The 72,089-nt window shown below is 43.8% G+C and overlaps 1 protein-coding gene and 5 long non-coding RNA genes across 8 annotated transcripts in view; 2 read left to right on the top strand and 4 right to left on the bottom strand.

Annotated features, from left to right (window-relative positions):
* Positions 1-10,682, bottom strand: part of LOC121895271 — a 21,055-nt gene extending 10,373 nt beyond the window's left edge. The window contains exons 1-2 of one of the 2 annotated variants that reach the window (XR_006095724.1): positions 10,461-10,682; positions 448-9,926 (exon numbers count right to left, since the gene is read on the bottom strand). Coding sequence is in view for 1 of the 2 variants with exons in the window: in XM_042408283.1 (XP_042264217.1) it covers positions 7,310-8,536 (1,227 nt within the window). In the remaining variant the exon portion in view is untranslated. Of the gene's footprint in view, positions 1-427; positions 9,927-10,460 lie in introns of those variants that run through there. The other variant, XM_042408283.1, reaches the window with a different exon arrangement.
* A 16,142-nt stretch (positions 10,683-26,824) lies between these two features.
* On the top strand, positions 26,825-29,412 carry LOC121895281. Its single transcript, XR_006095733.1, has 5 exons — positions 26,825-27,297; positions 27,409-27,528; positions 27,627-27,736; positions 27,944-28,000; positions 29,329-29,412. It is a non-coding gene; the product is annotated as an uncharacterized LOC121895281 (long non-coding RNA).
* Positions 29,413-33,469: 4,057 nt separating this feature from the next.
* On the top strand, positions 33,470-34,443 carry LOC121895288. The gene is made up of 3 exons (XR_006095740.1): positions 33,470-33,732; positions 33,817-33,928; positions 34,012-34,443. It is a non-coding gene; the product is annotated as an uncharacterized LOC121895288 (long non-coding RNA).
* Positions 34,444-34,542: 99 nt separating this feature from the next.
* On the bottom strand, positions 34,543-34,910 carry LOC121895285. The gene is made up of 2 exons (XR_006095737.1): positions 34,822-34,910; positions 34,543-34,699 (listed from the first exon to the last, which is right to left on the bottom strand). It is a non-coding gene; the product is annotated as an uncharacterized LOC121895285 (long non-coding RNA).
* A 176-nt stretch (positions 34,911-35,086) lies between these two features.
* On the bottom strand, positions 35,087-35,446 carry LOC121895291. The gene is made up of 3 exons (XR_006095742.1): positions 35,416-35,446; positions 35,258-35,328; positions 35,087-35,118 (listed from the first exon to the last, which is right to left on the bottom strand). It is a non-coding gene; the product is annotated as an uncharacterized LOC121895291 (long non-coding RNA).
* A 25,490-nt stretch (positions 35,447-60,936) lies between these two features.
* Positions 60,937-65,410, bottom strand: LOC121895279. Of its 2 annotated transcripts, XR_006095731.1 has the most exons (3): positions 64,754-65,164; positions 64,339-64,489; positions 60,937-63,779 (listed from the first exon to the last, which is right to left on the bottom strand). It is a non-coding gene; the product is annotated as an uncharacterized LOC121895279 (long non-coding RNA). The 2 variants fall into 2 exon arrangements; XR_006095730.1 differs by lacking the exon at positions 60,937-63,779 and having other exon boundaries at positions 63,978-64,489; positions 64,754-65,410.
* Positions 65,411-72,089: the final 6,679 nt, after the last annotated feature.

The following is a 72,089-nucleotide window of genomic DNA, read 5'->3' as shown; positions in this document are numbered from 1 at the left end:
AATGATAGTTTAGGGAGAACAGTAAACAGTGAATGGCTGTATTTGTATTTTTAAAATGTTGTTACATACATCAATAACTTTAAAAAGCTCCGTTTTTCATTGTTAGACTTTAGTTTCAGAATAAGGAAATCGATTTGAGACGAAGGTACAAGGATTCTTTCATCCAGTGCAATAATTACTCACTTCAAATAATGAAGCTGTTCAGACACATGGACGCAGCTGCAGAAACAGTTTTTACTCTGTGGACTTTACTTATGGAATATTGTCCAGTTTTGGACTATATAGCCTAACAACACATATATCACTGTCAAAAGGAACATCAATAGCAAACAGTAGAGGGCAGCGATACGCTATTTTAGCATCTAGTCTAATTCAAAGAAGACAAAGAAAACAGACACTTTGTATCCTCTGCATCACACTAACAGTTATAAACTCATATTGTAAAACCTTGAACATGTAACATCTGTGCTCATTATGTTTGACACTGGATCAGAGTAGGGAGTAGCATCATCCTGGACAAGCTACAGTTCTTTTATAATTAGTTTGATAGCTTTGATGACATCCAGCACTGCACCCCACTCACATTCTGATATGTTTACCAGACTCCTTGTCTATAAAAGATATGTGCACTTAATAACCCACATCAGTCTGTTGTGACTGTATGCTGATCAGGAAAGAGTCCAGACAGGTTTAGTAGAAACCTGGAGCTGCACTGATGAGTCCACCTTAAAGAGAGTTCACTGTTATCACAATAGTGTGTGGAAGAATGATTACTGGGTTATAATATTGTGTGAAGTAAGACTCAGAAAACACGCATAGAAAACATAGATAATTCCTCTGTTCTGATTCCTTTCTGGGTTCACTAACATTGATTAGTTTTCTGATATTCTTAACGGGTGTACTTTGGAGATTCAGTTGAAGACATAACTTAAATCTGTCTTTTAATCTGCCAGAATGGGTAGTGTTAACAGTAGAAATCAAACAAAGGATAGATATGATAATGTGGACCTGTCCGCTCCTAAAATAAACTACATGAGAGTGAACTATAGTGATTCATCTGTGAAACAAATCAACATTTGGATGACTGAATCTAGCTTTCCGAGCACAGAAAGTTTCAGTATCAGACAGCTAAATCAGCTGAGAGAAAGACTGCAGGAGAAGGAAAAAGAGACTGAGAATAAAAAAGGCAAAAGTAAGTTCATAACAGATTGGAAAGCTTTTAGTTTATGGATGAAAGAAGCACAAAACAGGGACAGGAGACCACAGGCAGGGACAGGTAGGATCTCATCTGTGTCTCAGTGTGTCAAAATGCAGGATTCTGAACTCGACCGGGTGCCGCCCAGGAGACGCATCGACCCGCCGCAACAACAAGATGAACAGCAGCCCGAGCTCGTCAGACGCCTTATCCACGGCCAAGAGCACCACCGCCACATAACTCTGACTGTCCTCCGTCTCCGGTTCCCCTCATCTACCCTGATACATCTGTCTTACCAGGACAAAGCTGCCTCTCCTTCTCATACCAGGTCTGGTCTGGTATTCAAAGGATCTCAAAATCCATCCGTCGTCTCTATGAATCCATTCATCACCCTCCCATCTCCAGTGAGAACTGACACAGAGGGAAACATGCACCGGATCCTGAATCTCCCCATGATGGAGGCGATGTTAATCCACAGACCGTGGACTATGGAGGACGTGAAACAGGCAACGACTCACCTTTCATCACCATCAGATGGAGGAATCTGAAGTGAGACGGCTCCTGGTGGTAAAGATGGGCAGTAACTGGGCCAAGATCTCAGCAGGATATCCAGAGAGTGATGTGAGACTGGCTGACCCCGACGGCGCATAATGACAGCACAGCCTATAGAGTTCACATCACAGATCTCTGTGAGCGCATCCAAGCAGCTTTCCCTGTGAGATTGGACATGAGCTAAATATCCTCATGTAAACAAGAAGATGATGAAAGTGTTTGCAACTATCTCACTGGTCTGACAGAAGTTCACAACACACACAGCAGCCTGACACCTCCAGCTGACCTGAAGAATAATGCTGTTACAGCATGGGAAGCACATTTGAGAAACAGCTTCCTAAATGGACTGAAACCTGATATTTCCAACATGGTGAAACATATATGCATCACCTGGGACTCATGGAAGCACATGCTGTGCACGCTGAGAAAACCCTCAAAGAAAGCCAGAAGAGGAAAGGAGAAAAGAAAGAGAAAGATCTCCACACGGCTGCATCGACTATGTTCCAAGGACACGCCAGAGGGCGCGGACACGGCCGCAGCAGAGGTGGACTTAGAGGGGGCCGTGGAGGACGACGCACGACTGATCCAGATGCTTGTTTTCACTGTGGCGAGGGAAGAAAAATCCAACTTACAAGCACAAGGCCGATGGACTCGGGGCGGCAGCCCGGGAGGGGGAGGAACCGGCACCTTTGACCACACTGACGCACGATGAGAGACAACCTACACATCAGATGGGTGATTGCACCACACACACACTGATTGATGATGCCAAAGCTCAGTTAGAGAAGAAGCAGGAAACACACAGCCTGTAGGCACATATGCTAAATACTCAACTGAAGCTAACGCAGACATGCCGACACACACGCTCCTTGTACATGGTAAGCATGTAACATTTCTTGTTGATCTGGTGCAACACACTCTGTTATTAGACACGTTTTCAACACCTCTAAAGATGAGAGGAAGATACGTGAAGTCTGTAGGGGCGTCAGGTGACACAGTTCTGGAAAAATCCATTATCATGCTCTGACGATGTTACAGGCAAATTGAAGCATTCATTTTTGCTGTCAAACTGTTGCCCAATCAATCTAATGGGACGAGTTGTGATGTGTTTATTGGCTATTTGTCTTGTTTCGACATCAAAAGGGGTTATTGTTATTGGAACAAGTGACACTCACATATTTGTGAAATACAGCCCTGACACGCTGCTTTATGTGTATGAATGGAAGCTCTGCACATCAGCTGTGACTTCCGTAAACACCGCTCTTGTTGATAACGCGTGCTCACATTCAACACAGACTACATGCAACCACAAGATCTACACTGCACTGCACACATACATGAAGGGAGAGATGCAGAGTTTGAGAAAAGATGGTTCAAAGAAGGTTGCCTGAGAGAAAAGCTAACGTTAAGTTCTATGTTTGGGAATAAACACAGATGTGCTCTTTCAGTGACTTTGCCTGAACAAACAAAGCCAAAGCAGATTGATGAATCTTCACTATAGTTCCCTTTCAGTGATTCAGGGTGGGATTCTCTGTTTGAGGTTCCTGACTCATACCCACACATGTCACTTGCCAAATACAGGGAAGGAAAATGGCAGGATTTGGATCCATGGGTGAGACGATGTGAAAATGCAGAAATATTGAATTTGTTAAATCTGATCGTTATGTTCAGTATAATCCTGTTTTTGAAGGATTATTGATAGGTAAAAATGACCAAATAGACTGAGGTTGGTTGAAGTCAAGCGTCTCTTTAATTCAAACCAAACATATGTTGTAGACACGGAGAGTACGCAGAGTCTCCGTGGAGAATTCTGACAAGACAAAGGAAAGACACTAGTATATGTTGACGGCCTTGATGCCCTGGGGAGGCACCTTTAGTTGTTTACAGATTCCTTCTAACAGACCTAGACAAAGCTTTACAGAGCTCTCCCTTCCACATGATGACCATGATGTCCATATAACTATCATAGTGTTCCTCTCAAGGCCCTGCCGCCAAATATATACATACATATGACCATACCTACTTAACTAATACATGGATTTTTCTATCATTTCCCTCCTGTTTATACTTTGTGAAACAAATGAATAAAATCAAAAACATAGAAAAAATGTATAGTGAGAACTAAATGTGTAATTGATCAGGATATTCTCAATACAGGATAAAATCAAATCAACATCAAATCATCATGGATGAACATAGATATGAGAGTGGATTTTAAAATGATTACATGGTTACATGATAAAAGATTATAATCATAGTGAAATCAATCAACATCAACTATGCCTAAGCCAGTAATTAATTGCTAATGATTAATAATGATTAATAATTTTGACAATTTCGATTATACCATCATAATTGATGAAAATGATCAAAATACATCACATCAGTAAGTTACAACGTTTCCATCAGAATCATCAGTCAATATCACTTCTCACGATTTTCAATATTAACGTCATAAAGAATCCTTCTTTTGTAACATTACATCACAGATCCAGAAGTAGGAGTTGTTCTTGATATCTTGCTTCCTGGTGCACGACCACAGCTACAGACTTCTTTACCAGTGCCTTGATAATGGGAATGATGCAACAAACACTTACAAAGATCAGAATCAAAAATGGAGCGACTGGAGCCAATAATTTCAAACAAACAGCGTACCATGGACCGGTTACGAACCAGGACCTGTCAAATTTTGAGTCATGATCAACAGCATCACGCAATGAGGTCAGATTAGCAATAGCCTGCTGAATGACTCCTCCCTCATCATCATTAGCAGGGATGTATGTGCAGCATGAGGCACCTACGAGAGCACACACACCTCCAGTGGCTGCAGTGAGTTGATCTAGCACAATGCGGTTCTGAAGGGCAACGGCCCTGAGGCCTCTCAACTCCTCCCGTTCAGCCTGCCACATAACCAGCGTAGTGTTTACGAACCCAGAGAACCTGTAGTTCATAGTTTCCATCCTCAGCATCACTTTTCCCACTCCAAGAGACGGGAAGAGTGACAGCATGACTTTTTCACCCGTGGACCACAACTTATGGTCTTCTGGAACATTAGAGCCCCAGACAGGATCATGCGGCTGACTTACATCTCTCCTCATACGCTGCTCACCCGGAAGTTCACCAGGGTGGGGCATAGCTGAAACAATGAAGGACTGATCAGTCGGCTCCACAGCCGCACAGCGACCCACCCAGCCAGGAGGAAGTTGAGCATACATGTAGTACCCACAGAGAAACATTACATCAGTCTGTGGATATGTCCCAAGGACGTCTGGCACGGTGAAGTAAGGTGCACACGCACTGCCCATCACTACCTGAGAATAATTTAGAGATGCTTTGCCAGTGTTCGAGGTACAAGGACTCGAAATAGTAGAGCAGAAAAGTTTTGGGATCTTTCCTACTCTGATGGAGGAGGACTCAGACAGAACTAATTTTGAGCAAAACAATCAAATTTAATTTCGGGTCTCAAATGGACTGGCCCAAACAAGGGTTCACTCCCGGCACTGAGAATCTTAAACCTAGAAAACTTTCGACCTGAGTAAGGCCGCAGAGGTGGTAACACATTTCCAGTTGTCCTAAAAACTGTTTGATTTAAAACTGTTGAGTCGACACTAGAAACCAAGATATCAGGAAACAAACTCTTTAAGTCTTTAACAGGTCTGGGGACAACATGGGGGTTGTTTGTAGCAATCGGCATATGGCTGCACACATAGCAATTAGAGCGGTTCTTGGATTCAGCAACATACTTGGCATAAGAATACCAAAAGTTAAGTGTGTACATGGTGGAGTGTGATTTCCTTGCAGAGATCATTCCCAGCTAAACATCTTGAGCGTGGATGATGACATCATCTTCCATAGACCGGGCCCCTCTGAGCAATGATAGATAAGGACGAATAGTAGGCAAGAACCATATGCAGATTGGTATCATCAAAACAGTCACACAGAGCAAAACAATCATCACTTTTTCACACAGTAACCAATAATACCACCACTGTAGGAAGGATATGGTTGTTGGAGTCTCCTGTGCTGGTGATGGAGGTTGTCTGTTCCTCTGGGACGCCATGACCTCAGTATTCCTCAAGTCCACCAGGTGGCAGCAGCAGCCCGAAAACCTTTCAACTCCTAAATCCTCAGGGCCCACTTTGAAAAAACACCGAAATCTTCACCGGTTTGAGACGACACTGCACCTCTATCTGCACAGCGCCCCCTGTGTAGCCGGACTTACAGGTCACCTGAGGAGTGGCTGAGAAGGCAGTACGGACCCACTACTCACTCACCGGGGTGAGTACTGGGTCATGTCTGGAGGAATAGAAAGCAACTGGTCTTAATTTATCCCCAGACTCCTGTAACAGGACAGATGTCATAAAACCATTTTTGCAATCCACTGTTTGTATGAAATCCTTTTTCAAGTACAGACGAAGAAGCTATCAACTGCTTTAACTTTGTGAAAGCCTGCTCGCCCTCCTCAGTCCACACCACCTTATCTGAAGCAGCCATTGCTTTACCATAAATCATATTCTGTAATGGTTGTGCAATTTCAGCATAATTAGCAATCCATAACCTGCAGAAGTTGCAAGTACCAAGAAAAGACATCATCTCTCGCTTTGTTGTAGGCTGTGGTAACTGCAGAATAGTTGTTTTTCCTCTGTTCATCCAACACACGGCCTTCAGGAGTTAGCGTGTAGCCTAAATATTTCACCTCCTGACTCCACAGCTGGAGTTTAGACTTAGAGACTTTAACACCAGCTGCAGCTAGATATCTCAACAAGGCCAAAGTCATGTTTTTGCACTTTTGTTGAGAGCTAGAAGTCACAAGAATATCATCAACATAAGTCAAAATCTGAGACTCCTCTTCAGGAGGTTCAAAAAGGTCAATACATTTTTTAATTTCTTGTGAAAAGATAGTAGAGCTATCTTGAAACCCTTGAGGAAGTCTTGAATACGTCAATCGTCTGTGTTTAAACGTGAACGCAAACCAAAACTGTGACTCAGGGCTCAAAGGAATGGTAACAAATGCGTTTGTCAAATCACTCACTGAGTACCAGACATTAGTGGGTTTTATGTTGTTCAAAAGAGTGTAGGGGTCTGGTACGTTTGGAGCTCGTGGAACTACAGCTCGGTTCACAGCTTGTAAATCATTTACTAACCGCCACCCGGAAGTAGCTTTTTTCACAGGCAGAATTGGTGTGTTGCAGGGTGAGTCAGGACAATCAACTAAAACCCCTTGTTTTATCAAACTGTCTATCACTTCTGAAATACCTTCCTCAGCTTCCGGCTTCAAAGGATATTGTTTAACAAACGGTCTATAAGAGCTTTTAGGTTTAATGGTAACAGGTGTGGCAGTACGTAACAACCCGATATCACCATCTTTCCCTGTACTCCAAAGTTCAGAAGGTAACTCTTCTAACTCTTTTTCCTGCTCCTCTGTCAACAAACACACTTTGTCCTGCAATGATCACAAAGAGGGCTGCAAATGAGTTGTGGCTGCTCCCACTGTTACCCAATTCAGCGCCTTCTTGTACAGACCGTGTCTCTGGTGGAAAAACACACCGTCCCCCCCCTGACTCATTCTGCACCCAACCTTTTAAGGTCCTCTCCTGCCCCGTCCACCGCCTTGACCTCCGCCCCGCCTGGTGTCCGCAGCTGGCATGGGACTTCTGCATTCTCTGGCGATGTGGCCTCTTTTCCCACAGCGATAGCAAATAATTTCCTTCCTATGGGACTCAGAAGAGAAAAAGCAACCATCACTACTTTTTTATGTTTCTTATCTACATTTTCCAGAACTTTTTCAGCGTGTTTAGCATGTGCGAGAATAACCCTTCTCTGCTCTCCTTCCCATCCGACCAAATGTTTTTTTATCCAATTTGCAATCTGTGGTTTTAAACCCCTCAGAAGGCAGGATGTTAACTGTGACTCGTAGCGTGGATTAACCTCATCTCCGATTCGCGGCTCCAGCCCACTGTGTCCATGAAATGCTTCCGTGAGCCTGGCAGCATATTGTGCTACTGTCTCTTTCTCCTCTTGTACCACAGCATCAATTTCAGCCCAATCATTTCTCCGGCCAAATGTTTCCCGAAGAGTCTCTGCCATTTGGTTCAGCTGTGGACCGAGCCCGAGCGTTCTATCTCGGTCCCACAGGAGCGGCTCACCGTTTTCCCCCATAGGTCTCCAATCAACATTTACAGTCGCCCAATCAGTAGTCAAACTTTGCATGAGACAGTTAGTCATTTCTTCCCCGTTTAGCCTATAGCTATTATACAGCCCATACATTTTATTGACGTATGCTTGCACATCTTTACGTGGATGAGGAATCCCATCTACTGCCTTTCTCACGTCCTCCTTTGTCCAATTACAGAAGACCCAAACCGAATCAGGTTGCCCTTCCCCTTGTCTGGGATTCGGCAGTTCAATCAGTGGCGCTACTAAATCGGACAGTTTTTTCTGTGACAGGTCACAATGTTGTCTGGTTCTGCTTGATATCGGAGGATCTGTTACAGACCTCTCCTCCCCACTTAATTTGGTCAGATCAGGATAGAGAGATGGTGCTTTTTGAGATACAGGGCTATTCAGGCTCAATCTGTTTATACCCTCTGTGATTCCACTTACCTGTTCCCAAGCTGCGGCTCCTTCCTGGTACGGTGGCGGGGTACGCTGTGTGGTCGGAGGCGAGGATGACGTGAGGTCGGGGATCAGAGCGGTGTCCTGTACCTGTTTAACCACAACAGAGTGCAAGACAACAGAGCTTGCCACAGCATTAGTTCCATCATCATCTTGTTGTTTTACTTGGGCCATAGACTAAAGTTTCTTTCGTCTTCTGCACTCACTTCAGTTATTGTGGCAACTGTGTTGCCACAATAACTGAAGTTTGCTCCCCCAGTCCAGATTTGCAAGAAACACCTTTGCAAAATCCTGATGTTGAACTGTTCATGGATGGATCAGCATCACGCAATCCTGACACAATCAATCAATCAAGTTGGTTTCTCTGTGGTAACTGCACATGACACTCATTGCTAAACCACTTCCTGCTTCACTGTCTGCACAGGCAGCAGAGTTAACATCTGTCATCGAAGAATGTAAACTGACAAAGGACAAAAAAGTGAATATCTATACAGACAGTAGATATGCTTTGGGCATTGTGCATGATTTTGGCACAATTTGGAAACCTATTGCACACCACACTCTTGTGTCACAACTGCTGGATGCTGTTCTACTCCCAAAGCAGGTTGCTGTGTGTAAATGTGAAGCTCAACAGGGTCTTCTTTCCCCGCTGATTCTGCCAAGCCCGTTCCCTTGGCTGTGGTTTCGCTAGATAGTAGGTAGGGACAGTGGGAATCTCGTACATCCATTCATGCGCGTCACTAATTAGATGACGAGGCATTTGGCTAACTAAAGAGAGATGTAATTGGCCCCCGCCGTTTAACCCACGCTTTATAGAATTTCTTCACATTGACATTCATAGCTGGGCGGGACTGCACCCCCAGGTTCCGTTAGGAGCTTGGGGTATCCGTTGTTCCGACCCTATGGACGCCTCACGGCTGGCCCTCCGGAGACTTCTCTTAGACCGTGAGGGAACCAGCATCACCATAGAACATGGCTATCCAGTCCATCTCTATTTCGTACTGTTTACCGTCTTACGTCGACGTGGACCCGCTAACCATCCACGCGTCATCCATAGTTTACGACGACTCCCGCGAAGAGGAACGGCCCAAGTCCCTTGCACTACCTCAAGCATTCAGAGGCTGTTCTACTATCTGGCCAAGATCTTGAACATCTTGCACGTGTCTATCGTCTGCAGGAGCGCCCTCTTGCTGAGGATGGCTGCGACTTTGGTGGCCCTTGACTTCCGCATGCCCATCAGCTCAAGTACCCTGAAGTTCCCCTGGTGCCATTTCCCTCTAGCTCCGAGAGGGAACCCGGCCACCTCGACGGTCTTTACCCCTGGGTAAAGACGCGTCACCGCCCCTCTGAACTTCATGTACTTGTCCACCTTCCGTTTCTCCGCGTCTGATAGTGTGCAAGGTGACTTTTCGAAACAGATAGTCACATCAATGATCAAGGCAACCTGGTCCCGGATCATGATGAGGTCCGGCACTCCCCGTGTACCGTCTCCAGACTGAAGTCTCTTTTCCCTCATCACGCGCCAGCCTAAGTCTTCACCCTCCTTCTGGAGGAACACGCACACCTTGTTGTGGCTGGCCAGGAAAAGAGCCCTTCTCGCTTCAGATGGTACCTTCTTTCTCTTTGGAGTCCCAGCCGGGCTCTCCTCCTTCCTCCGTCTGAGTAGTAGTCTGCTCCGGACTACTACTCCGCTCGCCATATCCACACTGCCAGGAGCCGCCCCTACTCCAGCGTCACGTGCCGTCGGCCGACGGACACGTTCACGCCTCGGGGTTGACCACATCTTTCTTCCTATGACAGCAGGCGACCTGTCCTATCACAGTCAGTCAGAAGGGTCAGTTGGCTTATTGCTTGTCATAGCTCAGATTGCAGTCAAGAGTGGCGGGTCTTGCACCCTGGCCCACTCAGAACGCTTTCAGAAGCAAACGGACAGCAGCCAAAGTTATCAGAGCGAGCAAGATTAACTTAACTCGTTCATCCATTCATGCTTGGGCGGAGTCAGAACGACCCCGCCTGGTACCCCTGCCATTACCAAAAATTCTTTTCCCTCATCATGTGCCAGCCCTCCTTCACCCTCCTTCTGGAGGAACACGCACACCTTGTTGTGGCTGGCCATGCGGTTCCTCTTGAGCTCCGCACAGTTCCCGATAATATGCTGCACGGTCTCCTTCTCTTGTTGACAAAGTCTGCACTGTTGCGACTCCTTGGGCCCCCTTCCTCTCCACAGCAGCGAAAGGGTAGGGAGTGTGTTCGTACGGAGTTGCAGTGCCATGATCAATTTTACACTACGAATCACATTCACACACATTCACACGCTGAATGGGTACAGGGGCTACCATGCAAGGTCCCCACCTGCCCATCAGAGGAATCTAACCATTCACACACATTCATACACTGATGGCACAGCCATCAGGAGCAATTAGGGGTTAAGTGTCTTGCCCAAGGACACATCGACATGTGGACTGGAGGAGCCGGGAATCGAACCGCCGATCTTCCGATTAGTGGACGACCCGCTCTACCTCCTGAACCACAGCCGATCTGAAGTAATCAGATCCTTTACTGCACTAAACGTAGTGATAGAAACACAATACCAACAGAAAAAGGGCATGTAAACTCCATCTACTCTAATAGATCAACTTAGAAAAGATCCCACAACATGATTTTGTGGTCATGGTCACGTCATGTGATACCTGTGTGTGATACGTACAGCTCAGCTGACCATCAGACTGAACACTAGTGGGTTATTTCATGAGATATTATCATCAATGGAAGGAAAAACTTCAGGCACTGATGAATGGAGCAGGAACAAAAACACTAGGATTCAATTAAAAGCCTTTATTCAAAACATGGCTCCTTACAATAAAACATGATCTGTTTCAACTTTAAAGGTCCAAAAGGCTGAACAATAAACAAGCAAACATGTACATATGATTATGCAAGAATGTCAGTTTGTCAGAATGAGACTCAAGCACAGGGCTGTCTATAAAGCCAAGTGTCCAGTTAGCTCTCCTCACTGACATGTAAATGAGTCTTTAAAGTCTCAATGTCTCGTCAGCGGTGGTTCAGAGGTTGTTGTTCTTTTCTTTTTGTGAAGAAGACTGTCTTGAGGAAAATAGCAGGACGAGTAAGTACTGATTCATTTTCACTAGTTGATCTTTTAATTTGTGTTTTCTGCTTGATTTGTGACATTTGTGACAAATTAAAATCTAAATTCAGTCCTCCAGAGAGATAATACTTTTTATTGCTGTGTTCATATCAGAGCGTGTGTTTCTGTATTTGGAGAAGTTTACCGATGCTATGGCTGTGCAAGGCTGGAAAGTCAATACTTGTTGCAAAGAAGATAATTTAAGCTTTAATTTGATGCTGAACATGTTTGATTTAAAGCAGGTTTAGCAGAAATACAGGAGGATAGGTACAATTATAAATGTAGGTTGGCTGAGGGTCTTTTGAAAACAGCTAAATGTAAACGTAATTCAGCAGCGTGCTGCTAGACACCAGAAAGTTTCAAATGAACAATGTTGGAGTGGGATCATGTTAACCTGAAAGACCAGGTTAACTATAGAGAACATATTTGACCTTCAAAGGTCAGCAACACAATCACAGCCCAAACCTATGCAGTAGAAACATCTGGTCAACGTGAAGCGGAAAAAATAACAATACAGGACTCTTACAGATAAAGTATTATCATGAATTTCACCCATATCAGTTCTTCTCTGTCTTGTTTCATACAACCAGAGTTGCCTGGTGCCGGGGACAGGAAGGAGCAGCAGAGGAAAGAGGAAGACGCCAGCTGCAAAAGAAGCTTTCAGCAAGGACAAGGCCAACTAAGACAAAGCTAACCGCTACTTCTCGCCAAATCAAGGTGAAGCTGTATTTTACAAAAACCCTGGAAGAAAATGTTGTGGAGATTGTACCATGGAACAAACATTTCAAGCATCTTAAATGCCTTGTTGATCAGTCTAAACCCAAAATCTGAACATCTGATCATATTCAGCACAAACATGATGAAACATTGTTTACTCCACTGTTACCTGTGTACAGTGGACTAGTGACACACAAACACATTCGTCAGTGTCACTGTATTTTTACACTTCAAAAATACACAAGTCAAATACAACAGACACTTAAACATGTTTTTTATTGGTAATTGAGTTAAAATAGAAGACATGAAGCCAGTTTAGATGATTTAAAGAATAAATCCAGTTCCATGAGTTGCTCAGCAGGAATGACATCAATAGCTTGTTGTTGTTGGATAGCCTCATTAAGACAGCAATAGTGGAAGTCAAGTGGACACTTAGCACTCTCAGCCTACTGTTTAACATCATTATGAGCTCTTCACCTGTGAATAGATTCACTAGCACTCATTCACAGTTTGGCTGCATTGTGGGGGAAGCCCCATTGACCCTGTCCTGTTGTCAGAAAAGATGTGAGAACACACTGCATGTGAAAAACAATATCAGCTGAGTGGTTTTATTCTGACTTTACAAGTTTTAAACTTGAAAGTTAACATAGTTAACATGGGTCAGAGGTCAACTTTGGTCTGTATATTTAAGCTGGTATTTCAGGTTAGCGTGATCTGATTTACTGGTGTCTTACCTCATTTTAAAGCTCAGATTCAGACCTTCTCATAGAGAGAAACACTGTTAATGTGAAACCTTCTGCTGACTAGCAGCACGTTGGTGAATTCTGGTTACATTCAGCTGGTTTGAAAAGGCCAGCAGGAAACCTGTATTCATGTTTTTACCTTTCCTCCTGTATTTCTGTCAAACCTTCAAATAAAACATGTTGGACACCAAATTAAAGCTCAGACTCTCTTCTTTCCAACAAGTATCGGCTTTCCATCCTAGCACAAACTGGCTGCTAATAATAGATGAATGCAGAATTGTGGAACAATATACATTAAATACAAACAACAATACATAACTTAATTCAATCAATTAACATCAATACGTCAAAAGTGAACAAATAAATACATGAAATAGAAATATTTACAAAGCTGTGTGAAAAAAGAAATGAAGACACAAGGAGAAATATATACTAACATAAACAAACAACATTGAGGAGTCTCAGTATAATATATAATTAATATTATTAATGATATACAATATAATTACTATATATAATGTTACAATTAAAATGGCGGGCTTATATCTTTACACAAAGAGATAATACTAATACTACTACTACTAATAATATAGATATAATTATACTATAGATAATGTACAGATATGTATAGATAACAATGCTACTCATTGTCACTGATGTCTCGGCTGGTGTTACTGGGGGAACAGCTGCTTGGTACTGGGCAGAAGATATTTTGCTGATGTGTACAACCTGATAGTTTGTTTGTTTGGTGGCTTTTAACAGGATTTAAAAAGGCAATTGTAGAGAAAAGATTGGCATTACTAAATGACTGGGCTGTTTCTGTGGAAAGCTAATTAGGGATATTGAAAAAAATATATATAAACATTAACAGGTGGTTAAAAAGTAACCAGAAAAAAATGTGCAAACAAATGATTTTATTATCAATTTTCAATGTTTTATCTGCTATAATTTATTATGTATGAATATAGCATCTTCCTAAATTGCATTATAATTAGTGTTATGATTTTGGTTCATTTTCAGTTGTTCCCTGTCTTGCTGCTCCAGACTGCGTTTTCCTGATTCACGTCCGCAGCGGGCCTACGGTGGCCGGCGTGAATGTGGGACTAGCCCCTCTCTCACAATCATGGATGTATAATAAGAGCTCTTATAATACATCTATGCTCACAATGCAATGTGTGTTGTACGTGGGAAAATATGAGTGTTCATGTGTTCAATGTAGATGTAGATGTGATGACATGTGGGGCAGACAGCCCGCCGCCCCGCAGCAGCGTCATTTGAAATATTTTAAATGACGCTGCAGTGCGGCTACAGCGCGAGCTTGAAATTTACAGTCGGCAAAAGAGGGGAGACTTTCCTCCAACGCTAGCAAACTTGAATGAATTAAGTGGATTTCATAACCAAGCACAGGGTACAAACCCTTTATTTGGAGGAGAAACTGGATTTAAAGCGCCTCGGAGCCCACCAGCCACGGAGTACTGTCATCACTCAAACTGCTGGTTAAATTAACCGCGGGAGGAAAAACCGCCATGCTGCCCTTTTCTGAGCCGTCAGCTGGTAAGTGAAAGTATATTTTGGTGGTTCTGGTCCGTGCATTGGCCATATTGTTGTGCTGGATCGATTGATGTAGATGGTGACGAGTGTCAGTGTGTCCGTGCTTATCTACTGAGGTTGTTGTCATAAAGTTGTTGTCACAGAATAGATTAGTATCCTTAAAAAGTTGTCTTTGCACTTCGTTGTAGTGTCGAGCTCTTTGCTGTTCGTTCATGGCCATGTAGGCTGATTTGTTCTGAGCTTGGCTGTGTCGGCTTATGACGATATAATATCGTATTATTAATGAATCAATATTTCAGAGAGGTTGTGCTTCAGTGATGCGTTCAGGCGCCTCGTTCCTGAACGCATCACTGTCGTGAGTCAACCAGCCAACTTCAGCTAATGCTTTCTAGAGATCGTGGCTTTTCCCGAACTGAATAAATACAACACATATAAACACAAAACTGCTTTGCTAGCTCAATCTCGTTGTAACTAAGATATTCGTTGAGAAAAATATTTTTTCCATGGACAGATTTAGCTACTACGTCCGCAAACTTCACATATATTTGTAAGCTAGTAGCGCCACAGCACCGGCACAGCTGATGGAGGATGCTGGAGTGGAAACTGAGATAAACTCTCAACTGAAGGGAAAATGGTTAAGTTTAGCTGTGTGTGGGGGAGCCAGATAATGATGAAGAGTGAGGAAGGGTTCAGGTTTTTCTGTGTGTGTGTGTGTGTGTGTGTAACTCGTCTCAGTCTCAGAGTTCAATCCACCCAGTAAAGGGTCCGTTTTGTTTTCCCCACAACCCCTAATCAGTTCAGTTCAATCCACTTTCACAAACATTAACTCAAAACTCCACTCCGGGTTTTCACCTCAGATCCCCCACAAAACAAAACAAATCAAAGACACTAGCAAAGCCACACATAATATTTTTAGTGATAAGGCTTTTTTCATTTGAACACGGCTAGGCGTGCTGTTCTAAATGTCTAGTTGACCAATCAGATTGCTTGGTGGGAACTACGTGTTGTGTAATTCAGGCTTGTGACAGTGGTGATGTAACTTGTGTAATTTCTCTCTCTCTCTTCCTCTGTTTATGTGTACAGGACCTGCTAGAAGCCACTTTGTTGTTAAAAGTGTTTTGTGGAGCCATGCATGGACCCATAACATGTTAAAAACACATCAGTAGCAAGAGCAAGTACTGTAGTTTTCCTGGTATGTAGCCTATCTATTGAAGTAGTTGTTGCCCCACCAATTTTTTAAAAACACCACTGCTCATGCCAATGTGTTGCTCAGTTCTCAATCGTTGGTGATTCCACTGTCTGACAAACTCTAGGCAAGATTGCTGGATTCTTCCGAGATAAACATAATGTAATGCTCAGACTTGCACTTCATTATTTGAATCAAGAATCCTACACTCTCCATGTACTGAAATAGTTGTCAGTAGAAGTCAGAGACAACTCTATTGCCATCCGCCCACAGCCTCTCAATCCGTTGATTATGAACACTTCTAGCAGCTATATAACTCCCCCGGTCTGCACCCCTGTTCTCAATCATAAACCTTGCCACATCTACATTTTCTCCCACTCTGTCCCCTCTTACTCTGAGTGGCAAACCAAACTGAGATACACCATTGCAGAAAAAAGAAAGAACAGTTGAAGCACGCTTGTTTGTGCAACATTCCAAATAAACGACTGTAGCCATCAATGCATCCATGGAAAACAAATCTCCAGGCGATCAGTTTATGATTGGAGTCAATGTGCCTGTAATGAAAATGGAAAACAAGGTTAAAGTGACTACAGAACACATATACAACTGCACGGTTGGTCTTCATCTAGAGACTGATCAGCCTACTACGCTGTTTTATCTCTGTTGTATATAGTAATGGGTGTAGCCGTCTGTCCGTGTGTTAGCATTGTGGCCGGATTTGCACAATGCTTTGTAGAAGGTTCATTGTAGGTCAACTGAGAATTGATTAAATTTCCACAATCATCCACCAAATGGGGGCGCTGTAACCCTGACCAATCACTAAAAGGCGTAACTTCCGAACGGATTTCACGTAACACCACAAAACCTTGTAGAAAGGTTGGACATGGGCTGAGGAAGAACTGATTAACTTTCCACCTGGATTGTCCTTAAATGGATATTTCACTTCAGTAAAACTTGTCAAAATTCAGCAGTCTTACCTCTATCAAAGTGCATCTACAAGTAAGCTAGTGATCACTGCTGTCCTTGTTGTCTGCCCTCAACACCACCATTTCTCCCAGGTGTCAGGCTCCTCATTCACTTCCATTCATTTTAGGGACCTAGTCTAAATATTATACTGGTGGTGTTGAAAACAGATAACGGGGACAGCAATGGTCACAAACTTACTTGTAGATTGCTTTAGATGTGGGTAAGACTACTGAATTTTGGTGGAGGTGGAGTGGGGGGCAGAAGAGGACGGGTGCCTGCTGTCCTCTGCATCTCTTACATTGGACTTAATGTATTTCATTTTTTTCATGCTAATCTGTGTTTGGCCATGACAAGTAAAATTTCGTTCCAAGGGACGACGTCCTCTCTAACCAATCAACAACCAGAATGCAATATTGACATCAAGTTGGTCCAATGATAGTTTCCAGATTTCATCTTCAACTCTCTCCACTGTAAGGCAGAATAGCAGCAGTAGATAGCTCCTTGCGTTAGCCAACGCAACAGTTAGCTTGTTGTAGCAGCCTGAAGAACTCTTTATACATCCATGGAAGGACTGTTAAGGACTATCGTTAAGCTAACGGGAGAAATTATCTGGACTGTGCAGTGCAGCAGCAGCAGGACGCTGACGGGAGGCTGGAGAGAGAAGCAACCGGAGAAACAACCAGGAGAGTTAGCTTGTTTGTCATTGTTGCTAATGATATCAGACTGGTTAACCAGCAGCCACAAAGTTCTGTTAACTAACAAAAAAGATGACCAACAGCTACAAATGGACGTTATGACATGAATACTTCATCTCCATGATAGAAAGAAGAAGACATCAGATAACGTGAGTCAGATACAGCTTCTCTCTCTCTGTCTCTTTGGTCGCTAATTTCATCTCTGATGGTTAAATGTCTCTGTGTGGCTTTTTTTGTGTTTTTTATCTCCTTAACAAGAATGCAGCAGAGATCATATAATGTGTTGTGGGTAACGTTAGTTTGCTTGTTGATGTTACAGTGAGCTGTCTGGACTCACTCATTCATTTGTTTTTAATTGAGTGGTTGTTCAGTCACCTGTTGATGTGTGATTAGTGAATGAGTGCAGGAGGTCTGGCTGCTTGCTTCTGACAGTTTCTTTAGTTCCTTTTTAAGCTGAGCCGTATATTGAGTAATAAGCTTAAAGTAACTAGAATAACAACTGTTATCTAGTGGTGTAACTGATCGTAGTTGATCCATGATCCGTACGTATTGCCCCCCACGGTTTGGCAGGCATCTGAACTGCGGATTAATTGCAAAATTTAATGTCTCAGTTAAAGTAGACATTTTAGAGACAAAGTAAACAAACTGCTGTAAGTACAAGTCATAGACAACAGCGTGTCGTTAACGTTAACAGGGATTTTGAAGAGCAACAATCAAACCAGCATGTAACAGGTCCGATGTGACATTTGAGTTGTTTACCTGCTGTTTAATGTGCTGCAGCTGAGCAGCTAATTAGCATCTAGCTGCTAACTGATGTTAGCGGTGAATGTTTATTATCATCAAGTTTTGATGATGTGGACAGAGGCTGTTTCATTCACTGTTTAAAAGAGGAAGGTTTCATGCCTCATATTGCAATAACTAAGCTTTAAATATTTTATATATTTTATTTTACTTTATTTCATTTAGACATTGGACATCTTAAATGTTGTTTTCATTTAAGACCATGGGCAAAAGTTCCTTGCTGTTTCTGGCTGTAAGTGTTACAGAATAAATGGAGAACGCTGATCCTAATAATGATCCGATCCGTGACTCAAATCCATGATACGATCCAAACCGTGAGTTTTGTGTTCATGTTAACACCCCTAGTGTTAACATATCAGCTTTGTAGACTATATTTTGTATGTCGTGCACATAGATAAGATTGTGTAAGTCATGTATTTGATACATGCATTAATACTTTCTGATGTGAACCTACACTTTTAGATCTGTGAATGTTTTTAGTGTTCAGTCTCTCTAGTATTCAGCACTGATCTGAACCTGTATCACATTATAAGCTTTGTGCTACTTAATATATTTCTGTACACTAAGAAAATACATAGGAAACACGTGTAAATCATGTGATCTGTTGTCTGTTTTTGATGAGAACATAAATCTGTTGACGCAAAAGAGCAATACTATAAATCTGAATTTCACTTTGTTGGTAAAATGACACATTTGATCCACTCCATGGCTAAAATAAGCTCTTCTTTGTTTAGAGACATTATGTATATGCTAGATGTCTTTAAAGAAGCAGCCTTTTCACCACTCAAGCAAATTGTTTTATTGGCATATAAAATTGCCCCCCACCCTTTGCTGCATGTGTGCACATGATGTTCACACGTTATGTGTATGTTTGCAAATTATGTACAATAATTCATTTTTCGAACAGCAGTGATTTGCATCTGACGCATCTAGGTCGCGGAAGTGGTACTCAAAAAACTCGTCCAGGGTTGGCAGGTCTGACTTTGTGATAAAAGCATGAAAATCAGCAATATTATATGTAGGCTATAGTTTTCCGTGCTGTACCATATCTAGTGCCGATTGAGCTGGACCTCATGGGGGGCTTGCCTATTTGTACTATCTGCTAGTTTTTCCTGGACTACACCTTGATAGTGACTCAAGATAAAACAAATCAACATTTACCATTTACCTAAGATCAATGAAAATTTGAATATATTTAAACTTAAATTCAATTCAATAGCCTTATCTGAGACATGGTTAAATCAAGAGAAAGGTATTGAGCTTCTTTATATCAATAGAACCAACAACAGGGGAGGGGGTGTGGCCCAGTATGTGGACAGTGACTTGAAATGCAAACCAGTCGAATATATGACAACTGTAATTGATGATTTAATGCATAACCATGGAAACTGAAGCAAGAGGGATGAGGAATGTACTTGTGTATACAGAACTCCGGGGTCACATGTAGAAACATTTTAAGATAGTTTGAAAGAATTAATGAAAATAAAACATCTGTAATCTGTGGAGATTTATTTAATATTGACCTCCTAAATGTATCTAAACATAAAACATCAGATTTTCTGGATGCATTATATAGAAGAGGGCTATACCTATTGATCACCAAGCCCAGTAGAAAAACCTCCATTTGTGCAACATTAAGCGACTATTTAACTGTGTTTGCAATGTATGATTAATATGAAATATATGATAAATATATGACTTATCATTGTATGATAAACATTGTCCAACAACACCATGTTAACAGAAACGTGGTTATAATAAAAAGCCTTGGATAAAAAATGGGCTTACAAACTTTATGCAAAAAGAAAAACAAACTTTAGAGAGATTTCATAGCAGCCAGGTGATAAAGAAGTTAAAGCAGGAGGAGGAGTAATCCTGTTTGTGTGTCAGTGAGCATCTGGAGCATCTTAACAAGATTGTGGAGTAGCTCCTAAAGAAATGAGCCCAGAAGAGAGTAGAGATTAGGGTTGTGCCCGAATACAAATAATTTAGTCAGCAAAGCACCAATAGTGTTTTTTTAAACTAATATTTGTTTCATATAAATATTTTAAAAATCATTTGTATTCGGGAAGAAACCCCCCCAAAAAACATGTCAAATACCAGCACGCATGTCTGTTACATCACTATCTCAGTCTCTCTCTTCTGCTCCGCTGTTACATCTATCAGCAGGTCTCAACGAGGGGAGTCACATCCACCTGCTACATGATGCACATTTCCTTGTTTGGACATCACTCCCGGAGCTGGGGGTGTTCCCCAGAGAAGTCGCTAAGGAGATGGGTGGATGAGGAGGGAGGAGTATCCTTGTAGAACATTTAAAATGGTGAAGCTGCTCAAATTTTGGTTAATGGCAGGGGTACCAGGCAGGGTCGTTCTGACCCCACCAAGTATGAATGGATGAACCAGTTAAGTTAATGTTGCTCGTTCTGATAACTTTGGCTGCTGTCTGTTTGCTTTTGAGAGCTCTGAGTGGGCTAGGGAGAAGGATCCGCCACTCTTAACTGCGATCCAAGCGACGAGAAGCGATTAAGCCAACTGACCCCTCTAACCGACTGTGATAGGACAGGTCACCTGCTGTCATAGAAGGAAAGATGTGGTCCACATCTAGGGCGAGTGGAGTAGTTGCCAGGAGCAGGCAATTACTCAAGAGGAAGAAGGAGGAGAGCCCGGCTGGGACTCCTAAAAGAAAGAAGGTACCATCTGGAGCGAGAAGGGCTCTTTTCCCGGCTGGGAAAAGAGCAGGCATGATCTTCCTAAGCACGGAGAAGGGATGGAAACCCAAGCGGGCTAGCAAGGGTCTTCCATCGACAGTCATGGTGGGCCTCCGGGTGCCATGGCTAGTCCAACCGTGCAGGCTGTGCGCTGCCAGTCTGGGCTCGGTGAGGGCCGCCCAGACTCAGTTGAGAAAAGCACACAAACCAAGGGTGATTCTTTTCATCTGCGGCAAGTGTGCCGGTACTCACAAGACCCCACACCGAGCGACGTGCCACGCAGCGAAGTGTGGGGCAACCCAATCCGGAGCGGGTACCATCACGGGGTTTAGCCTGCAATACATGCCCTAAATCTTTCTCCTCACAGAGGAGCCTCTCGGCCCATCAGAGGAGGAAACACCTGGGATTGTATGCCAGCAAGGCGAGCGCGCGGGAGGCTAAGGCAACCGATAGTGGGTGGACCCAGGCCGAACTGGCAACCCTAGAGCGCGTACACAACGACCTCGGCGGAAAATCTGGGTTCCTCGAGGCAGCGGTTTCGGCCCTCCCCCACTACACGAAGGCCCAGATACAGCGAAAATGGAGGAGCCTCAGGAGGCTGAGGAGAAAAACTGTGGATAAGTCCCCCACAGCGGTTGCCTTAGGGAAGTTGCCGGACCTCACTGAGGAGCTGCCTCCCACAGCCCCGGTGGCCCTGGTCAAGGAGCACCTCGCAAAGACCTTGCAGGTGAACATTGCTGATGGCGTGTCACCACTGACCTCCTCCTGCAAGGCAACCAACCGTTATCTGAGGAAAGTACTCGCGAGACTGCGGATTCGGGGCCACGCTCGAATCGTGAGTACGGGAAGGAAGACCTGGTCGGATCATCAAAAACGCCTCAAAATGAACAAGAGGCTCCGATACAAGAACTTGCAGACGCTGTATCGGAGCAACAGAATCTCTGCTGCGAGGTTGGTGCTCGATGGCAGGGAACAAATGGTCTGCCGTATTGATCCCAGACTGGTCACTGAGACATACAAGGGGATATGGGAGCGAGATGACAGTTTTGTGGGCCTTGGTCAGTTCGCCTCTTTGCCGGAGGCGGACAACTCGTCCCTATGCCCTCCCATCTCACCGGCTGAGGCGCTACAGGCACTTCGGAAGATGGACCAGGCGAGTGCGCCTGGTCCTGATGGCGTTGGACACAACGTCCTACTTTTGTGGGACAAAAAGGGCGAGAAGCTGGCGGACCTGTTCAACGCCATACTGTACAGTGGGCGGTTGCCGAGGTGCCTCAAACAGAGCCGAACCAACTTGATCCCCAAGTCTAGTGATCAGAGTAAAGCCGGTGACATTAACAACTGGCGCCCCATTACGATCGGCTCAGTTGTCTTGAGAGCGTTCTCAAGAGTCTTGACCATGAGACTGACCGAGGCTTGCGCCATCCACCCTTGTCAGCGGGGCTTCACAGAAGCGCAGGCTGCTCCGAGAACCTGGCCATCCTCGACGGACTTATCCTGGTGAGTAAGTCCCAGAGGAAAACATTGGCTGTCGTGTTCATCGATCTGACCAAGGCATTCCACACTGTCTCCCACAAGCATATTGCCGAGGTGCTTGAGAGACGTGGAGTGGATGAGTTGATTAGAGGTCTCATCTAAGACTCCTACAGGAATTGTTTCTCGACAATAAAAACTGCTCAAGGCGACACCAGGAAGATCGGGATCAAGGTGGGTGTAAAACAAGGCAATCCAATGTCTCCTCTGCTCTTCAACCTGGCCCTCGACCCACTTCTCCACATGTTGGAGAAGCTGGGGGTGGGGTTTAGTGTTGAGGGCACCGCCATCACCGTTCGCGGACGACCTGGTGATTCTGAGTGACTCGTGGGAGGGTATGTCCAGGAACTTGGAAATCCTGGACAGGTTCTCGGACCTTACGGGCCTGAGGACCAATCCCACCAAGTGTCATGGATTCCTTATTGGGAGCAACGACCCAAAACGATACACAGTCAACGACTGCGACGCTTGGTCACTCTCGGGAATGCCCATCCACATGGTGGGGGAGCAGGAATCGGCGAAGTGTCTGGGCGTCCAGATAAATCCCTGGAAAGGGATCCTGAAACCCCCACTTAGAGATACAATAAAAGACATGACGGACAAGATATCCAAGGCCCCCCTGAAACCATCTCAGGAGGTCGAGCTTTTGAGAACGTACGCTATCCCACGGACGGTGTACGTCGCGGACCACGGCTCGGCCTCCCAGACAGCGTTGGACGAGTGTGACAGGGACATTCGGACACAGGTGAAGAAATGGCTCCACCTGGAGCCGTTCACCACCGACGGGTTGCTGTACAGCAGATGTGTGGATGGAGGACTTGGTATCGTAAGATTAGCTGCCCAGATCCCGGCAATCCAGCTGAGGAGGCTGTTGTCTCTATACAACTCGACAGATGACTGCACCAGGACGATCTCCAGAGCCTCCATCCCAGTGTCCCGGATATGGCAGCTCTGGCGGCAGGTGCTGCGGGCAGGCCGGACAGGAACAGTAGGCCGGACTTGGATCAGATCGATGTCAGCAGGGCGAGCACGTCGTCGTGGAGATGGTGTGAGTTCGACAAGTGGTGTAAGTTGATCAAGCAGTGCGTGGGAACGGTCGTGTTCAAGAGCGACAAGATCTCCGACGGCTGGACCTGGGATCCCAAAAAGCACCGGCTTACACAATCGGAATTGATCATGGCACTGCAACTCCGTACTAACACACTCCCTACCCTTTCGCTGCTGTGGAGAGGAAGGGGGCCCAAGGAGTCGCAACAGTGCAGACTTTGTCAACAAGAGAAGGAGACCGTGCAGCATATTATCGGGAACTGTGCGGAGCTCAAGAGGAACCGCATGGCCAGCCACAACAAGGTGTGCGTGTTCCTCCAGAAGGAGGGTGAAGGAGGGCTGGCACATGATGAGGGAAAAGAATTTTTGGTAATGGCAGGGGTACCAGGTGGGGTCGTTCTGACTCCGCCCAAGCATGAATGGATGAACGAGTTAAGTTAATCTTGCTCGCTCTGATAACTTTGGCTGCTGTCCGTTTGCTTCTGAAAGCGTTCTGAGTGGGCCAGGGTGCAAGACCCGCCACTCTTGACTGCGATCTGAGCTATGACAAGCAATAAGCCAACTGACCCTTCTGACTGACTGTGATAGGACAGGTCGCCTGCTGTCATAGGAAGAAAGATGTGGTCAACCCCGAGGCGTGAACGTGTCCGTCGGCCGACGGCACGTGACGCTGGAGTAGGGGCGGCTCCTGGCAGTGTGGATATGGCGAGCGGAGTAGTAGTCTGGAGCAGACTACTACTCAGACGGAGGAAGGAGGAGAGCCCGGCTGGGACTCCAAAGAGAAAGAAGGTACCATCTGAAGCGAGAAGGGCTCTTTTCCTGACTGGGAAGTGAGCAGGAATGATCTTCCTCAGCACGGAGAGGGGATGGAAGCCCAAGTGGGCTAGCAAGGGTCTTCCATCCACAGTCATGGTGGGTGTCTGGGTACCATGGCTAGTCCAAACGTGCAGGTTCTGCGCCGCTAATCTGGGCTCGGTGTTGGCCACCAAGACTCACCTAAGGAAAACACAAGCCAAGGGTGATTCTTTTCATCTGCGGTAAGTGTGGTAGTACTTTTAAGACCTCACACTGAGTGACGTGCCATGCGGTGAAGTGTGGGGCAACCCGATCCGGAGCGGGTTGTATAACGGGGTACGCCTGCAATACATGCCCTAAAACTTTCTCCCCACAGAGGGGTCTCTCAGCCCATCAGAGGAGGAAGCACCTGGGTATGTATGTCAACAAGGCGAGGGCGCAGACGGCAAGGGCAGCAAAGGACAGTGGGTGGACACAGGCTGAACTGGCAACCCTGGATCGTATACACGATGACCTCGGAGGGAATTCTGGGTTCCTCGAGGCCGCGATTTCAGCCCTCTCCCAATATACGAAGGCCCAGATACAACAGAAGTGGAGGAACCTCAGGAGGCTGAGGGGAAAAGCTGTGGTTAAGTCCCCCACAGCCGTCGTCTTGGGTAAGTTGCCGGACCTCCGAAAGGAGCTGCCCCCCAGGGCCCCAGTGGCCCTGGTCAAGGAGCATCTTACCAAGACCCTGCAGGCTCACAGTGTTGACGGCGCGTCACCGCTGACCTCCTCCTGCAGGGCAATTAATGGATATCTAAGGATGGTACTCGCGAAGTTGCAGAGGAGGTGCCACACTTGTGTCGTGAGTACGGGTAGGAAAACTTTGTCATATCACCAAAAGCGCCTCAAGACGAACAAGAGACTCCGATAGAAGAACTTGCAGACATTGTATCGGAGCAACGGAAGCTCCGCAGCGAGACTGGTGCTTGATGGCAGGGATCAAACGGTTTGCCGTATTGATCTCAAACTGGTAACTGAGACGTAGCGAGGGATCTGGGAAAGGGATGATTGTTTCGTGGGCCTCGGACAGTTCGCCTCTCTGCTGGAGGCGGACAACACATCCCTATTCCCTCCTATCTCACCTGCTGAGGCACTGCAGGCATTACAGAAGATGGACCAGGTGAGTGCGCCTGCTCCTGATGGCGTTGGACGTAATGTCCTACTCATGTGGGACAAGAAGGGCGAGAAGCTGGCCGATCTGTTCAACGCCATAATGTACAGCGGGCGTTTGCTGAGGTGCCTCAAGCAGAGTCGTACGACCCTGATCCCTAAGTCTAGTGACCAGAGTAAAGCCGGTGATATCAACAACTGGCTCCTGATCGGCTCGGTAGTCTTGAGAGCGTTCTCAAGAGTCTTAACTATGAGACTAACCGAGGCATGTGCCATCCACCCTCATCAGCAGGGCTTCACCGAAACGCCAGGCTGTTCTGAGAACCTGGCCGTTCTTGACAGACTTTTCAGGCTGAGTAAGTCCCAGAGAAAAACGCTAGCCATAGTGTTCATTGATCTGACCAAGGCCTTCGACACTGTCTCCCACAAGCATATTGCTGAGGTGCTTGAGAGATGTGGTGTGGATGAGTTGATCAGAGGTCTCATCAAGGACTCCTACAGGAATTACTACTTGACAGTAAAAACTGCTCAAGGAGACACCAGAAAGATCGGGATCAGGGTGGGCGTGAAACAGGGCGTTCCAATGTCTCCGCTGCGCTTCAACCTGGCACTGGATCCACTTCTCCACACGTTGGATAGGCTGGGTGTGGGGTTCAGTGTTGAAGGCACTTCCATCACCTCACTGGCTTTCGCCGACGATCTGGTGCTTCTGAGTGACTTGTGGGATGGCATGTCCAGGAACTTGGAAATCCTGGATAGGTTCTCAGATCTCACAGGCCTGAGGACCAACCCCACCAAGTGTCATGGTTTCCTTATTGGGAGCAATGGCCCAAAACGGTACACGGTCAACAACTGTGATGCTCGGTCACTTGCGGGAATGCTTATCCACATGGTGGGGGAACAGGAATCGGCAAAATATCTGGGCATCCAGATAAATCCCTGGAAAGGGATCCTGGAACCCCCACTAAGAGATACAATAAAAGATATGATGGACAAGATATCCAAGGCCCCCCTGAAACCATCTCAGAAGGTCAAGCTTTTGAGAACGTATGCCTTTCCACGGCTCGGCCTCTCAAACGGCGCTGGACAAATGTGACAGGGACATTCGTACACAGGTGAAGAAATGGCTCCATCTGGAGCCTTTCACCACCGACGGCCTGCTGTACAACAGGTGTGTGGATGGGGGACTTTTCATCACGAAAATGGCTGCACACATCCCGGCAATCCAGCTCAAGAGAATGATGTCTCTGTACAACTCAACCGACCAGTGCACCAAAACAATCTCCAGAGCCTCCCTCCCAAAGCCCGAGAAAACGAGTCAGCTGGACCTAGGGCAAATCGACACAAGCGGGGCAAACACGTCAGCGTGGAGAGAGAGAGGGTGTTTGACAACTGGAGCAAATTGGTGAGGCAGGGCTGAAACAATCCGAACTAATCACGGCACTGCAACTCCGTACCAACACACTCCCTAACCTCTCACTGCTGTCGAGAGGAAGGGGGCCCAAGGAGTCACAACAGTGCAGACTCTGTGAACAAGAAAAAGAGACCATGCAGCATATTATTGGAAACTGTGTAAAGCTCAAAGGAAATCCCCAGCAAAACAAAATATGTGACGACCTTAAGAAGGAGGATGAAGACATGGGCTGGCATGTGATGAGGGAAAAAAGACTTGTGTCTGGAGACAGTATTACAGGAGTACTGGACCTCATCATGATCCGGGATCGCACTGCCTTGATTCTTGACGTGACTATCTGTTTGAAAAAACAGAATGCACACTGGTGGATGCGGAGGAAAGGAAGGTCGAGAAGTATGAGAAGTTCAAAAAGGCGGTAAAACATCTCTATCCTGAGATAAAAACAGTTCTGGTGGCCGGGTTTCCTCTTGGAGCTAGACGTAAGTGGTACCAAAGGAACTTCAGAGTACTTTATGTGATTATTAGTAAATGTCTTCTGATTTTGAAGCCATTATCCTTACTAATCAATGTAATATCCTTGTTTTGGGCAGGTGCAGGAGTGGATTGTCAGAAAGACGAACAAGTAAGGCAACACCATTATTAGTGTAAAGGAGCACAAGAATGCTGCACAACAAGTGGCCATGTGTGACCTGTCACAGGAAGAGGAGTTTGTAAGTTCATCAAGTTTCCTGTGCGAACCTGTTCAAAAGCAGAAATTAAATTGATGAACTATAGCAGCCATCTTTTCATCAAATATTATTTGTTTCAGGGACCAATGTTTCAGCTCTACCGACCTTTCTCAGGGCAACAACTGACAGACTTTTTCACCCTATATATCAACTCACCTGCCACAGGTGGCTCCTGATTAGCAATCAGCAGGTAAGGCACCTGACACACTTCCTGTTTCTTCCATATATGGTCTTCTTAGATATACAAAAAAACTGTACCATCATTAAAAGCTCCAGGAATATAACGATTTCATGAACAATAACAGACATCAAATATTTAACATTTCACTAACCGTGTGTGTGTGTGTGTGTGTGTGTGTGTGTGTGCGCGTGTGTGTGTGTGGTTGAGCGAGTGCAGAGAGCGAGCGGCAGAAACGTGACGTGAACACAAGTGGAGCAAAGAAGAAGGTTAGCAGTAAGTTGTCAATAAGGCAGTAAATGTAGAGTACAGACTGTGTGTCAGTTAATAAATGCTGCAGCTCCTCAACACAAAGAAAATACTCGTCTATCAAAAGGGCTGCCAGCAATTCTTATTTTAGTGTCAATCTCAGCCGCTCTTTAACAGAGAACGGAGAAATGTCTGGCTGATGAGTCTCTGTCTTGAGTTTTTCCCCCGTTTTGGATTATTCCATCTTCTGGTGAAGACATATCTTCCACCACTCTCAAAAATAGAATCAGTATTGTGTTTATACATGAAGAGTCTTGCTGTACACTAAAATAATGATTTGTTGTAAGTATTGGAAACACAGTGCTCGGTGTAGACATTGATTCCAGCCCTTCATTCTAACCAGTAACGCTCGTGTTACATCAGACGCCATCTTATGGTGAAGAAATAGATTACACTCTACAGTCGGTAGGCCTGTTGTGTTCATACATCAGGAGGGCTTGCTGTAAAACAATATGTCATGAGCATCTATGGCACAGGAGTCAGGGTGATTCAAGTCTTTTATTCTATAATGAGACACACAACCAGTCAGTTCAGGAGGACGGACAGACGGATCAGCACAGCTTGCTCCCACAACACCATGAAAATCCTTCTCTGCTGTAGGTTACTATGTTGGCTTGAAAGACTTTACATTGTGGTCGTATAGTGATACAATCATAATAAAATAAACTTACAAATGAAATAAAATACATTAAAATGACTGTGTACCTTTTTACAATATCAATAACTCTCTATAACATCAATATCTACAGTATTATACCAAAACTAGAATGGATTCTTTACAGTAGAAAAGATGTCATTTAATCCCATGCAAGTTCTTTTATATTTATATATATATATATATATATATATATTACATTTATGTTCCTCTGCTGCCACCTTCAGGAATGTTACAGTAACAGCAGACAAGCTGGTTTATCCCTGTTAACAAGCATGAATGAATCTGTTACCTATTAAATGGCTGATTTAACTTCACTCTGCTTCACATATCTGAACACACTGTAACGGACTGTGTTCATGTCAGTGTTTAACTGTTATGAGTGTTACTGTAAGAAACATTAGGTCCCAGCGTAAGTCACTGTACACAATGTCCTCTTCCAACCTGAAAGACCAGGTTAACTATAGAGAACATATTTGACCTTCAAAGGTCAGCAACACAATCACAGCCCAAACCTATGCAGTAGAAACATCTGGTCAACGTGAAGTGGAAACAATAACAATACAGGACTCTTACAGATAAAGTATTATCATGAATTTCACCCATATCAGTTCTTCTCTGTCTTGTTTCATACAACCAGAGTTGCCTGGTGCCGGGGACAGGAAGGAGCAGCAGAGGAAAGAGGAAGACGCCAGCTGCAAAAGAAGCTTTCAGCAAGGACAAGGCCAACTAAGACAAAGCTAACCGCTACTTCTCGCCAAATCAAAGTGAAGCTGTATTTTACAAAAACCCTGGAAGAAAATGTTGTGGAGATTGTACCATGGAACAAACATTTCAAGCATCTTAAATGCCTTGTTGATCAGTCTAAACCCAAAATCTGAACATCTGATCATATTCAGCACAAACATGATGAAACATTGTTTACTCCACTGTTACCTGTGTACAGTGGACTAGTGACACACAAACACATTCGTCAGTGTCACTGTATTTTTACACTTCAAAAATACACAAGTCAAATACAACAGACACTTAAACATGTTTTTTATTGGTAATTGAGTTAAAATAGAAGACATGAAGCCAGTTTAGATGATTTAAAGAATAAATCCAGTTCCATGAGTTGCTCAGCAGGAATGACATCAATAGCTTGTTGTTGTTGGATAGCCTCATTAAGACAGCAATAGTGGAAGTCAAGTGGACACTTAGCACTCTCAGCCTACTGTTTAACATCATTATGAGCTCTTCACCTGTGAATAGATTCACTAGCACTCATTCACAGTTTGGCTGCATTGTGGGGGAAGCCCCATTGACCCTGTCCTGTTGTCAGAAAAGATGTGAGAACACACTGCATGTGAAAAACAATATCAGCTGAGTGGTTTTATTCTGACTTTACAAGTTTTAAACTTGAAAGTTAACATAGTTAACATGGGTCAGAGGTCAACTTTGGTCTGTATATTTAAGCTGGTATTTCAGGTTAGCGTGATCTGATTTACTGGTGTCTTACCTCATTTTAAAGCTCAGATTCAGACCTTCTCATAGAGAGAAACACTGTTAATGTGAAACCTTCTGCTGACTAGCAGCACGTTGGTGAATTCTGGTTACATTCAGCTGGTTTGAAAAGGCCAGCAGGAAACCTGTATTCATGTTTTTACCTTTCCTCCTGTATTTCTGTCAAACCTTCAAATAAAACATGTTGGACACCAAATGAAAGCTCAGACTCTCTTCTTTCCAACAAGTATCGGCTTTCCATCCTAGCACAAACTGGCTGCTAATAATAGATGAATGCAGAATTGTGGAACAATATACATTAAATACAAACAACAATACATAACTTAATTCAATCAATTAACATCAATACGTCAAAAGTGAACAAATAAATACATGAAATAGAAATATTTACAAAGCTGTGTGAAAAAAGAAATGAAGACACAAGGAGAAATATATACTAACATAAACAAACAACATTGAGGAGTCTCAGTATAATATATAATTAATATTATTAATGATATACAATATAATTACTATATATAATGTTACAATTAAAATGGCGGGCTTATATCTTTACACAAAGAGATGATACTAATACTACTACTACTAATAATATAGATATAATTATACTATAGATAATGTACAGATATGTATAGATAACAATGCTACTCATTGTCACTGATGTCTCGGCTGGTGTTACTGGGGGAACAGCTGCTTGGTACTGGGCAGAAGATATTTTGCTGATGTGTACAACCTGATAGTTTGTTTGTTTGGTGGCTTTTAACAGGATTTAAAAAGGCAATTGTAGAGAAAAGATTGGCATTACTAAATGACTGGGCTGTTTCTGTGGAAAGCTAATTAGGGATATTGAAAAAAATATATATAAACATTAACAGGTGGTTAAAAAGTAACCAGAAAAAAATGTGCAAAAAAATGATTTTATTATCAATTTTCAATGTTTTATCTGCTATAATTTATTATGTATGAATATAGCATCTTCCTAAATTGCATTATAATTTGTGTTATGCCCAGTCCAGATAATTTCTCCCGTTAGCTTAACAACAGTCCTTAACAGTCCTTCCATGGATGTATAAGAGTCCTTCAGGCTGCTACAACAAGCTAACTGTTGCATTGGCTAACACAAGGAGCTATATACTGCTGCTACTCTGCCTTACAGTGGAGAGAATTGAAGATGAATTTTGGAAACTATCATTGGACCAACTCGATGTCAATATTGCATTCTGGTTGTTGATTGATTAGGGAGGCCGTCCTACCTTGGAGCATCATTTTACCTGTCTTCTCCAAAGAAGAGAGAAAAATTATGTTGTAAATAATACTGAGATTTGGTAATGGTTTATTTCAACCAAATATTCTTTTTTATATTTTGATCTCCCTTCTTGCATGGCTAAAATGAGCTCTTCTTTGTTTAGAAACAATATGTATATGCTAAATGTCTTTAAAGACACAGCCTTTACACCACTCAGGGGTTTTTGTTTTTAAAAGCAAATTGTTTTATTGGCATATAAAATTGCCTCCCACCCCTCTGATGTCATCAGGTGGGGGACAATCATATAGTTTGATGCGGTATGTTGGTTTTCCTCCTGTCCTCCCCAATTATTTGAGTCACCAGCTGCCACTGGTGTGGGGGTTGAATGCAGCTCATTTTTGTAGGATACAGCAGAAAGGCCTATATACATACAGTACATTATACAAACTTTGTATGAAGTTTGGTGTTATTATCATTTATTTTACAATAATTATAGGTCTTATATGTATAATTCAGTAGTGGGGATGACCTATGAGGGGAAGGGAAAAAATGGAGTGAGAGTGACAGTTTAGTGATAAAGTACATCAAAACTAAAAGTTGTAGCTCTGTACTGCAGTTTTTCCTTTATTAAGGCCCAAACACCTAGTGGTTCACTCACACTCTCCATTCACATATATGAGTATCAGTTACTTATTGTCTCTACACACCTGACAGGTCACATGTCAATCACACTTTCACCAGGTCATGTGGGTTAAAAGTCTTTACTTTTCTAAAAATGGACTTGATGAAAATTAGGAAATTAATTTGTTTCACACACAAACTCATCAAGAGTTTTCAATTTACTAATTGAAATTCAAGTGAATGGACCCAAAACTTGCATAATTTTGATGCCACAGGTGTGAGTAAGACAGACAGGTGTGAACGAGACAGACAGGTGTGAGCGAAACAGACAGGTGTGAGCGAGACAGACAGGTGTGAGCGAGACAGACAGGTGTGAACGAGACAGACAGGTGTGAGCGAGACAGACAGGTGTGAGTAAGACAGACAGGTGTGAACGAGACAGACAGGTGTGAGCGAGACAGACAGGTGTGAACGAGACAGACAGGTGTGAACGAGACAGACAGGTGTGAGTAAGACATACAGGTGTGAACGAGACAGACAGGTGTGAACGAGACATACAGGTGTGAACGAGACAGACAGGTGTGAACGAGACAGACAGGTGTGAGCGAGACAGACAGGTGTGAACGAGACAGACAGGTGTGAACGAGACAGACATGTGTGAGCGAGACAGACAGGTGTGAGCGAGACAGACAGGTGTGAGAGAGACAGACAGGTGTGAACGAGACATACAGGTGTGAACGAGACAGACAGGTGTGAACGAGACAGACAGGTGTGAACGAGACAGACAGGTGTGAGAGAGACAGACAGGTGTGAACGAGACAGACAGGTGTGAGAGAGACAGACAGGTGTGAGAGAGACAGACATGTGTGAACGAGACAGACAGGTGTGAGAGAGACAGACAGGTGTGAACGAGACAGACAGGTGTGAGCGAGACAGACAGGTGTGAACGAGACAGACAGGTGTGAGTAAGACAGACAGGTGTGAGTAAGACAGACAGGTGTGAACGAGACAGACAGGTGTGAGCGAGACAGACAGGTGTGAGCGAGACAGACAGGTGTGAACGAGACAGACAGGTGTGAGCGAGACAGACATGTCTCACCCTGCAGGAAATTCTCATCCTCACACCGTTGAGATTTGATGTTTCACCATGACAGAGGAAGTTGCTATAACTTTATTGTAAATGCTCCAGTCTGCACCAAACTTTACATGTTTGATAAGAGTCCCGGCCTGAACACGTCTACATGACGATATTCCATCAGTGATGCAAACTGGCTGAATAGAGCCCCCTATGAAATTTCAGCAAAGCAGCCCCAGCAGCAGGCAAAATAGAGGACAAAGGAAGTGAAGTATATCTCCTTCTTGCACTGTCTGAAAACAGTCGGGTCTGAAGACATCTACATGCCCGTCACAGAAGCCCTTCGATTGCACCGCAGCCTGACATCCGCGGAGGCGCGAGGGCCCGTTCAACGCTGCTTGCAGCTTTAATTTTAAGTTATATTCTGTTAATAACATTGTGCTGCAACCTCAGACTGGGATTAGTAATTTTAGTTTCTTTTAAGATTTCCCAGTGTGATTGGCTGCATAGATGGCACACACATTCCCATCATGGCTCCCTCACGTAATGAAGCCGATTATGTGAATAGGAAGTCCATTCACAGCATAAATGTACAGGTACATTTAGATTGACTACTGTTTCAAAATGTTAAAGACTGCATCATAGTTCAACTAACATCTGTCATTCTCTGCAGTGTCAAGATCATATGTGATGCTGCATACATCATTTCCAATGTGGAGGCCAAGTGGCCTGGGTCTGTTCATGACTCGAGGATATATCGCAAGTCTAACCTGAGCAACAGACTGCAACGTGGTAAGCAGCCTAAAGTTTTGCACAATATAATTCACTTGTCTCCCTCCTTTAATACACTCTAATGTATCCACTATACATTACAGGAGAGTTTGATGGCCTTCTGCTGGGTGACAGGGATTAACTATGCCAACCTAGGCTGCTGACCCTTTACCCTGACCCTGAACCAGGCCCCCAACAGAACTTCAACCGGGCTCACTGCAGTACGACAGCCTGGGTGGAGATGACCAAAGGCCTGCTGAAAGTCCGTTTCCAGTGCCTACGTCACCTCAGGGTGACCCCTTAGAGGGCCTGTGATATTATTGTGGCATGTGTTGTTCTTCATAATATTGCCACTATTAGAGGAGAGCAACACCCTGCCCTACAAATTGAAGACCCTGATGATGACCCCATCCACCTGCCAGCTATCCAGGACAGCAGAGCAGTCAGAGACACCATATGCCATAATCACTTTAGAGTTTAAGTCACCATCATCACCACCACCACAGCAGTCAAATAAAGACATAATACACATTTCATTTGGTCTTCTTTATTTCCTACAAATACAAAAGCTAGTTTAGTTAATGTTCCAATAGTTAACAGGATCAACATAATTCACCTGTGACCATGCACCCACCTCTAGCTTGTGCTCCAGTATTTCAATTTCCAGATCTGCCTTCCTAATCTGGCGGTCCAAGTATAACATTTCTTTATCGGTTTTCTTTATTTTTTTTCCACTGTGTCAATCTGTGCAGTGGAAGTTGAGAGACCCTCCTGCTGCTGCCCAGCCATGCTCTGTTAAAAAGGATGAGAATGTGTTAATACTTCAGTGTAGGCTAAATGTCACTCTATTTTCCACCAGAATGGTAAGAAATGTGAATGGGAAGAGAACTATCAGTAACATATCAAGATGTTACCTCTATAGGCCTTTCTGTATCCCCCTCTGTAAAGGCAGCAGAAACAGTTTCCTCGTCCTCTTCATCCTAGATGAGTGATATGTTTCAGTATACTTAAACTAATAGGCCTAGGCATATTACATTTTATAAAGGCACTTGTGTCTTGGGGGGTGGGCTCAGAGGATGAGCTCCCTCCAGGGATTCCCTCAGCCACTGGCCTTCCTATAGTCTGGCTTAGGGCCAGCTCCTCTGCCTCCGTTAGAGGTGGCGGTGCTGGACCACCACCCGTTTTACGGACATCTGCCTTCTTTCTGTTGGCTGAGTAGAAGTCTGTGTTAGTTTAAATAGGATTAATTATTTAACAGAACAGTCACAGCAACAGCTACTTAATATTTACTTTACAATGTAAAACATGATCAAAATGAGGTTCCCCCATGAGATTATGCCGAGGTCTCACCTGTTTGAACAATGTTTTTATATTTCATCCTAAACTGCTGCTAAGTGCGCTTCTCCCCCGCAGGATTGGACCTAAATGAAATAAATGAATAGGCGACCAATCAAGCAGTTTTCCTCTGTAATATTATTGTGATTACAAAGGACTACATTTAAACTTACGCATTGACCCGAGCAGCGATGTTCTCCCACGCCGTCTCCCTCTCTTTTGCAGCTGCAGCGGTGTTGCACTTCTTTCTGAAAATGTGTTCAAACGCAGCCTTCCTCTTCCCCGTTGCCATGGTGACTCGTCGAATCGGGGCTCCACTGATGCTGGCTTTTTATAGTTGTGGTGCACGCGCTTAACTCCAGGTGAAACTACTCTGAGTTGATTAAACTGACTCAAATCAGCTGTTCTGGAACCGGAAACTCAGAGTTTCTTATCTCAGAGTAGATCAACTCAGAGTTCAGGATTAGACTCAGAGTTTGTTGAACCTGCTTTGTGAAACGGACCCCTGTTCCATGACCCAGAAACTGATACATCACCACTTGGAGTGTGAATAGCATGAAAAACACTAAACCTGCAGCTCAGAGAAACCAGCCTGAAACACATTCTCAGAACCATCTGGTGATAAAAAACAAATATTCCCAGTATTAACCAGGTGATGACAAACATATTTCAGATGACACTTCAGTACTGTTTGCTCTTCCAATCGAGCACATGTATTATGAACCAGGCAGTAAAATGTCTGGAGGGACTTTGGCACTAAAAGGACTGTAACATTGACAGATATCTACTTGATTTGCACAGACATTTTGCACACTTTTTGCGCAGGAGGACTGTGGATTTTGTCCCACATCACTTCCATTGTAAGGTCATTATGAAGGGATCTTCTAATGGTCAGTTTGAACAGGAGGAATGATTACAACAAGAACAACATGTTTCACTGTTCATTTGGGCTCCTGACTGTTGTTTTAAGCCAGACTTGAAAAATTGTGAACCCGTCCTTTAATCACTAGACTGGCAGTCAGTTCCACCTTATCTTTTTTTTATTTCTATTTTACATCTCATTTCTGCTAATGACAAAATGTTCCTGCCATATTGATTTTTTTGGAATAATAAATGTGTCTATTATTTATAAAACACTTTCATATCACATCCGATCTTTCTGAGGACATTGCTCAACACGGTTACACAATCTTTCCAAATACTGCAGAGACATTTATACATTTCATTTTCATACACAAATTTGAAATTGCAAAGAAGAAACTCTCCTTAATAAGTGAATATAAAAAAACATTTATGTCTGAAATCCAGGATCTGGTTTGAGCAGCTCTGCCTCCAAGAAATGTTTGAATAACTTCAACTTGTTGGGGAGTTGACTTGTGAATATGATGGTGTTGAATTGTAGTACTCTGCTGGAGAACTCAGTGCAGGTCAGTCTGGATGTGGGCATCAGTAAAGTGTGAATGTAAAAGCTGCAGCATCATCACTTAAGAGGATGCACAACAAAGCTGAACATATATGGACATAACCAACGAACTCCAGGGCGTTTGTGAGTCTGTCCGTTTCCCTCGACAAGAACTGTTCCTCTTTTTTTGTGAATCGGCAGAATATAAGATCACACCTCTCTGGTTCACTCATCATTAGACTTTAGTGAGTTGTTAGTAACTGAACACAGGAGGCGTTTACAGCAAAGATCCAGTGTTAACAAGCGTCTGAAGATGAGGAAGACTCTCTGCATTTGTCTGCTCACCCTGGCTATCGTGATGCTGTTGTGTGCATCAGGAGGTACAGCTCTTCATCTACACTTTTTGCACTGTTTTACATACAGAGTAATGAAGTTATACTAGTCAACAGACTATTGATCTGTAATGTCATTATGACTTTGTGCTTAATGCAACTGCATCTCATGTTTTTACAAAAAATAATAATTTGTACAGTAATGTAGTACCGTACATGAAAGGTTTTCCTCTGACTGCTTCAGACAATAGCATTTAGTGTATAGTTTGTAAAAATAATGATTATTAATGATTATTATTACTATTGTTTATTTATGTATTCATCTATTTAGCACATTTTCAAACATAGTTGCATAGTGCTTGTTCTACTGTTTACATTTGTTTACAATGTGAGATCTGTGAAACACTTTGTATCACACTGACCTGTATGAAAGGTGCTATACAAATCAATTGATTAAAAGTAAAAACCAACAGAGGAAACAGTAAAAATACTAAAATAATTAGATTACAAGAAGTCAACTCTAAAACGATGAGGAGCACAGACCACAACAAGATAAAAAAAAAAAAAACAGTAGTTACAATTTAAAGGTCTATATTTATATTCTTGGACTCTACTGGAATATCTTTGTATGATTTACAGCTAAAAGCTCCTTATTGATCTTATACTGGCCCTTTATGCAACCTCTTGCAGCTGTAGAGTCTTGCTTCAATAAAAACTACACACTAGGAAAGACCTACGTTTCTAAGTTTTTAACCCCTTTAGAAATGAATCACAGCCTGATGTCTATATGAATAAAGAAGTATTAGTGTTGAATCTTGGACGGATCATGTTGTCTGGGTACCTCCCAGTGTGTAACAGTGTGTCATGTTTGTTGTATTGATGAGTAAAAAATTAATTCACAGTGACTCTCTCTGTATGATGGTCTGGCAGGTTCTCCCATATTTCTCTGCTGCATGAAAGCCAGTGCTCTAAGGAAGACTTCTATTGGGTCAATCAAGGCGTGTTATGAACAGAAACCACGAGGCGGTTGCGTGCATGCCTTCCTGTAAGTACAGCATGTTTTTTTGAACATGTCTTTAAACATACTAAACCTGAATAAATCTGTATTCATCTCTCTCTGATGTCATTACTGTAATCTGCTGGAAAACTAGTCGAGAAGAACTTCCTGATACCAGAACACCACTCAGTGACATGAAGTCATAGCTGTTTCAGGGTTAAATATACTGTATTACAGGATACTTGAGCTTCATTCAGGTTTGGTTGCATAAAAGAATCTGTCAAATGATAAATGTTTGTCTGAGCGTATTGTATCATTTCCGGTTGCCGACTGTGTCTACTGATAACGTTGTTGCTGCTCTCATCTCAGTTGATTTTCCTATATATATCACATTACTGTGGATTAATATCTGTTGTATATTTAAACTTTCGCTAGTTTTACACAAGCACGCTTACCCTAGCACGTCAGCACGTCCACTTTACTTGAAGAGTTTACCAACTTTTATGTAAACAGTGTCACGGCTCTTGTCAATCAGATGTAATTGCCTTTACAAGCACTCTCAGCACCTTTCTCTTAGCGACTTTTCTCGCTAATTGCACAAGTTGTTAGTCACTTTGGCTCTGCAGCTAGCATTAGCAGCTAACTTAAACTAAGCAGTTAGCGATGGCTTCTCTCTCTCCCTCTCGTTCTCCTGCTCTCTCTTGCTCGGTGTGTCAAATGTTCAGTTACTCCTCTGCCTCCTTTAGTGATAGTGATAAGTGTAATAAGTGTAGTTTATTTGCAGCACTGGAGGCAAGGCTTAGTGAATTGGAAGCGCGGCTCCGCACCGTGGAAAAACAATCAGCAGCTAATGTAGTTAGCCAGCCCCCAGTATCTGGTGCGGGCCGACCTAGCTTAGCTCCCACTCCCCCGGTAGCTCCCGAGCAGCCGGGAAGCCAGGGCGGCTGGGTGACTGTCCGAAGGAAGCATAGCCCTAAGCAGAAGCCCACGGTTCACCACCAACCAGTTCATGTTTCTAACAGGTTCTCCCCCCTCAGTAACACACCCGCTGAGAAACCAGCTCTGATTATTGGCAGCTCCATAGTCAGAAACGTGAAGTTAGCGACACCAGCAGCCATAGTTAAATGTATTCCTGGGGCCAGAGCGGGCGACATTGAGTCAAATTTAAAACTGCTGGCTAAGAATAAGCGTAAATATGGTACGATCGTCATCCATGTCGGCGGCAACGACTCCCGATTACGCCAATCAGAAGTCACCAAAATTAATGTTGAGTCGGTGTGTACATTTGCTAAAACAATGTCGGACTCCGTAATTTTCTCTGGACCGCTGCCTGATCTGACCAATGATGTCATGTATAGCCGCATGTCATCAGTCAACCGCTGGCTGTCGAGGTGGTGTCCAGCAAACGATGTGGGCTTCATAGATAACTGGCAGACTTTCTGGGGAAGACCTGGTCTGATTAGGAGAGACGGCATACATCCCACTCTGGATGGAGCTGCTCTCATATCTAGAAATATGGCTGAGTTTATTAGTAGACCAAAACCATGACAACCCAGAGCTGAGACCAGGAGGCAGAGCTGCAGTCCTACACGCTTCTCTGCACCTCCATTAGAGCAGTTACCCACCCAAAACCACATAGAGACTGTGTCTGTCCCCAAAACCACATAGAGACTGTGTCTGTCCCCCAAAACCACATAGAGACCGTGTCTGTCCCCAAAACCACATAGAGACCGTGTCTGTCCCCAAAACCACATAGAGACCGTGTCTGTCCCCAAAACCACATAGAGACCATGTCTGTCCCCAAAACCACATAGAGACTGCGTCTGTCCCCAAAACCACATAGAGACTGCGTCTGACCCCAAAACCACATAGAGACTGTGTCTGATCCCAAAACCACATAGAGACTGCGTCTGTCCCCAAAACCACATAGAGACAGTGTCTGTCCCCAAAACCACATAGAGACTGCGTCTGTCCCCAAAACCACATAGAGACAGTGTCTGTCCCCAAAACCACATAGAGACAGTGTCTGTCCCCAAAACTACATAGAGACTGCGTCTGACCCCAAAACCACATAGAGACTGTGTCTGTCCCCAAAACCACATAGAGACTGTGTCTGATCCCAAAACCACATAGAGACAGTGTCTGTCCCCAAAACCACATAGAGACTGTCTATCCCCAAAACCACATAGAGACTGCGTCTGACCCCAAAACCACATAGAGACTGCGTCTGACCCCAAAACCACATAGAGACTGCGTCTGTCCCCCAAAACCACATAGAGACTGTCTATCCCCAAAACCACATAGAGACTGTCTGTCCCCAAAACCACATAGAGACTGCGTCTGACCCCAAAACCACATAGAGACTGCGTCTGTCCCCCAAAACCACATAGAGACTGTGTCTGTCCCCCAAAACCACATAGAGACTGTGTCTGTCCCCCAAAACCACATAGAGACTGTGTCTGTCCCCCAAAACCACATAGAGACTGTGTCTGTCCCCAAAACCACATAGAGACTGTGTTTGTCCCCCAAAACCACATAGAGACCGTGTCTGTCCCCCAAAACCACATAGAGACCGTGTCTGTCCCCAAAACCACATAGAGACTGCGTCTGACCCCAAAACCACATAGAGACTGTGTCTGTCCCCCAAAACCACATAGAGACTGTGTCTGTCCCCAAAACCACATAGAGACTGTGTCTGTCCCCCAAAACCACATAGAGACTGTGTCTGTCCCCCAAAACCACATAGAGACTGTGTCTGTCCCCCAAAACCACATAGAGACTGTGTCTGTCCCCAAAACCACATAGAGACTGTGTCTGTCCCCCAAAACCACATAGAGACTGTGTCTGTCCCCAAAACCACATAGAGACCACGTCTGTCCCCCAAAACCACATAGAGACTGTGTCTGTCCCCAAAACCACATAGAGACCACGTCTGTCCCCCAAAACCACATAGAGACTGTGTCTGTCCCCAAAACCACATAGAGACTGTGTCTGTCCCCCAAAACCACATAGAGACTGTGTCTGACCCCAAAACCACATAGAGACTGTTTCTGTCCCCAAAACCACATAGAGACTGTGTCTGTCCCCCAAAACCACATAGAGACTGTGTCTGTCCCCCGACCACATAGAGACTGTGTCTGTCCCCAAAACCACATAGAGACTGTGTCTGTCCCCCGACCACATAGAGACTGTGTCTGACCCCAAAACCACATAGAGACCACGTCTGTCCCCCAAAACCACATAGAGACTGTGTCTGTCCCCCGACCACATAGAGACTGTGTCTGTCCCCAAAACCACATAGAGACTGCGTCTGACCCCAAAACCACATAGAGACTGTGTCTGTCCCCAAAACCACATAGAGACTGTGTCTGTCCCCAAAACCACATAGAGACTGTGTCTGTCCCCCAAAACCACATAGAGACTGCGTCTGACCCCAAAACCACATAGAGACTGTGTCTGTCCCCCAAAACCACATAGAGACTGTGTCTGTCCCCAAAACCACATAGAGACTGTGTCTGTCCCCCAAAACCACATAGAGACTGTGTCTGTCCCCCAAAACCACATAGAGACTGCGTCTGACCCCAAAACCACATAGAGACTGTGTCTGTCCCCCGACCACTTAAATCTATTGAATCTAAAATAAACAGAAGAAGAGTCATTCATGAAAATCTAGTAAAAATTAAAACCACTACTGCAATAGTACAACAAAATAAGAGAATTAAATGTGGACTCTTGAACATTAGATCTCTGTCATCTGAAGCAGTATTAGTAAACGATTTAATCTCAGATCATCATATTGATTGATTGTCTTACTGAAACCTGGCTGTGTCATGAAGAACATGTCAGTCTAAATGAATCCAGTCCTCCCAGTCATATTAATACTCACATTCCTCCAGACACTGGCCGAGGAGGAGGAGTCGCAGCCTCATTATCAACTCTAGACCTGAACTTCATTATAACTCATTAGAAAGTCTTGTTCTTAGTCTCTCAGCCAACCTGGAAAACTTTACAGCCAGTTCTATGTGTTATAGTGAACCGTCCTCCTGGTCCGTACTCTGAACTCTTATCTGAATTCTCAGAGTTTTTGTCGTATTTAGTCCTTAGTACAGATAAAGTAATTATAGTAGGTGATTTAATATTCATGTGGACGTTGATAATGACAGTCTCAGTACTGCATTTATCTCATTATTAGACTCAATTGGCTTCTCTCAGTGTGTAAATAATCCCACTCACCGTCTTAACCACACCCTCGACCTTGTTCTGGCTTATGGGATTGAAATTGAACATTTAATAGTTTTTCCACAAAATCCTATTTTATCAGATCATTTTTTAATAACTTTTGAATTCCTATTACTGGATTATACACCATTAGACAGAAATGTCTTCACTAGATGTCTCTCTGATAGTGTTGTAGATAAATTTAAGGAAGCAGTTCCGTCAGTACTGAATTCACTGCCATGTCTCAATACTACAGAGGACTCTTATGTTAACTTTAGTTCCTCCCAAACTGATAATCTTGTTGATAGTGCTGCAGGCTCACTAAGACAAACACTCGACTCCATCGCCCCCTTAAAAAAGAAGATAATAAAACATAAGAGGTTAGCTCCATGGTTTAACTCCGAAACCTGCAAATTAAAGCAAACATCATGAACATTGGAAAGGATTTGGCGTTCCACCAAAGTAGAAGAATCTGGCTTAGTCTGGCAAGATAGTGTTAAAACATATAGGAAGGTCCTCTGTAATGCCAGAGCCGCCTATTACTCAGCATTAATAGAAGAGAATAAAAACTGCCCTAGGTTCCTTTTCAGCACTTTGGCTGACAAAGAGTCATAACTCTACTGATCCATGTATTCCTATAGCTCTCAGTAGTAACGACTTTATGAGCTTCTTTAATGATAAAATTCTAACTATTAGAGACAAAATTAACCACCTCCTGCCCTCAACAGGCACCGTTCTCTCCCCAAACACAGGAACCTTGGTAACGGCAGTAAATCCTGACATATATTTGGACTGTTTTTCTCCAGTAGACTTGTCTGAACTAACTTCAATGATTTGTTCAGCTAAACCATCAACCTGTCTCTTAGATCCCATCCCAACTAGGCTGCTTAAGGAAGCCTTACCCTTAGTGAGCACTTCTTTACTAGATATGATCAATCTGTCTTTAGTAACAGGCTATGTACCACAGTCCTTTAAAGTAGCTGTAATTAAACCTCTTCTTAAGAAGCCTACTCTTGATTCAGGTGTTTTAGCCAATTATAGACCTATATCTAACCTTCCATTTCTCTCTAAGATCCTTGAGAAAGCAGTCTCTAATCAGTTATGTGACTTTCTACATAACAATAGTTTATTTGAGGATTTTCAGTCAGGATTTAGAGGCATCATAGCACAGAGACAGCACTGGTGAAAGTCACTAATGACCTCCTTACTGCATCGGACAAAGGATTTGTCTCTATACTTGTCCTGTTAGATCTTAGTGCTGCATTTGACACAATTGACCATCAAATCCTTTTGCAGTGACTGGAACATTTAATTGGCATTAAAGGAACTGCATTAAGCTGGTTTAAGTCCTATTTATCAGATTTCAGTTTGTACATGTTAATGATGAATCCTCCATGAAGGCAAAAGTTAGACACGGAGTTCCACAAGGTTCTGTACTTGGACCAATTCTATTCACCTTATATATGCTTCCTTTAGGTAATATTATTAGGAAACACTCCATAAATTTTCATTGTTATGCAGATGACACCCAATTATATTTATCAGTGAAGCCTGATTAAACCAATCAGTTAAACAAACTCCAAACATGCCTTAACGACATAAAGACCTGGATGACCTGCAATTTTCTACTACTAAACTCAGATAAAACTGAAGTTATTGTGTTTGGCCCTAAACACCTTAGAAACACATTATCTAATGATATAGCTACTCTGGATGGCATTACCCTGGCCTCCAGCACCACCGTAAGGAATCTGGGAGTTATCTTTGATCAGGATATGTCCTTTAACTCCCACATAAATCAAATCTCAAGGACTGCCTTTTTTCACTTACGTAATATCACAAAAATCAGGCACATCCTGTCCCTAAAAGATGCAGAAAAACTAGTTCACGCATTTGTTACTTCTAGGCTGGATTATTGTAATTCCTTATTATCAGGCTGCCCTAACAAGTCTCTAAAGACTCTCCAGCTGGTCCAGAATGCAGCTGCACGTGTTCTGACTAAAACTAGAAAAAGAGATCACATTTCTCCCATTTTAGCTTCACTACATTGGCTTCCTGTAAAATCTAGAATAGAATTTAAAATCCTTCTCCTAACTTATAAAGCCCTTAATGGTCAGGCACCATCATATCTTGAAGAGCTCATAGTACCGTATTATCCCACTAGAACACTGCGCTCCCAGTATGCAGCTTACTGGTGGTCCCTACAGTCTCTAAAAGTAGAATGGGAGGCAGAGCCTTCAGCTATCAGGCTCCTCTTCTATGGAACCATCTACCGGATTCAGTCCGGGGTGCAGACCCCCTCTCTTTGTTTAAGAGTAGGCTTAAAACTTTCCTTTTTGATAAAGCTTATAGTTAGGGCCGACCAGGCTCGCCTTGGATCAGCCCTTAGTTATGCTGCTATAGGCCTAGACTGCTGGGGGACTTCCCATGATGCACTGAGCTCCTCTCTCCTCCTCCTCCTCTCCATCTGTATGTATTCATGTAACATCAATGCATGTCACTAACTTTGCTTCTTCCCCGGAGTTTTTTGTGCTTTCTCATCTCACAGGAACCCCTGGGTTCTGGGCCGAACCTTCGCGGTCCTTCACAGTCCTGATGGCATCCTTCCCTGGCTGTTGCTGCTTGTGCTTGTTGTTGTTGTTGTTGTTGTTGTTGTTGTTGTTGTTGTTGTTGTGATTGTTGTTCTTCTGTCCCCCCTCCCCCTTTCCCTCTCTCTTTCTCTCTCTCAACCCAACCGGTCAAAGCAGATGGCCGCCCACCAAGAGCCGGGGTCTGCTTGAGGTTTCTACCCGTTAAAGGGGAGTTTTTCCTTACCGCTGTCGCCAAGTGCTGCTCATGGGGGAATTGTTGGGTCTCTGTAAATTAAAGAGTACGGTCTTGACCTGCTCTATGTGAAAAGTGCCCTGAGATGACTTCTGTTGTGATATGGCGCTATATAAATAAAGATTGATTGATTGATTGATATTCGACACTTAAGACACTGCTGTAACAACAGCAGAGGAATACTGGGCTCTCTTCAAGTCAATATTTAATAAAAAAAAACACAGTGGGACTTATGTTTAATAAGGTGTTGTGGATAGAAGCATCAGCCAACATTCAGGTAAAAATGTCTAATTGTTTCATTTCTCTGTTTCCTGTTTCTAGGATTACAACCGACAACGGTTCGAAGTGTCTCAAACCAAATCTCCCGTGGCTCAAACAGGAGATAAATGAGGTGAGAATTAGCTGTTAAAATCTGTTGGGTTAACAAATGTGATATATTACGAGTACTTAGTGTGCTATAGTTAGAAGGTCTGGAGAATCAAAATAGTTTCAAACCTTGCAGGATATGATGAATTTGATTTTTACCATGTTGACAAATTTCACATTTTTGCATGATCAACTGACCTGTTGTGCACTTACTAAAATACTTTAGGTTTTGCTGGCTAAAAAATTGGAATTAATTAATTAGAAGTGTTCCAGTTAAACAGTCTCCATTTTCCCTATGATCACTGCCAAGCTGCAAAGTTCTCTGAAATTATTTGAAGGCTATGGAACCATAAAAACAAAATACTATATTAACTGAACTTTTCCAGCCAAGGATTGGTTCACACTATTTCATGGTCCTAATTACTTCCATGCAAGTATCCTGGAAAGAAAAATATAATTTGGTACTGAATTTAGGGAAAAACAGAAAATTCCCTCAATTCTTCAATTTAAAGCCAAGTAAATATTCATTCATTATTCATTTATTATTGAAAATTACATGTTGAATTGTATTCTTACTAGTGATGTGCAGAGAGCCCAGTATTTATATTTGTAGCAAAATTATTTATATTTGTATTCAAATAAAAGTGAAAATAGGTGAAAAAATCCAGGTTTTGTTTTTATCATGCTTTTAATTTTAGGACATTAAAGTGTTAAAATAAGTGTTAAGTGTTTTAACCTTTCTTTCTGCCTCTCTGCACCACAGGGAAGATTGAGGTGTCCTCCAGAATTCTCAGCCAATCACAGATTTGAAGTCCTGGATGAAGATGATCTGGAATAAAAACAGCAGCCCAGAACAATTTCTGATGATTTACTACTTATTGCTTTTACTGAAATATCAAGATGTTTCAAGCAGAGTTGTTCTTTTTTGGGAGAAATAAACCTGAAGCCAGAAATAAATCATATTAAATTGATTTAAAAAGTGACTGACTGTTGCTTTTCTACATTTATAAAGTTCACTTTTAGTACAGGAGTTCATAGTAGCAGAGCAGATGGACCCAAATGCAGGAGACATCAGGCACAGGAACTGAAGAATTATCTTTATTAAGTCTCAGAAATGCAGGCAAAGCAAAACTGAACAGGACAGAACAAAACTGAGCTACAAATGATCCAACAAGACTGAACTAAAACACAAGACTGAAATACTAAATGAACTAACGAGGAGATGAGGTGCAGGTGGGGAGATGGGCTGAGAAACTCAAGTGAGGTTAATGAGGAGATGAAACAGGAGAACAGGAAAGAAGCTGATAGGTTGGGGAAAACACTGAGAAAAGGGCAGGGCCTACGAGGCTGAATGCAGGACAGGTGTGAGGGAAAAGCAGGCTGGGGAAGAGCACAGGAAGACAGGAGGGAAACAGTGCAAACAGACAACCAAAAACACAAGCAGGCTCAAGAAAGCCTTAAATACCAGCAGACCAAATACAAACAAAAAACACTACAGAGCTACGTGGGCTTAAAGTCCCAAAACATAGATCTGTTCCATGACCCAAAAACTGATACTTCACCAGTTGGAGGGTGAAAAGTATGAAAAACACTAAACCTGCAGCTCAGAGAAACCAGCCTGAAACACATTCTCACAACAATCTGGTCATAAAACAAATATTCTCAGTATTAACCAGGTGAAGACAAAAGTATTTCATATTTCACTTCAGTTCTGTTTGCTCTTCCAATCGAGCACATGTATTATGAACTAGGCAGTAAAATGTCTGGACAAAGGTTCAATGCAACAAGCATCAGTATCTCCACTGGTCCTTAAATATAATCTGCAACATATCTTCTCTTCTGTATCTTAACAGAATACAATGCAATGTAATGTGAAGCAATGATATACATTTACATGTTATTCCAGGTTATCTGAGCTTCTGATGAAATAACATCTGTCAGTTACTGATATCAATATGAACTAAAAAACCACGTGTGTCTCCAAACTGCCAGTCTAAACTGAATATTTCATATCTGATTAACCAATATTGCTACAACATGATATGTTCCTTTTTATGCTGAAACACTGAGGCACGTTGATGAAGATAAAAAGCCATCGGCATGTTGATGCCTGTTTAGAGAAGCCAAAGAAACACATTGTCATGGTGACAGGACAGATGAAGGACAAATGAAGCAACAGGAAAGTGTTTTGGCTAAACCCAAACGGTGATATTCAAAAAGGTGGTTGCTTCACATTAACGTTCATGAGCATGAACATGTTGTTTATAATCTGCATTTCACTGGAAGCCTTAGCAAAGACAGAGAGAACTTTAATTTGGCTTGTATTCAGCTTGTTTTATTTTATTTTTAACTGGTCAGGTTGTAGCTTTGTTTTTCAGACGGACTTCCATTGATGGCCTTGCACATTACTTCCTGTGACACCTGCCACATAATACACTTTAACTCAACCTACGAACACTGTGCCTGTCCCAACCCACCTCAAATCAACAATTATTCCTGCAAGACTCCTGAACCCTCTCACCCTCACAATGGTTCCAAAGACATTAGAATGGTGTGTTGAAGGTAAAGGAACTATTCACTTAGGAACATCCAAATGTGACACAATTTACAATTCAACAGAAGAACTCACTGATAAGTCAAAAAGGAATGTGCCTCTAAAACAACAGCCATCATCAGACCCCATTGATGATTATAATCACCTTGCTACAATGATCGGTCATTGTTCTATACCACTACCAAAGGGTGTATACTGGATTTGTGGCGTGAAAGCTTATGAATTTTTACCGGATGGTCTGGAAGATGCGGTCTGGGTCATGTGATACAAGCCATGAGAGTCTTTACTGTGCCACCTGAAGCACGCAATGTTAAAAGAGACTTGTACACACACACACAAACACCATGGACAAGATTTTTCGGTGCTCTCATTCCAAGTTACAGAGTCATGGCGGCTTTGGATCAAATAAGAGACCTTTCTCATTTGGTTGAAGACCTTGCAAACACTACTGCAAAAGGCATGTCCATGCCCTCACAAGAAATGACTGCTGTTAGAATGATGACTTTACAAAATCATGCTGCATTGGATTATTTACTGGCTTCTCAAGGAAGAACCTGTGCACTAATTGGAGCTGAATGTTGTACTTTCATACGTGACCACAATGCCACCATACAAGAGATAACTAACCACTTGAATAATATTGCCAAATCGTTGCATAACCCTGTCACCACTGGTCTGTTTGATTGGTTTGAAGAAAAATTAGGAGCATTAATTTATGTAATCTTTGAATTTGTCTTGCTTGGATTTGGAATCTAGACTGTTATAAGCCTTTTGATCACCTGTCTTAAATCCATTTGTAACTCATTTCTCAAACAACCACTAAAATCATGTACACCACTGCAACTCAACCTATTCTACCATTCTTACCATTGTAAAACAATATGTCATGAGCATCTATGGCACAGGAGTCAGGGTGATTCAAGTCTTTTATTCTATAATGAGACACACAACCAGTCAGTTCAGGAGGACGGACAGACGGATCAGCACAGCTTGCTCCCACAACACCATGAAAATCCTTCTCTGCTGTAGGTTACTATGTTGGCTTGAAAGACTTTACATTGTGGTCGTATAGTGATACAATCATAATAAAATAAACTTACAAATGAAATAAAATACATTAAAATGACTGTGTACCTTTTTACAATATCAATAACTCTCTATAACATCAATATCTACAGTATTATACCAAAACTAGAATGGATTCTTTACAGTAGAAAAGATGTCATTTAATCCCATGCAAGTTCTTTTATATTTATATATATATATATATATTACATTTATGTTCCTCTGCTGCCACCTTCAGGAATGTTACAGTAACAGCAGACAAGCTGGTTTATCCCTGTTAACAAGCATGAATGAATCTGTTACCTATTAAATGGCTGATTTAACTTCACTCTGCTTCACATATCTGAACCCACTGTAACGGACTGTGTTCATGTCAGTGTTTAACTGTTATGAGTGTTACTGTAAGAAACATTAGGTCCCAGCGTAAGTCACTGTACACAATGTCCTCTTCCAACCTGAAAGACCAGGTTAACTCTAGAGAACATATTTGACCTTCAAAGGTCAGCAACACAATCACAGCCCAAACCTATGCAGTAGAAACATCTGGTCAACGTGAAGTGGAAACAATAACAATACAGGACTCTTACAGATAAAGTATTATCAGCCAGCTGCAAAAGAAGGTTTCAGCAAGGACAAGGCCAACTAAGACAAAGCTAACCGCTACTTCTCGCCAAATCAAAGTGAAGCTGTATTTTACAAAAACCGTGGAAGAAAATGTTGTGGAGATTGTACCATGGAACAAACATTTCAAGCATCTTAAATGCCTTGTTGATCAGTCTAAACCCAAAATCTGAACATCTAAGCCACTAAAATCAATTTTATTGGTGCTTTGTCTACACAATATTACACCATGCAAATAGAACTGCAGTAAGTTACTTTACTTAATAATAAATGTTCAGTTTCTTGTTGATACAACTTTAGTTGTTTATGTGTCGACTGAGTTACAGTTTTCAGATTGTACTTTCTTGTGGTGGTGTTACCGTGGACTGTATTATATATAGAGGTGTTTCTGATATTTTGTCCACCTCATAAGCATCCCATAATAAATGCAAGCAACTTTTATTATTGTAACTTAACAGTCAGAGACTTCATCAAGATCAGAAACATCATGGTGTGGTGGAATCCAATCAGGAATAGTTTGCTGAGTCATTTGATGAGAGACAGATTTGTCAACCGTGTGGACAATCAAACCTCTGATACACGGGATCAAACAACAGCCACAAGATACAAACACATTGAACCAAGCAAACCACACCGTCCAGGACGTCTGAATGGATTCCACGGTCATCGTTCGGGTTGATGGTGACACTAAGATTCACTCAGCACGTCACTTAGTTGGAGCTCGGCCTGCTCTTGTCGGACAGTATGCCGATACTGTCACTTCTACTTCTCTTCCTGGTCTGTGAGTGGATGTCTTTGTGTTGGTCACCTGAGAGCAGCGATCCGCCTACACTCTCGTAGAGTCCTCAATCGCGCTGTGGTGACTCTTTCAGCGACCTTTACTGCCGTCTGTGTGGTCAACAGCACCTGGAATGGGCCCGTCCACCGCTTAGAGCGCCAAGCCTTTCATCACTATCCAGTCAAAAGGCTGCCGGCCATGAAGGGGTCCTTTGGCTGGAGTTGGTACTGCTTCTTTCACTTGATTTGCTGAAGGAAAAAACTTCAATCCATTTGGAAAACATGTCAACAATTACCAGACAATATTTCTTTCCTTCACTTGGTGTTAGTTCAATGAAATCCATCTGTAAGTGATCAAATGGTTTATCTGGTGAAGGGTGTGCACCTTGTGGTGTTTGAATACTTCTGCCAATATTGTTCGTGGCACAGATAACACATGATTGACTAAATTTTGGGGCATAGTTAGTAAAAGTCTTTGTGAACCAGTGTTGTGAAATAGTATCCATCATCCCTCCTCTTGAGGCATGGTCCAACCCACGACTCAACTTTGCATAGGGAGGAAACAAATACTTTGGCAGACATGGTTTGTCATTGAGGCCGTACCGTACCCGTCTTTGAAAACACAGCCACTGTTTGTCCACTGAGTCTTCTCAGTCTGATCAGCTCTCTGCTGGAGTTCTCGCCCCCCTCTCGCCCCCGCTGGAAGCGCGGTGTGCGGCGCGCGTCACCGGGCGGGGGTTTTCGGGGGGCGGTGTCCGCCGCCGTGAGGAAGGCGGGTCGGCCGGGGGGGATCGGGTCGGTCGGCGTGGATCTCCCCAGCTACGGCGCCCGTTGGGCCCCGTTCACGCGGGTCCTGGCGGGTCGCCTCGGCTGGCGCCTAGCAGCTGACTTAGAACTGGTGCGGACCAGGGGAATCCGACTGTTTAATTAAAACAAAGCATCGCGAAGGCCCACGTAGGGTGTTGACGCGATGTGATTTCTGCCCAGTGCTCTGAATGTCAAAGTGAAGAAATTCAATGAAGCGCGGGTAAACGGCGGGAGTAACTATGACTCTCTTAAAGGCCAAGTGGTAAATGATTACCGCTTTCGCTGGTCTCCTGGGATGTGTGACGGCCTGGGGGCCACCCGCAGCCCTGGAGACGAAGAGAACCATGACCCGGCAAGGAGTATCTCCTTGGGTAAGAGCTGCTCTGGCCATGGTAGCATCATAGTGACCCCTCACCTCCTCGTGGTCCCGCCGGCAACGTACTCGTGGAGAGTACGGTGAAGAGGGTAACCCAGGAAGCACGGATGGGCGCACCAACGGGCATCCACTGTGGGATCAGCCTAGTCTGTCCCCAATGATCTTATAGATGAACAACTTAAATTTGGGAACAAAAATAAAGATCGTAGCGTGCAGCAACGATGTCCGGAATAAGGAAGGAAGGAACAGTGGTCAGGATCGAGCGCTGGGAACAACTAACGTCGGGAAGACACTAGGGTGTCTGCACCGATGTGGCCCCTGCCCATAAAATTGAGTGTCTAGGTGCTGACGCTCGAATTTTTGGCAATGGCAGGGGTACCAGGCGGGGTCGTTCTGACCTCGCCCTAAGCATGAATGGATGAACGAGTTAAGTTAATCTAGCTCGTTCTGATAACTTTGGCTGCTGTCCGTTTGCTTTTGAAAGAGTTCTGAGTGGGCCAGGGTGCAAGACCCGCCACTCTTGACTGCGATCAAAGCTAAGACAAGCGACAAGCCAACTGACACATCTGACTGACTGTGATAGGACAGGTCGCCTGCTGTCATAGGAAGAAAGATGTGGTCAACCCCGAGGCGTGACCGTGAACGTGTCCGTCGGCCGACGGCACGTGAGGCTGGAGAAGGGGCGGCTCCTGGCAGCGCAGACAGGGCGAGCGGAGTAGTAGTCCGGAGTAGGCTACTACTCAGACGGAAGAAGGAGGAGGACCCGGCTGGGACTCCTACAAGAAAGGTACCATCGGTTGCGAGAAGGGCTCTTTTCCTGGCTGGGAAGAGAGCGGGAATGATCTTCCTGAGCATGGAGAATGGATGGAAACCCAAGCTGGCTAGCAAGGGTCTTCCATCGACAGTCATGGTGGGCCTCCGGGTGCCATGGCTAGTCCAACCGTGCAGGTTGTGCGCCTCCAGTCTGGGCTCGGTGAGGGCCGCCCAGACCCACTTGAGGAAAGCACACAAGCCAAGGGTGATTCTCTTCATCTGCGGCAAGTATGCCGGTACTCATAAGACCCCACACCGAGCGACGTGCCACGCAGCGAAGTGTGGGGCAACCCGATCCGGAGCGGGTACCATTACGGGGTTTGCCTGAGATACATGCCCTAAATCTTTCTCCTCACAGAGGGGTCTCTCAGCCCATCAGAGGAGGAAACACCTGGGCTTGTATGTCAGCAAGGCGAGCGTGCGGGAGGCTAAGGCAACCGATAGTGGGTGGACCGTGGGTGGACCCAGGCCGAACTGGCAACCCTGGAGCGCGTGTACAGCGACCTCGGCGGAAAATCTGGGTTCCTCGAGGCAGCGGTTTCGGCCCTCCCCCACTAGACGAAGGCCCAGATACAGCGGAAGTGGAAGAGCCTCAGGAGGCTGAGGAGTAAAACTGTGGATAAGTCCCCCACAGCGGTTGCCTTAGGAGAGTTGCCGGACCTCAGTGAGGAGCTGCCTCCCAGAGCCCCGGTGGCCCTGGTCAAGGAGCACCTCACAAAGACCTTGCAGGTGAACAGTGCTGATGGCGTGTCACCACTGACCTCCTCCTGCAAGGCGATCGATGGCTATCTGAGGAAAGTGCTCGCGAGACTGCGGACTCGGGGCCACGCTCGGATCGTGAGTACGGGAAGGAAGACCTGGTCGGATCATCAAAAACGCCTCAAAAAGGACAAGAGGCTCCGATACAAGAACATGCAGACGCTGTATCGGAGCAACAGAAGCTCTGCTGCGAGGTTGGTGCTCGATGGCAGGGAACAAACGGTTTGCCGTATTGATCCCAGACTGGTCACTGAGACATACAAGGGGATATGGGAGAGGGACGACAGCCTCGTTAGTCTTGGGCCTCCTTGCCGGAGGCGAACAACTCGTCCCTATGCCCTCCCATCTCACCGGCTGAGGCTCTACAGGCGCTTCGGAAGATGGACCAGGCGAGTGCGCCTGGTCCCGATGGCGTTGGACGTAACGTCCTACTTATGTGGGATAAGAAGGGCGAGAAGCTGGCGGACCTGTTCAACGCCATACTGTACAGCGGGCGGTTGCCGAGGTGCCTGAAACAGAGCCGAACCACCCTGATCCCCAAGTCTAGCGATCAGAGTAGAGCCGGCGACATCAACAACTGGCGCCCGATTACGATCGGCTCGGTAGTCTTGAGAGCGTTCTCAAGAGTCTTAACCATGAGACTGACCGAGGCCTGCGCCATCCACCCTCGCCAGCGGGGCTTCACGGAAGCGCCAGGCTGCTCCGAGAACCTGGCCATCCTCGACGGACTTATCCGGGTAAGTAAGTCCCAGAGGAAAATGTTGGCTGTCGTGTTCGTTGACCTGACCAAGGCATTTGACACTGTCTCCCACAAGCATATTGCCGAGGTGCTTGAGAGACGTGGAGTGGATGAGTTGATTAGAGGTCTCATCCGAGACTCCTACAGGAATTGCTTCTCGACAATAAAAACTGCTCAAGGCGACACCAGGAAGATCGGGATCAAGGTGGGTGTGAAGCAAGGCGATCCGATGTCTCCTCTGCTCTTCAACCTGGCCCTCGACCCACTTCTCCACATGTTGGAGAAGCTGGGGGTGGGGTTTAGTGTTGAGGGCACCGCCATCACCTCACTGGCGTTCGTGGACGACCTGGTGATTCTGAGTGACTCATGGGAGGGTATGTCCAGGAACTTGGAAATCCGGGACAGGTTCTCAGACCTCACGGGCCTGAGGGCCAATCCCACCAAGTGTCATGGATTCCTTATTGGGAGCGACGGCCCAAGGCGATACACAGTCAACAACTGCGATGCTTGGTCACTCTCGGGAATGCCCATCCACATGGTGGGGGAACAGGAATCGGCCAAGTATCTGGGCGTCCAGATAAATCCCTGGAAAGGGATCCTGAAACCCCCACTGAGAGAAACAATAAAAGACATGACGGACAGGATATCCAAGGCCCCCCTGAAACCATCTCAGAAGGTCGAGCTTTTGAGAACGTACGCTATCCCACGGATAGTGTACGTCGCGGACCACGGCTCGGCCTCCCAAACAGCGTTGGACGAGTGTGACAGGGACATTCGGACACAGGTGAAGAAATGGCTCCACCTGGAGCCATTCACCACCGACGGGTTGCTGTACAGCAGATGTGTGGACGGAGGACTTGGTATCATGAGATTGGCTGCCCAGATCCCGGCAATCCAGCTAAGGAGGCTGTTGTCTCTATACAACTCGACAGATAACTGCACCAGGACGATCTCCAGAGCCTCCATCCCAGCGTCCCGGATATGGCAGCTCTGGCGGCAGGTGCTGCGGGATGGGGGCAGACCGGACAAGACCAGTAGGCCGGACCTGGACCAGATTGACGTCAGCAGGGCGAGCACGTCAGCATGGAGATCGGTTGCGTTCGACAGGTGGTGCGAGTTGACCAAGCAGGGCGTGGGAACGGTCGTGTTCAGGAGCGACAAGATCTCCAACGGCTGGACCCGGGATCCCGAAAAGCATCGGCTTACACAGTCAGAATTGATCATGGCACTGCAACTCCGTACGAACACACTCCCTACCCTTTCGCTGCTGTCGAGAGGAAGGGGGCCCAAGGAGTCGCAACAGTGTCGGCTTTGCCAACAAGAAAAGGAGACCGTGCAGCATATCATTGGGAACTGTGCGGAGCTCAAGAGGAACCGCATGGCCAGCCACAACAAGGTGTGCGTGTTCCTCCAGAAGGAGGGTGAAGACTTAGGCTGGCGCGTGATGAGGGAAAAGAGACTTCAGTCTGGAGACGGTACACGGGGAGTGCCGGCCCTCATCATGATCCGGGACCAGGTTGCCTTGATCATTGATGTGACTATCTGTTTCGAAAAGTCACCTTGCACACTATCAGACGCGGAGAAACGGAAGGTGGACAAGTACATGAAGTTCAGAGGGGCGGTGACGCGTCTTTACCCAGGGGTAAAGACCGTCGAGGTGGCCGGGTTCCCTCTCGGAGCTAGAGGGAAATGGCACCAGGGGAACTTCAGGGTACTTGAGCTGATGGGCATGCGGAAGTCAAGGGCCACCAAAGTCGCAGCCATCCTCAGCAAAAGGGCGCTCCTGCAGACGATAGATACGTGCAAGATATTCAAGATCTTGGCCAGACGGTAGAACAGCCTCTGAATGCTCGGGGTAGCGCATGGGACCGTTGGGCCGTTCCTGTTCGCGGGAGCCGTTGTATACTATGGATGACGCGTGGATGGTTAGCGGGTCCACGTCGACGTAAGACGGTAAACACTACGAAATGGAGATGGACTGGATAGCCATGTTCTATGGTGATGCTGGTTCCCTCACGGTCCAAGAGAAGTCTCCGAAGGGCCAGCCGTGAGGCATCCATAGTGTCGGAACACTGCACCCCCAAGCTCCGTTAGGACATTGACATTCATAGCGCCCAGCTATGAATGTCAATGTGAAGAAATTCTATAAAGCGTGGGTTAAACGGCGGGGGCCAATTACATCTCTCTTTAGTTAGCCAAATGCCTCGTCATCTAATTAGTGACGCGCATGAATGGATGAACGAGATTCCCACTGTCCCTACCTACTATCTAGCGAAACCACAGCCAAGGGAACGGGCTTGGCAGAATCAGCGGGGAAAGAAGACCCTGTTGAGCTTCACATTTACACACAGCAACCTGTTTTGGGAGTAGAACAGCATCCAGCAGTTGTGACACAAGAGTGTGGTGTGCAATAGGTTTCCAAATTGTGCCAAAATCATGCACAATGCCAAAAGCATATCTACTGTCTGTATAGATATTCACTTTTTTGTCCTTTGTCAGTTTACATTCTTCGATGACAGATGTTAACTCTGCTGCCTGTGCAGACAGTGAAGCAGGAAGTGGTTTAGCAATGAGTGTCATGTGCAGTTACCACAGAGAAACCAACTTGATTGATTGATTGTGTCAGGATTGCGTGATGCTGATCCATCCATGAACAGTTCAACATCAGGATTTTGCAAAGGTGTTTCTTGCAAATCTGGACTGGGGGAGCAAACTTCAGTTATTGTGGCAACACAGTTGTGTTCTCCTCCGTCACCTTCTGTGGGGAGAAGAGTTGCAGGACTAAAACATTGCATCTTTTCACAGTGATGTTAGGCATTTCAAGCAACACAGTGTTGTAACGGAGCCATCTTGCTGCAGAAAGATGAAATGTTTTCTGTTTGAGCAAAATCAGTGAAACAGCATGTGGAACAAGCAAAGTCAGGTCAGAATACCCCACTATGTCTCAGACAGCTCTCAGACATGTAGGAAGTTCTGCAGCTACAGGGTCAAGTTTAGAGGAAAAGTAAGCTACAGGTGTCTGTCTGCCTCCATGGTCCTGGAGCAGCACTGAAGTCACGCATCCTCCCTTTTCGTCAACAGTCTGCGTGAAAGGTCGACTTGGATCAGGTAATCCAAGAGTCGGAGTCGTTTGAAGAGCAAGTTTCAAGTCAACAAATGCTTTTTCTGCTTCAGCAGTCCATGTCACCTTACTGTGTGCCTGCAGGCCTCGCCCATGTACGATTGTGCTCAGGGGCGCCTCGAGGACAACATAGTTGGGAATGAACGATCTGCAATAAGAACACATTCCTGTACAATACATGACTTGTTTCTTTGTAATTGGTTTTGAAATGTTTTGAACTGCTTTTATTCTCTTTTGGGAGAGGGATTTGCCCTCAGATGTGATCACATGACCCAAAAATGTCACTTCTTGTTGCACAAATTGCAATTTAGAAAAGCTAGCTTTATGACCTTTAGCCAAATGTTTCAACAGTGTAATTGTGTCTTCTTCACACTGAGCTTGAGTTAGAGCACAGATCATTAAATCATCAACACATGTTTGCTTTGGGCCCACAGAGTCTTTGGGACCTCCTGTAGGGCTGGGCTGATTGTGACGTCACAGGTGTCATGCATGTATTGCAGATGTGTGTTGTGTGTCTGGAATCAATTGAACTGATCTATTTTTGTTGATAATTGATAGAAAAATCCATGTATTAGTTAGGTAGGTATGGTCATATGTATGTATATATTTGGCGGCAGGGCCTTGAGGGGAACACTATGATAGTTATATGGACATCATGGTCATCATGTGGAAGGGAGAGCTCTGTAAAGCTTTGTCTAGGTCTGTTAGAAGGAATCTGTAAACAACTAAAGGTGCCTCCCCAGGGCATCAAGGCCGTCAATATATACTAGTGTCTTTCCTTTGTCTTGTCAGAATTCTCCACGGAGACTCTGCGTACTCTCCGTGTCTACAACATATGTTTGGTTTGAATTAAAGAGACGCTTGACTTCAACCAACCTCAGTCTATTTGGTCATTTTTACCTATCATTTTGGTCCTTCGAGCCGGATTCCTGGATGTGCTTCTCGGCCCTCTTTCCAAGCCGGAGCGGAGTAGAGTGCACGACATAGGTTACAAAATCCTTTTCCTGCTACGTTCAGAGATAAAGGCGCTCGCGGGCTGGAGAGGGTCAGGAGCCCCACGGATTCCTTTGTGAGGTGAGAAGTTTGTCTCTTTAATCAACAATTGAGTTGTGTAAAAGGCCTGAATCTGTAAGCCCAGCATCTGGCTATGTGGGAGAGAGTTTAGTGGTGATTTTGAACGGCTGTATAAGACTGGCAACCCTTGGGAGAGTGAAGGGAGAATAGGTGTGTCTACCTAGGTTAGAAGTGTGAAGAGTGTCAATCTAAAAAGACATATATAAAATATATAAAAATAAAAAAGGGGGGGGGGGGGAATAAGTAGTAGTCTTACATTAAAACAAAACAAACAACAACAAAAAAACAAGAAACAAATAAAAAAATCAAATTAAAACAAAAAAAAACTACAAAATTTTTCTTTTATATCAAAGGTAGGTTGGGATCTTGTTATAGAAGGTAGTTATTAACAGTGTCTCAGTGAAATAACCAGACAAGGGTAACCTTACAGTGTCCAACCAACCAACCTCAGTCTATTTGGTCATTTTAACCTATCAATAATCCTTCAAAAACAGGATTATACTGAACATAACGATCAGATTTAACAAATTCAATATTTCTGCATTTTCACATCGTCTCACCCATGGATCCAAATCCTGCCATTTTCCTTCCCTGTATTTGGCAAGTGACATGTGTGGGTATGAGTCAGGAACCTCAAACAGAGAATCCCACCCTGAATCACTGAAAGGGAACTATAGTGAAGATTCATCAATCTGCTTTGGCTTTGTTTGTTCAGGCAAAGTCACTGAAAGAGCACATCTGTGTTTATTCCCAAACATAGAACTTAACGTTAGCTTTTCTCTCAGGCAACCTTCTTTGAACCATCTTTTCTCAAACTCTGCATCTCTCCCTTCATGTATGTGTGCAGTGCAGTGTAGATCTCGGTGGTTGCATGTAGTCTGTGTTGAATGTGAGCACGCGTTATCAACAAGAGCGGTGTTTACGGAAGTCACAGCTGATGTGCAGAGCTTCCATTCATACACATAAAGCAGCGTGTCAGGGCTGTATTTCACAAATATGTGAGTGTCACTTGTTCCAATAACAATAACCCCTTTTGATGTCGAAACAAGACAAATAGCCAATAAACACATCACAACTCGTCCCATTAGATTGATTGGGCAACAGTTTGACAGCAAAAATGAAAGCTTCAATTTGCCTGTAACATCGTCAGAGCATGATAATGGATTTTTCCAGAACTGTGTCACCTGACGCCCCTACAGACTTCACGTATCTTCCTCTCATCTTTAGAGGTGTTGAAAACGTGTCTAATAACAGAGTGTGTTGCACCAGATCAACAAGAAATGTTACATGCTTACCATGTACAAGGAGCGTGTGTGTCGGCATGTCTGCGTTAGCTTCAGTTGAGTATTTAGCATATGTGCCTACAGGCTGTGTGTTTCCTGCTTCTTCTCTAACTGAGCTTTGGCATCATCAATCAGTGTGTGTGTGGTGCAATCACCCATCTGATGTGTAGGTTGTCTCTCATCGTGCGTCAGTGTGGTCAAAGGTGCCGGTTCCTCCCCCTCCCGGGCTGCCGCCCCGAGTCCATCGGCCTTGTGCTTGTAAGTTGGATTTTTCTTCCCTCGCCACAGTGAAAACAAGCATCTGGATCAGTCGTGCGTCGTCCTCCACGGCCCCCTCTAAGTCCACCTCTGCTGCGGCCGTGTCCGCGCCCTCTGGCGTGTCCTTGGAACATAGTCGATGTAGCCGTGTGGAGATCTTTCTCTTTCTTTTCTCCTTTCCTCTTCTGGCTTTCTTTGAGGGTTTTCTCAGCGTGCACAGCATGTGCTTCCATGAGTCCCAGGTGATGCATATATGTTTCACCATGTTGGAAATATCAGGTTTCAGTCCATTTAGGAAGCTGTTTCTCAAATGTGCTTCCCATGCTGTAACAGCATTATTCTTCAGGTCAGCTGGAGGTGTCAGGCTGCTGTGTGTGTTGTGAACTTCTGTCAGACCAGTGAGATAGTTGCAAACACTTTCATCATCTTCTTGTTTACATGAGGATATTTAGCTCATGTCCAATCTCACAGGGAAAGCTGCTTGGATGCGCTCACAGAGATCTGTGATGTGAACTCTATAGGCTGTGCTGTCATTATGCGCCGTCGGGGTCAGCCAGTCTCACATCACTCTCTGGATATCCTGCTGAGATCTTGGCCCAGTTACTGCCCATCTTTACCACCAGGAGCCGTCTCACTTCAGATTCCTCCATCTGATGGTGATGAAAGGTGAGTCGTTGCCTGTTTCACGTCCTCCATAGTCCACGGTCTGTGGATTAACATCGCCTCCATCATGGGGAGATTCAGGATCCGGTGCATGTTTCCCTCTGTGTCAGTTCTCACTGGAGATGGGAGGGTGATGAATGGATTCATAGAGACGACGGATGGATTTTGAGATCCTTTGAATACCAGACCAGACCTGGTATGAGAAGGAGAGGCAGCTTTGTCCTGGTAAGACAGATGTATCAGGGTAGATGAGGGGAACCGGAGACGGAGGACAGTCAGAGTTATGTGGCGGTGGTGCTCTTGGCCGTGGATAAGGCGTCTGACGAGCTCGGGCTGCTGTTCATCTTGTTGTTGCGGCGGGTCGATGCGTCTCCTGGGCGGCACCCGGTCGAGTTCAGAATCCTGCATTTTGACACACTGAGACACAGATGAGATCCTACCTGTCCCTGCCTGTGGTCTCCTGTCCCTGTTTTGTGCTTCTTTCATCCATAAACTAAAAGCTTTCCAATCTGTTATGAACTTACTTTTGCCTTTTTTATTCTCAGTCTCTTTTTCCTTCTCCTGCAGTCTTTCTCTCAGCTGATTTAGCTGTCTGATACTGAAACTTTCTGTGCTCGGAAAGCTAGATTCAGTCATCCAAATGTTGATTTGTTTCACAGATGAATCACTATAGTTCACTCTCATGTAGTTTATTTTAGGAGCGGACAGGTCCACATTATCATATCTATCCTTTGTTTGATTTCTACTGTTAACACTACCCATTCTGGCAGATTAAAAGACAGATTTAAGTTATGTCTTCAACTGAATCTCCAAAGTACACCCGTTAAGAATATCAGAAAACTAATCAATGTTAGTGAACCCAGAAAGGAATCAGAACAGAGGAATTATCTACGTTTTCTATGCGTGTTTTCTGAGTCTTACTTCACACAATATTATAACCCAGTAATCATTCTTCCACACACTATTGTGATAACAGTGAACTCTCTTTAAGGTGGACTCATCAGTGCAGCTCCAGGTTTCTACTAAACCTGTCTGGACTCTTTCCTGATCAGCATACAGTCACAACAGACTGATGTGGGTTATTAAGTGCACATATCTTTTATAGACAAGGAGTCTGGTAAACATATCAGAATGTGAGTGGGGTGCAGTGCTGGATGTCATCAAAGCTATCAAACTAATTATAAAAGAACTGTAGCTTGTCCAGGATGATGCTACTCCCTACTCTGATCCAGTGTCAAACATAATGAGCACAGATGTTACATGTTCAAGGTTTTACAATATGAGTTTATAACTGTTAGTGTGATGCAGAGGATACAAAGTGTCTGTTTTCTTTGTCTTCTTTGAATTAGACTAGATGCTAAAATAGCGTATCGCTGCCCTCTACTGTTTGCTATTGATGTTCCTTTTGACAGTGATATATGTGTTGTTAGGCTATATAGTCCAAAACTGGACAATATTCCATAAGTAAAGTCCACAGAGTAAAAACTGTTTCTGCAGCTGCGTCCATGTGTCTGAACAGCTTCATTATTTGAAGTGAGTAATTATTGCACTGGATGAAAGAATCCTTGTACCTTCGTCTCAAATCGATTTCCTTATTCTGAAACTAAAGTCTAACAATGAAAAACGGAGCTTTTTAAAGTTATTGATGTATGTAACAACATTTTAAAAATACAAATACAGCCATTCACTGTTTACTGTTCTCCCTAAACTATCATTCTGTGGTTTTTTCCCTATTATGGGTTTTTGAACCAGAAAAATCCAGTTTCCATGACTACAAAATGCAAAATTTAGGCAGTTTTCATATTTTTGTTATGAAAGACTGAAGCGGAAGAATCTGTGTAGTTACCCTCGTCTCAACTGATTAGAGGGACTAAGGGACTGGAAAAAGAAAGAAATCCCATACTCATGTCAATGGGAATTCCCAAATGACGTAATGGGGGGTTCGGGGGCGCTGAGGGATTCATGCCACATGCCAGTGTGTTTTATATTTTTGGGAATTATTAAAAGTTTGTGGCCTCTGATGCCTTAGTGCAGCACCTGTTAAATACCTGAAGTTTTCTACATAGATCACTACATTCATGTACTTTATAGGACAGGAATTACATCATCCATGAACCAGACAGAATAGTGAAATGACATAAACTATAGTCTGTGTTCTGGTACAGTATAATGTTTGATAAATCTCAGCCAATATATCAGGTCTGAAGTTGGATTTGATTTCTCTTATTGTAGTTAAAGCTGCAGCTGAATCACTACATATGACTGAGTTGTCTGGTTTATTGTTCTTTATCCACCAAAGCGCACATTAATATTGTCAACATCTCTGCTGTGAATACTGACATCTGATATGTCTGTTTTGAATTCTTAATGACTCCAAATGCCACTTTCCCGCTCTCTGGATCCTTTGATCCATCTGTATTCTGTAAATATGAACTCCATCCTTGTTGCAGATGAGACTTCACTTCCTTGACTATATCTCCTGATTTCTATCTTTTGTTATTATTCAGTATGCATAGATTGACTTCAGGTTCTGGGATTATCCATGGTGGTACAACTGACCAACACATTAATATTAATGATACCAGTTTCCCCGCCTTAGATCTTCACTTCTTTCCAAAGTTTCTTCTTACTTCTGATTTAAGAGAGATGATTGAATTTGTCTAATCGGCACTATCAGCTGGGTAGCACGCGCTGTCCAATTGGTCATTGCACGCCATCAGGCGGGTCATTGGGACATACTGTCTCAATACATACCACCTGACTCAAGGCTAGCAACAAGAAGGAAGGTCGGTCAGCAGTGTGTCAACTGTAGAAGTCTTTATGCAAACTTCACTAAGATCAATGAAAATCTGAATATATTTAAACTTAAATTCAATTCAATAGCCTTATCTGAGACATGGTTAAATCAAAAGAAAGGTATTGATTTCCATATTGACGGTTTCTTTATATCAATAGAACCAACAACAGGGGAGGGGGTGTGGCCCAGTATGTGGACAGTGACTTGATCACAAGATATTAAGACAACAAAACAAACCAATAACAACTTCCCCTGTCCTTCTATGCCAGTCTCTTTCTGATTGTCCATGTCATATTTGTTTAATATGCTATTTTTAAATGTTCATTTAAACTTACTAAATGTTCTGCATGTTTTCAGTTCCTCACTGCAGCTGTTCCATAAATTAACTCCTTTGACTGTAATACAATGATATTTTACATTAGTCCTCACTTATCATTTATTGCACAAGTCATGTTGACTTTCTCTCATTTGAAACAACTTTTGGATACTTTTAGGTAACAATTGATTTTTAACTTTGTACATGATTTGAACCGTTTTAAATTCAACCTAATCTTTAAATTTTAGAGCCTTTAAATTTAATAAAAAGTGGGTTTCTTGGTTCTCTATGTGGTTTTGTTTACACAAACTTGTGTGTTGTGCATGTAGCAGATGTCCATATAAAGAAATCCGTCATGAACTGACGTCAGCTTGGGCTGAAAGTAGAAAAAAACAAGTTAGAAACAGCGTTCAGAGCAGTCTGAAGCTGCTGCTTTCTGCTCACAGGGATTACTGTGACATACGTTTACCTCGTTATTTGACACGTTGGCCACTTTTAACATGAACATCCGACACACAAATACACACATAATATATATAAATAAAAATATGGAAAAGCATAATACGTCCCCTTTAATAAAACCAATATTTAAACCAATTAATAAAATAAAACTATTACACAAAACTTAAATGTATTTCCCTTTTGCTTTCCAACCTTTCTCAGAAGTTATGACCTCTCTTTATCTTATTTACCAATAACGGAGCTCCTAATTTAAGGCACACACACACACACACACACACACACACACACACACACACACACACACACACACACACAGAGCAACCAAAATAAAACAGTGTCCTTTAAAACCAGAACCAAACGTTGCAGGTCTGAGTCGTTGCTCGGAGCGTAGTGACCTGAAACAAATGGCCGCTGCACTAGCAAATGCAAGCTACAAAATAAAATAGCAGGTGCACTGGTTAATTGTTACTCACAAATCCCTGAGTTGAAGCATGGACGATGCGTGACGAGAGGAATGATGAGTGAGGTTACAGGCTGGCGGGCGACAAGTCCAGACGAAGTGAAAGCTGAGCGGGAGACATCAACTCGTCCATAGAGTCCAAGGACTGTTTCCTGGTCCTCCGTCTATTAGACGTACATGACAGTTGTTCTCAGTCACTTAACTCGTCCTAAAGCTCCTTTACTTCTCATACCGAGAGCATTTTGAGCTTTTAACTAATTGACATTAACACATACTAGCAACAAACAGTAACATTAGCTGCTACTACGGTGAAATATGTGCTAATATAACTAGCGCGCTAATGCGCTAATCGCGATTAGCATCTACCTTTTACACGCACTACGTCGTGATGAAACGATACAAAAAATACATACACAGAGGTTATTTACCTTCTGCATGTGGCTATTATGTCCGTTACCCGTCGGTAAAACTCTGCATCCATCAACACAACGAACATAAACAGTCTTCATCCATGGATGTACAAAGAGAATTGGATACAGCGTCGGCGGCGGGGCCCCGTTCATGCGGCCCATAGAGCATGCGCACTAGTAACGGTCGCCGGCCGAGTCGACTACTTCCGGTTTAGGCCTCCGGCTAACTTGAATGGGGATGAAACAATTCAATCGTGCGGCTCCTCTAGGCTTTTGAAATGTGATCGGACCAAATGGATCAAATTCTGATAGAGAGACAAGTCATTTCTTTATACGTCCATGTCTTCAACAGCGTAAACAACCTTCACACAGCTCCTGTTCGTCGTCTGACCAGCCCGTGGCTTTACTCTGCGGGGTCTCCTCTACATCCCGCCCCTCCACCTTTACAATTGGCTGACAGGTTGGTAACAACCAATCAAATCAACAACATGTTAAGATGGACAACTTTATGTCCTCTGGGACTAGGTTGTGAGATAAACACGCTGCTCTCATGTGAACAGCAAACAAACTACTTGAACTGCATGAACTTCACCAACACAATGACAAAGATTTATTCATCTGCCTGTTTTTAATTCACTATGAACTGTATTAAACATTCAACTTAACTGGTTTGAATAGAATACTTTTTAAACATTTAAAAATGATTTATTGATCTTTATTTATTTACATATTTGTCTAAAATGAAAACTTTTTTTAGACTGAGCTACATTTGAGATATATACACACACAGTAAGTTATATGTTGGACTATGAAGGAACAGCATAAGGTGTATAACAAAACTTTATTTAGAGGATCTTTATATAGTATTGAAATTGACTTTTAGCTTTGATATAATTTATGTGGCTTCAATCATAATTTATTATCCAATATTACTCCAACAAATTTAATTTCACTCTTTCTATTCAACATCATTCATCATGGGTTTCCTGTATGAGTTAGTTGAACACTTCTCAAATATTATAAAGTTAAATTAGTGTTAGTTAGTTTAAGTGTTTCACTCTTTAGCATTTCCAGTTCTTTTTCCACTGTATCCAAAAGTTGTTCCAAATTATTACTGTGACAAAATAAATGTGTATCATCTGCAAATATAGTTTAATATTTTGGAAACCTTACATATATTATTTATGTACAAAATAAACAACAATGGTCCTAACACTGAGCCCAGGGGAACCCCACAAGTCACCTTCAGTATTTGTGAGTAACAGTTATCGTTGATTTCTTGGATAATAAGCCCTGGTCAAATGCTTTTTGAGATCCATGAATACTCCCACTGCATATTCCTTATTTTCTATTGCAGGTGATATTTCCTCCACAAGCTCCAAGTTTCCCTATTAGATCTAAACCCATATTGCTGTTCATATAGTATATTTCTCCAATATTATAGAGAAGCCTGTAATCGGAGAGTATATTCTCCTGCCATATATATATATATATATATAATCTGGACTTCTCCACAGTGCTGATACCTCCCCTTCAAATAGACGTACCCCTTTGGATGTGTGTCTCTGAGGAATGAGTTATAGCCTACAACATTTTTCACAGGATTTCACACAGCTACATGGTGTAACCCTGTATGTTGGAGAGTGTTTGTGCACCTCATAACTGTGCTATGATCATATATGCTTTCAGTGTGTACATTTTACAGATTTGCCTGGATGGCTGTGGCAGTCTGACATACGTTGCAGTAGTAGTCACACCGATCATTGATGCAATGATGAACTATAGCAGCCATCTTTTCATCAAATATTATTTGTTTCAGGGACCAATGTTTCAGCTCTACCGACCTTTCTCGGGGCAACAACTGACAGACTTTTTCACCCTATATATCAACTCACCTGCCACAGGTGGCTCCTGATTAGCAATCAGCAGGTCAGGCACCTGACACACTTCCTGTTTCTTCCATATATGGTCTTCTTAGATATACCAAAAAACTGTACCATCATTAAAAGCTCCAGGAATATAACGATTTCATGAACAATAACAGACATCAAATATTTAACATTTCAAGGATCTAAAACAGTAAAATCTCATAACAGATAGGGTGAAGAAGTAGAAAAAATGTTTTAATGATATCCCCTGATTCAATCAATCAATCAATCAATCAATCAATCTTTATTTATATAGCGCCATATCACAACAGAAGTCATCTCAAGGCACTTTTCACATAGAGCAGGTCAAGACCGAACTCTTTAATTTACAAAGACCCAACAATTCCCCCATGAGCAGCACTTGGCGACAGCGGTAAGGAAAAACTCCCCTTTAATGGGTAGAAACCTCAAGCAGACCCCGGCTCTTGGTGGGCGGCCATCTGCTTTGACCGGTTGGGTTGAGAGAGAGAAAGAGAGAGGGAAAGGGGGAGGGGGGACAGAAGAACAACAATCACAACAACAACAACAACAAGCACGAGCAGCAACAGCCAGGGAAGGACGCCATCAGGACTGTGAAGGACCGCGAAGGTTCGGCCCAGAACCCAGGTTTTCCTGTGAGATGAGAAAGCACAAAAACTCCGGGGAAGAAGCAAAGTTAGTGACATGCATTGATGTTACATGAATGCATACAGATGGAGAGGAGGAGGAGGAGAGAGGAGCTCAGTGCATCATGGGAAGTCCCCCAGCAGTCTAGGCCTATAGCAGCATAACTAAGGGCTGATCCAAGGCGAGCCTGGTCGGCCCTAACTATAAGCTTTATCAAAAAGGAAAGTTTTAAGCCTACTCTTAAACATAGAGAGGGTGTCTGCACCCCGGACCCAATCTGGAAGATGATCCACAGGAGAGGAGCCTGATAGCTGAAGGCTCTGCCTCCCATTCTACTTTTAAAGACTGTAGGAACCACCAGTAAGCTGCATACTGGGAGCGCAGTGTTCTAGTGGGATAATACGGTACTATGAGCTCTTCAAGATATGATGGTGTCTGACCATTAAGGGCTTTGTAAGTTAGGAGAAGGATTTTAAATTCTATTCTAGATTTTACAGGAAGCCAATGTAGTGAAGCTAAAATGGGAGAAATGTGGTCTCTTTTTCTAGTTTTAGTCAGAACACGTGCAGCTGCATTCTGGACCAGCTGGAGAGTCTTTAGAGACTTGTTAGGGCAGCCTGATAATAAGGAATTGCAATAATCCAGCCTAACAAAAGCGTGAACTAGTTTTTCTGCATCTTTTAGGGACAGGATGTGATTTTTGTGATATTACGTAAGTGAAAAAAGGCAGTCCTTGAGATTTGATTTATGTGGGAGTTAAAGGACATATCCTGATCAAAGATAACTCCCAGATTCCTTACGGTGGTGCTGGAGGCCAGGGTAATGCCATCCAGAGTAGCTTTATCATTAGATAATGTGTTTCTAAGGTGTTTAGGGCCAAACACAATAACTTCAGTTTTATCTGAGTTTAGTAGCAGAAAATTGCAGGTCATCCAGGTCTTTATGTCGTTAAGGCATGCTTGGAGTTTGTTTAACTGATTGGTTTAATCAGGCTTCATTGATAAATATAATTGGGTGTCATCTGCATAACAATGAACATTTATGGAGTGTTTCCTAATAATATTACCTAAAGGAAGCATATATAAGGTGAATAGAATTGGTCCAAGTACAGAACCTTGTGGAACTCCGTGTCTAACTTTTGCCTTCATGGAGGATTCATCATTAACATGTACAAACTGAAATCGGTCTGATAAATAGGACTTAAACCAGCTTAATGCAGTTCCTTTAATGCCAATTAAATGTTCCAGTCTCTGCAAAAGGATTTGATGATCAATTGTGTCGAATGCAGCACTAAGATCTAACAGGACAAGTATAGAGACAAATCCTTTGTCTGATGCAGTTAGGAGGTCATTAGTGACTTTCACCAGTGCTGTTTCTGTGCTATGATGCCTCTAAATCCTGACTGAAAATCCTCAAATAAACTATTGTTATGTAGAAAGTCACATAACTGATTAGAGACTGCTTTCTCAAGGATCTTAGAGAGAAATGGAAGGTTAGATATAGGTCTATAATTGGCTAAAACACCTGAATCAAGAGTAGGCTTCTTAAGAAGAGGTTTAATTACAGCTACTTTAAAGGACTGTGGTACATAGCCTGTTACTAAAGACAGATTGATCATATCTAGTAAAGAAGTGCTCACTAAGGGTAAGGCTTCCTTAAGCAGCCTAGTTGGGATGGGATCTAAGAGACAGGTTGATGGTTTAGCTGAACAAATCATTGAAGTTAGTTCAGACAAGTCTACTGGAGACAAACAGTCCAAATATATGTCAGGATTTACAGCTGTTTCTAAGGTTCCTGTGTTTGGGGAGAGAACGGTGCCTGTTGAGGGCAGGAGGTGGTTAATTTTGTCTCTAATAGTTAGAATTTATCATTAAAGAAGCTCATAAAGTCGTTACTACTGAGAGCTATAGGAATACATGGATCAGTAGAGTTATGACTCTTTGTCAGCCTGGCCAAAGTGCTGAAAAGGAACCTGGGGCTGTTTTTATTCTCTTCTATTAATGCTGAGTAATAGGCGGCTCTGGCATTACAGAGGGCCTTCCTATATGTTTTAACACTATCTTGCCAGACTAAGCGAGATTCTTCTACTTTGGTGGAACGCCAAATCCTTTCCAATGTTCATGATGTTTGCTTTAATTTGCGGGTTTGGGAGTTAAACCATGGAGCTAACCTCTTATGTTTTATTATCTTCCTTTTTAAGAGGGCGATGGAATCGAGTGTTATTCGTAATGAGCCTGCAGCACTATCAATAAGATTATCAATTTGGGAGGAACTAAAGTTAACATAAGAGTCCTCTGTAGTATTGAGACATGGCAGTGAATTCAGTACTGATGGAATTGCTTCCTTAAATTTATCTACAACACTATCAGAGAGACATCTAGTGAGGACATTTCTGTCTAATGGTGTATAATCCAGTAATAGGAATTCAAAAGTTATTAAAAAATGATCTGATAAAATAGGATTTTGTGGAAAAACTATTAAATGTTCAATTTCAATCCCATAAGCCAGAACAAGGTCGAGGGTGTGGTTAAGACGGTGAGTGGGATTATTTACACACTGAGAGAAGCCAATTGAGTCTAATAATGAGATAAATGCAGTACTGAGACTGTCATTATCAACGTCCACATGAATATTAAATCACCTACTATAATTACTTTATCTGTACTAAGGACTAAATACGACAAAAACCCTGAGAATTCAGATCAGAGTTCAGAGTACGGACCAGGAGGACGGTTCACTATAACACATAGAACTGGCTGTAAAGTTTTCCAGGTTGGCTGAGAGACTAAGAACAAGACTTTCTAATGAGTTATAATGAAGTTCAGGTCTAGAGTTGATAATGAGGCTGTGACTCCTCCTCCTCGGCCAGTGTCTGGAGGAATGTGAGTATTAATATGACTGGGAGGACTGGATTCATTTAGACTGACATGTTCTTCATGACACAGCCAGGTTTCAGTAAGACAATCAATCAATATGATGATCTGAGATTAGATCGTTTACTAATACTGCTTCAGATGACAGAGATCTAATGTTCAAGAGTCCACATTTAATTCTCTTATTTTGTTGAACTGTTGGAGGAGTGGTTTTAATTTTTATTAGATTTTTATGAATGACTCTTCTTCTGTTTATTTTAGATTCAATAGATTTAAGTGGTCGGGGGACAGACACAGTCTCTATGTGGTTTTGGGGGACAGACACAGTCTCTATGTGGTCGGGGGACAGACACAGTCTCTATGTGGTTTTGGGGGACAGACACAGTCTCTATGTGGTTTTGGGGGACAGACACAGTCTCTATGTGGTCGGGGGACAGACACAGTCTCTATGTGGTTTTGGGGGACAGACACAGTCTCTATGTGGTTTTGGGGACAGAAACAGTCTCTATGTGGTTTTGGGGACAGACACAGTCTCTATGTGGTTTTGGGGACAGACACTGTCTCTATGTGGTTTTGGGGACAGACACTGTCTCTATGTGGTTTTGGGGGACAGACACGGTCTCTATGTGGTTTTGGGGACAGACACAGTCTCTATGTGGTTTTGGGGACAGACGCGGTCTCTATGTGGTTTTGGGATCAGACACAGTCTCTATGTGGTTTTGGGGACAGACACAGTCTCTATGTGGTTTTGGGGTCAGACGCAGTCTCTATGTAGTTTTGGGGACAGACACTGTCTCTATGTGGTTTTGGGGACAGACACTGTCTCTATGTGGTTTTGGGATCAGACACAGTCTCTATGTGGTTTTGGGGACAGACACAGTCTCTATGTGGTTTTGGGGTCAGACGCAGTCTCTATGTAGTTTTGGGGACAGACACTGTCTCTATGTGGTTTTGGGGACAGACACTGTCTCTATGTGGTTTTGGGGACAGACGCAGTCTCTATGTGGTTTTGGGGACAGACACTGTCTCTATGTGGTTTTGGGGACAGACGCAGTCTCTATGTGGTTTTGGGATCAGACACAGTCTCTATGTGGTTTTGGGGTCAGACGCAGTCTCTATGTGGTTTTGGGGACAGACGCAGTCTCTATGTGGTTTTGGGGACAGACATGGTCTCTATGTGGTTTTGGGGACAGACACGGTCTCTATGTGGTTTTGGGGACAGACACGGTCTCTATGTGGTTTTGGGGACAGACACGGTCTCTATGTGGTTTTGGGGGACAGACACAGTCTCTATGTGGTTTTGGGGACAGACACAGTCTCTATGTGGTTTTGGGTGGGTAACTGCTCTAATGGAGGTGCAGAGAAGCGTGTAGGACTGCAGCTCTGCCTCCTGGTCTCAGCTCTGGGTTGTCATGGTTTTGGTCTACTAATAAACTCAGCCATATTTCTAGATATGAGAGCAGCTCCATCCAGAGTGGGATGTATGCCGTCTCTCCTAATCAGACCAGGTCTTCCCCAGAAAGTCTGCCAGTTATCTATGAAGCCCACATCGTTTGCTGGACGCCACCTCGACAACCAGCGGTTGAATTGTGACATGCGGCTATACATGACATCATTGGTCAGATCAGGCAGCGGTCCAGAGAAAATTACGGAGTCCGACATTGTTTTAGCAAATGTACACACCGACTCAACATTAATTTTGGTGACTTCTGATTGGCGTAATCGGGAGTCGTTGCTGCCGACATGGATGACAATCGTACCATATTTACGTTTATTCTTAGCCAGCAGTTTTAAATTTGACTCAATGTCGCCCGCTCTGGCCCCAGGAATACATTTAACTATGGCTGCTGGTGTCGCTAACTTCACGTTTCTGACTATGGAGCTGCTAATAATCAGAGTTTGTTTCTCAGCGGGTGTGTCACTGAGTGGGGAGAACCTGTTAGAAAC

This window comes from Thunnus maccoyii, chromosome 4 (assembly GCF_910596095.1).
Source record: "Thunnus maccoyii chromosome 4, fThuMac1.1, whole genome shotgun sequence".
NCBI classification, from domain to species: domain Eukaryota; kingdom Metazoa; phylum Chordata; class Actinopteri; order Scombriformes; family Scombridae; genus Thunnus; species Thunnus maccoyii.
This window is presented reverse-complemented; position numbering and strand designations above follow the sequence as displayed.